At 36.5% G+C, this 72,089-nt stretch overlaps 1 protein-coding gene across 3 annotated transcripts; it reads left to right on the forward strand.

Annotated features, from left to right (window-relative positions):
- The first annotated feature begins 6,935 nt into the window (after positions 1–6,935).
- Positions 6,936–45,335, forward strand: CRISPLD1 (cysteine rich secretory protein LCCL domain containing 1). Of its 3 annotated transcripts, XM_071421269.1 has the most exons (15): positions 6,936–7,187; positions 8,083–8,405; positions 26,648–26,766; positions 26,901–27,033; positions 28,513–28,628; positions 29,516–29,616; positions 30,716–30,895; positions 31,000–31,060; positions 31,186–31,252; positions 31,864–31,994; positions 34,854–34,897; positions 34,984–35,056; positions 37,178–37,253; positions 41,711–41,841; positions 43,749–45,335. In XM_071421269.1, exons 2-15 carry the CDS (start codon positions 8,148–8,150, stop codon positions 43,798–43,800), a joined length of 1,542 nt encoding a protein of 513 aa, XP_071277370.1. In that variant the 5' UTR covers positions 6,936–7,187; positions 8,083–8,147; the 3' UTR covers positions 43,801–45,335. The 3 variants fall into 3 exon arrangements, with proteins under 3 accessions (XP_071277370.1, XP_071277362.1, XP_071277373.1); XM_071421261.1 differs by lacking the exon at positions 43,749–45,335 and having other exon boundaries at positions 41,711–41,965; XM_071421272.1 differs by lacking the exon at positions 6,936–7,187 and having other exon boundaries at positions 8,137–8,277.
- The last annotated feature ends 26,754 nt before the right edge of the window (positions 45,336–72,089 follow it).

Genomic DNA, 72,089 nt, shown 5'->3' on the forward strand with positions numbered 1-72,089 from the left:
AATGACACTTAGGGACATTTTCTAGTGGTGGACTTGGCAGTCCAACATTAACAGTTGGCTCGATGATCTTAAGGATCTTCTCCAACCAATGATTCCTTGATTCTATAAGTATGTACATAACAGGGACAAGACAGACCTAAGCATTTCTGTCAGCAGGAAACATTTATGCCTTGCACTGTTTCTAGCTCTGGGGCTGGGCAGTGCTATTTCCTACACTTCTCATCACCTCACCCATGCATCTCTCCCAGCTTACTTACAAGAGCTCTGAACCTGCAGGGTTTGGAGCACTGATATCAGTTCAAGCTACCTCACAGTGCTGGTCATTCCAGCGCTGTGTAACTGCTGCTTTTGCCAGAGACGGGGTGATAGTGCTGCTGAAATCTGACAAATTCACATGAAGTTATAGTTTGTAATCATCGGCCTTACTGTTACTGTGAAGGACAAAGCACACAAAAAATAATAGGACATCAAGTCTGACAATGCATCTTCACCTTCCTTCCAGAGAGCAAAATGCATAATTCACATGCAGTTGCACAGTAAAGGTCAGCCTGGAATTTGCTGGCAATATAATATTTGGAATCTTAAGATGGTGGCTTCTAGATACCCACAGCAACTTCCTCACTGTCAGTGGGAACCTCTGGTTTGTTCAGTGGTCAAAGCAGTTCAGCATAGATGCCTGTATCATTTTTTCCACACAGTAAAGATCACCAGTTATTTCTCCTCCAATACTCCCAACCATTTTCAACACAGAGTAGAGATGAGGTGTAACACCTGTGAGGTGCTCCATCACCATGGGTAACATGTGTGAGGCTGATGCTTGCAGGCTGTGTGTGCCACAGCTGTGCACAGTTTGAGCTGTACAGGTTGTGCTGGAAGTCCCCCCAAAGAGGCCACATCTCTTCCTGGCAAGTTGCTCTTGCAGAACTGTTCGCTGGGTTGAGCGACAGCTCCCTTCACATTTAATATAAAATATAAGAAAAAATAATGAAATCTGATATTAGGTTTTGTTCCAAACTTATCCTGACAAAACTTCTCTCTTGAAATACAAGTTAGTTTTGGGCAAAATGCTCAAGTCTTGTCTCTGCAGCAACACTGTGCACAAGAGCAACACTTAATTCAGTTAATTTTACCAGCACAAATAGCTGGAGACAATAACCTCCAACAAAGTTCTCAGTTGTATTCCAAATCAATCAGTGGCAAAGGGATTTAAAACAAAGTGTTTCTGTGCTTAAGGCTTGAATTTATTGGATCTGTCTGGGTATATCTGTCTAGGCAGAAAAAACAACATGCTCATAAGTACCCTATTCCCCCAAAACAAAAGAAGCATATGGTGGTGAGCTTGAGAGTGAGCATAAATGTGAGACTACATCAATAAGAATATATATGGTACCATAAACCTGCCACAATTAGTTCTTTATTTCACATAGATTAAATGTAAATATTGGTTTTCTGTGTGACTTCATTTTACCAGAAGTGCCCTCATCACTGGGTTACAGAAGTGTTACTACACATCCTTCTGGCTCAAAGTATACTTGATTATTTTGTGAAATAGAAGTGACAGAGAGAATGTTGTTCTGACTCACTCTAATCTACAGGTTGGGGAAATTAATCATGGGCAATCAGGCTCAAATTCTTTTAGAGAAGGGTGGAAATGGAAACCTATTCCTTCAGATGCTGGCTGATCATCTCTTGTGATACAGTGCAAAGGAAAAGGCAGTTTATGTCTTTTGTTTTATTTTATGAACAGCCATATTGAAATAATGATTCTGTGTACTAAAATCTAATGTCAGAGACTATTTTGAAGGAGTCCAATTGTTCTTTATTTCAAGAGCTTTTTGTTTGGTAAACAAAATACTTTTTGATCTCGATGCACTTAAGAGGCAAGTGGAGTAAATTAACCAGTTACATAATAAACTACAGTTCAGAAATCAGAACAATTTCCTGTATCTTTCTTTTAAAATGTATCTTCAGAGTAATTTAAATCCTGACATTTTTCTTTTTAATGATATCCTGCCTTCCATTTACACCAGCTCCCCAGTGGCCTGCAGCTCTGACATTTCCCCAATGGTTAAAATCTTTATTGGATTTCATACCAGTTGAAGAATGTTAATTGATGATAACTTTTGTTCATTGTTGATCTTAGACAAAATCCAACTAAAAAAATAAACAGTTCTTAGTCTCAATTAGAAGCAGAGTAGAAGCTCCCCTTAGTAGAAATAATTGCTTCCAATCCCTGTAAATACACAAGAATGCCTTTTTCAAAGTAATACAATGATATAAAATAATAGTTCTATCCTCATGCAATCACTGTATTAAAATTTTAAAATGGATTTTTTTAAACTAGTAACAAAAAAAGTAAAAGCTTAATTCCATCTATTCCTAACAAGTATAAAAACTTATGTTCAACTAATTGTTCTAGGAATGATTGCATGACTTCATTTCATAGTTTTATATATCTTTATATAGCAATTTATATTTGACTATTCACTTTTACAGATTTATATGATTACTTTTTCTGCTGCTTTTGTGAAATAGCTGGTGAGAGTGGTCCAGAAAAACATTTCTGCCAATCTTGCTCTTTATCTTAGCCATGGATAGTACATGATACCAGACATGGCTACTTTTACTGAAGGCCAGGAACTGTGATGTGCTACAAGTATCTGTTAGATGTTAGTCTTCTAAATATTTTTCTGAGAGATGGATGGTAAATACGATCCTTGGGAGCTCTGCTGGTATACCAGCAAAAGCTATGGGCACAAAATTTTCTCTATGATGCTACAATGTCTAAAGATGACCAACACTTGAATGAGCATTATGTAGCACAAACTTTACCATCGAATGTACAGTAATGCCAAAAGGAAAAAGTATGGAAGGTAAAGGAAAATGCATGGAAATGCTCCCTGGTAAATGCAATTTTTCTAGGCACTTGTACAACTGCTGATAGGTGGTACAGGATCTTAACGAATCTTTTTTTTCTTGTAAATCTAGCCAAAGGAAAGCTATTCCTCATTTCCACAATTGTTTTGTTCTGGTTTTTTTGTTGTTGTTTGTTTTTTGGGTTTTTTCCCCCTCTGTGTGTGTGTGTGTATGTGTGTGTATGTGAGGTTTTTTCCACCTGAGTTCTGTCTCTGAACTACCAATAAAGCTGTGCTTCTCAAGGAGAAGTCAGTTCACAAAGTCTTCAACAAGGATGTGTCCAAGATATTTGTGGCTGAAATATTCCATCTATCAAAAGATTTTGCAGCACTGGAATAATCTTGCACAGTATTGTAACCACACCCAGAACAGCAGGGATACTGACATCCATCATCTCTTTATTTGTTGTCCCCCCCAGAAGTGTTTTTCTTTTTTTTTAATCTGAGCAGAGAATAAAAAAAAAAGAAACAAAAACAAAACAAAAAAAAAAACAAAAAAAAAAAAAAAAAACAAACCAAACCAAACCAAAAACAAAAAAAACCCCAAACAAACAAACAAAACCCCCACAAAAACAACAAAACAAAACAATTTTGGACAGTTTGGGCAAAAGCTTAAAGCAAGGCTTTGAGCAGAGTTCATCCATTTTAACCATCAACTTCCTCATGGGTATATTTACCTTCTCTAGTTCTGTGTATTGCGAAAAATTGTGAAAAAAAAAATTAAAAAAAGAACACATTAAACAATAGTCACCAAAAGCAAAATCAATTCAGACCATTCAGCAACATATTAGATCTCAGCAAAGGAGCATTCACTAACCTGCTCCACATTAGGAAGAGACTAAATCTGAAAATTGGTCTCTCACTCATCAGACATCTCTCTTGAAATGTCTCCTGCTTGGCCATTTTTGTGTGAGTCTGAAACAATTGGCCACAGTGTTAGTACAGACAGGCAGATGGGGGTCCTGATTTGGGAGTCACTGGAGTTTGTGTGTCTGACAGCAGGTTTGTGATAAACTCAGTAATGTACACCTCCAGGGGTTAAACTTCAGGTGTGCAGCAGGTCTTTCTGGCAAAAAAAATGTTCCCATGATTATTAGTTGCCTTTTTAGTCACTGTCAGGACTATGTAACAATTAAACACTGTTTGTGTGAGTCTAATTTTTGGGTAAAATACAAGATGTTCCCAAATCGCTGCAATGGATCAGACTTTTAAGTGGTTAGTCAATACAGTGCTGTGATGTTGTAACATCAAGCAGAATATCACAAGTTGGATTAACTAAAAACACTTAAAATCAACAGAAAAATGGCCTGGATTTGGATTCTTCCTTCTGTTCTAAATGAAATTCCAGCTCTTATAATTCAGCCTACTTGTTAAATATTCTTTATATGTATCACAGTCTTTTCTTGTCTTCCTTAATTGGCAGTGTCACTCTTTCTTAGCCCAATTACCCATATTTGCATACTCCATGTTTTCTTTCTATTAGGAAAGCAAATTGATGGTGAAGTGAAGTATCCTTTATTCATACCCTTGTTTATTTACAATGACTGCTGGAACTTGTTCTCATCAAATTCAGGAAGATTCCGTCAGCAGAAGATACTTTTTTCCTCTCACACTTTAAATCTCTTTTAGCCAAAGTTCAGGCTAAAATCTTCCTTTCCAGAATTTTCTTAGTGCCAAATTGTCTGTTTTTGTGCAGCATGTACCTGGTGACCTCTTATTAATTTCTTTCAAGTGGGTTTTTGGTTGCAACTTTTGTTGTTGCTGTGACAGTTATTCAGAAAACAGTCAGTCCATCTGTTTGCACATGCACTGTCTGCATGTGCCTTTGGTAAGGGAGGATGCTTAGTTTTAGTTTCAAGAGATGTAATGGTGCTTAACTGTTTATTATAATAATTCTAAATTGTGGGTGGCAGTTTTGTATCCAATGGCAGAGGTTTAAACTAATCCAAAAAAGCAAACAATACAAAAAAAAAAAAAAAAAAAAAAAAGAGAAAAGGGCCACTCCAATTCTGATTAAGAGATCCAGAAATGTTTAATTATACTAATACACAAAAATTAGTGGATGTGTCAAAATATTGTTTGTCAAAATCATAACACTTTTATGTGACTACAAACCATACAGCCATAAATCAAACTCAAAGGGCCCAGTCATGGACTGAAAAGGGTTTATTCATTTGCTGAAAAATTAATTGATAACCAACAAAAAGAAAAAAAAAAAAACTATTTCAATGAGGCCTATCTCTTTTTGCATTAGGATTTATTTTAATGAATCTGAAACTTGCATCATAAAACAATGTCTTCAATTTGACAAAGACCAAATATGATCAAGTGCTTTAAGGAAAAGTATGATGAATACTCAAAATCAAAGACAATAAGTGATATTTGATCTATATTCTGTTTGAAGCCCAGCAAGTATCCACTGCTGATGGAAAGGGGTGACTAATGCAACTTCCAGTTGATGTGAACCCCACAAATATCCTCACTCTCTTAAAATTTTTCAGTTTCTTGTGTGCAAGGATTACTGGGTCTAATAATACAGCTATTCTGCTGCTTTATATTGAAATAACACTTGTGACCCTACACAGAACAACCCTTGTGACCCTACACAGAATCTGCATTTTAGCCTCCAGAGGCCTAAAGATGATGGAAACAAGATATAGCAATACAAAAGTGATGTGAATATTTTAAAAAAATAGTCCAGATGTGACATATAGACTCCAGCAAAAGCTTCTAATATTTTGTTTCCTTCCTGTTTCTTTAAACTCTTCTGCATGGCCAGAAGTAAGTATGTAAGTAAGAACATGGCTCATTCTGTAAGTATGGCTCATTCTTCTGTACCCAAAATGACAAGTGATAAGTAATCTTGGTACATAAACACTGAAAAATCTTGCATCTAGTTTGTGTATGCAGCTGCAGAGTGGCGTTTTACCTCACACAGTTTTGCTATTAAAAAAGTTTAGTGCCCAATACTTGAGCACAGAAATCCAATTCCAGGATTGCAAGAAAAAAACCAATATGGAGCATAAGAACTTTTGAACGTGTATGTAAATGTGCAAGTAAAAGTGTGCAAGTAAAAGACTATGTATAGCATCCTGCACTTAGTTCCAAAGCCCTTAGGGAAATTATAACTAAAACTGAGAAAGAGAGAGCACAAGAAGCAGCAGTGTGTTACTTGCATGGCATTGTTTCTCTTGGGCCCATGAAATTTGGATGCATTTATAGAGCTGGTCTGAAGCCAGCTGGATTCTGATGAATTTTAACCTCAGCCTCTCAGTTTCTGAAAATGAAAATACAGAAAACTTTTGGAAGCTGATACAGCAGTCCTGTGAAGACTGGAAGTTGGTCAATCCGGCCGTTAGCTCAGTGTAACAAATTATACTAAGTAAATGAAATGTCAACCCCATCAGCTCGCAAAAAATTTCAGTCTAGAAGACTTTGATACAACAAAAAGTATGTATCTGATGCCTATTCTTGCTTGGCACAGCAATGAGTGCTTACAAACTTTTGAATTCTACTTTGCAAAGAGAAGTCTCATGTGGCTGGTTTGAATCCACAATAAAATTCCCGTCCTGATACCTCCAGCCATATTCACATGTTCTGGACTTTTGCAGAGCTCACTGGCTTTACTCTTTCCTGAGTCTCAGCAGGAGCAGGCCGGCTTAGCATCCTCTTGCCTGCTGCCAAGGATGGAGGCGGCTGGGGACGGGGCCCCCCTCGACTTTTCTGGGCGATCGCTTTTGCAGGACCGCGGCCAGCTTCTGCTTGAGGCTGCGGTGCCAGCCAGCCCTTGCTGCCCGCCGGACTCCAGGAATCGCCCCGGGAGCTGTTGCGGGTTCCGCCGCCCCCGGGTGCCGATGCCGGTGCCGGGGCGCGGGCGCTGGGGCCGGGGCCGGGGGCGGGCGCGGTGCCCGGAGCGCGGCCGTCCCGCCCCGCGGGATGCCGGGGAGGGGTGTCCGCCGCACGTCACCGCCGCCTGCGATAAATGCCCGGCGGGGCGGGAGCCGTGGGGAGAAGCGTGGAGCGGCTCGGGGCGGTGGTGGCGACCCGGAGGCGGGCGGGGGAGGCTGCGGCGGCGGCTGAGCTCGGCGGCAGCCCCGCGCCGCGGCTCCGCTGCTGGACACGTCCGCGCCCGCCGCGCCGCTCCCAGCGCCGCTCCGCCGCAGCCGGCGGGGCGAGGCCGTGCCCGCGCCCCCGGCCCGAGGCGGGCGTGGCGAGGAGGCGGCGGCGGAGCGAAGCTGGCTGCCGGGAGAGCAGGCAGCCGCCGCCGGAGCGGTAAGGGCACTGGCCGGGGGCAGCATCCTCCCCGCAGCATCCTCCCGCGGCGGCGGCAGGCCCGGCGGCCGGGGGCGCTCCGGCCGGGTCGGCTGCCCCGCCGAGAGCGGGGCCGGGCGCGGGCAGCGCGCTGGGGAGCGCTCGGCTCTGCCCGAGCGCCTCTTTGTGATTCCATCCCGGCCGCCGGGTCCGGTGTGGCGGGATTCGCGCGTGCTCGCCCAGGGAGAAGGAGCGACCGCGGCTTTGCTGCCTAAAGCACTCAGTCGTGTAGTAGGCGTTGTTAGAGTATCGCGTTCTTGCATGTGGCGCTACTTTTTCTGCGAGTTTTCAGTGCTTTCCTTTGCTTGATGAGTAGCAAAACGCCGTCTCCCCCGTTTTCGTGTCCGAGTTGAATACCTTTAGTTTAATTAGGGTTTTGGAAATCGTAAAACAAAAGCTTTAATCAAGGTCATATTTTGAAATGCGCTGAGGGGATTCTTTGTATCAAGTTAATTGTGGATTTCAGTTTACACTTTGGCAATGACTGCAAGCCTTTAACCTTCTTTTGTTAAGTTCCAATACTGGAAGACCTTATCTACAGTCTAATCTTCATTGATGTCTGGCTCCTTTTAAGCAGATATGAAAAGCATGCTTTTTGCATGCAGGCACTGAAATGTGCATGTCAATGTAATATATAAAACCACTTGAACAAACAGAAGTTCATAAGGCTGAAGATAAGCTATCTTCCCAAATCAACAGTGTGCACTTTTAGAGTAAAAAATGCGGCATCCGGCTTTCTCCCCCTTGAACAACAGTTACAAAATCTGTATGAACTAAAGATTTTGTTGCTTAATGAGTCCATACAGGCCAGTCCTTCAGTCTACAAATTACATTACTCTCTCTTATGCATTTACAGCCAGCAAACCTGGAAGAAAGACTTTGTCTTGGAGCTAACTCCTGAGCATTTTGAGATCATTCATCATGAAGTATGTAGTACAGGAATGGCTCAGAGTAACTACCTTGCTATTCATAGCTCAAGCAGTTTCTCCAATGGTTCTTCCCAATGCCACGCTCTTAGAGGAACTTTTGGAAAAGTACATGGATGAAGATGGTGAGTGGTGGATCGCCAAGCAGAGAGGGAAAAGGGCTATCACAGACAGTGATATGCAAAGTATCTTGGATCTTCATAATAAATTACGGGGTCAGGTGTATCCACCAGCTTCCAATATGGAATATATGGTAAGGAAAAATGGATAGTGACATGCAGAAAAAAATGTTCTTAGAATAGTTGCTATCACTTTATAAAACAGCATACTTTCAGTCTTAGCTTGCTTGTTTTCTCATTTAAAGTACTTGTCACTTGTTTGTCTCTTTTTTTTTTTTTGTACAGGTATGAACTGTGAGATAAAAATGCCTGTTTGTGGATCAAGTGTCATGCTCTACTTACATTAATGTGTTTATTCTCTCATAGCTCTGCTAAATTTAAGTGGCAGTTCCTCAGTGTTAGGGGCCAATTTCCAAAATTGCAGTACTCTATTGAGTTGATTGTAATTGTGGCCTAAAAGGTTAGCATCTGAGAAGAGTACTGAGCAATGAAATTTCAAGATAGCATGCATGTATTCTTTCCCATGCTTCTAGGCTGGATGGGATTTCTGAACAAAATGAGGATCTTACAACAAGAACGTCTTCTATTTAAGTTGGCACATGTTACTGGAGGGCTGTATATTTCTGTGTTCAAGTTAATAATGTAATTTCTGGTTTTTTTTTTTTTTTCCTTAAGAAGCCTCTATATTTGGCCTATTATTAGTGGCAGTAAGTTCCACGTTTCTGAACTTTGTTTTTATGCCATAGTTCAAGGCTAATTCTATCTCTTCTTGCTAAGTAGATGAAATCAGGTCATTAGAGCTTTTAAGAAGTCTAGAGCTTTAACAAAAATGGGCAACTTTTCTTTTTTCTGCACCTTTTTCCTGTGTCCACATGGTATATTGTTGACTTATCTGTTCATGCACAAGAGAAAGAGTATTGGTATAGGTTGAGTTGTTTATATCAAATATTTTACAGATTTCTTGTCACTTTCCATGACAGAGGTTTATGTTAACACATTTCCAGATAAAAATATCTTTCCTAGACTGGAGTGGTGTCTTTCAGGTTGGAGATCTGTTTGAACTGAGTATATATGGGTCCTGGAGAAGCCATGCTTGCTTAAACCATCTGTACAATCATAGGATGGTTTGGGTTGGAGGAGACCTTTAAATGTTCTTTAGTCCATCCCCCATTAAAGACAGTTTAACTTAAGTTTACCTATGTGAGTGTTATTATATTAGACTAAGAGCCATCAGGAATGAAATCACAGGATATATTGCCACATATCATCTCCAAACAAAGGGATGATAATACCCGAAACCCCTTTAACCCATTCAGTTACAATTGTCTGCACATATTCATAAACTTTGTTTTCTGTTGCAACTTTTTCAGACCTTGCTGTAATAGAGGTTAACATTTTGTTCCCAGTTACTCAGGCCAACTTTTTTCTGGAAAGCTCAAAAACAAGCTATTAAGGTTTTTTGTAAAAGAAGAATTGGGAAGACTGTTGCTTTCCCTTGTTAAAATACTGCAAGCCTTTTTCTTGAAATTCTCTGAAAGCATAGGTATTTGTAATTATGTGGCTTTTTCCATTCCTAATGCCATACTACATTTGCCTGTCTTATATATCTTGGAAAGGAGAATTTGGATATACTCACAGAAGTAAGGTTTTTGACAGTTTTATTCAAAGATTCCTCCAGCACTGCACACACTTGGGCTTAAACTCTGTGTTGGGTCTACATCTGGAACAAGTTTTTTTGGTTTTGTTGTTTTTTCTGTGCTCTCCAAGGATGCCTGAGCCAGAGAGTACAAGTAGCATGGAAAAACAATTACCCAGTTTTAACATCAAGGATGTTACTCAGAACAGGGTAGCAGCTTTCAAGAGAGTGGGATTCAATTTTGGCATAATATCCTAGGGAATGAGGGATTAGGATAGGCAGGGGTTTGAGACCTGTGAAAGGGTCTATGTAAAGTGTGTGGTCAGAGGGATAGATACCTGTGGAGGGTATGAGAAGGGTGTGGAGAGAGCCTGAGTGATCAAGCAGGTGTTGAGAAATCATTGTGATGGAGAGAAAGATTAACCATATCCATTCCTCAAATGCTCTAAGACCTGTGACTGTGATTTGGATCAGAAGTTTATGGAAGGAGGTTAAGAGCACAGACATTTGCTAAGAGACGCTATTTGAAAAGTTTAAACCTGTTAGTAAGTGGGGAGGAAGATGGTATCTGGAGGAAGCAGGTGAGAGTTGATACTGGGAATGGGGGCAGGAGGGTTCAGAAGACAGTGGGAAGCACATGCTGCTTGAGCAGAACGAGGAAAGGACAGGACTGCTGATTGTTTACACATATATTTTTATGGTACTCTTAGAGATTTTCCTTTCAATGTCTTAACAAAGATAATTATTAGTGCTCCAGAAGAGGGAAACCATCCATCTAAATGCCTGCCTGATGTTTAGCAAGATAAATGAATGCAGCTGAAATACTTTTTGTCTACTTTTGGTGTCGTTTATTAATATAGATATGCTGGCAAACAGGTCTCCTGCTCTTGGCACACTCATGTCCCTGTAAACTGCCCTTTGTATTAGTAAACCCTCTCCTTGTGAATAGAGCTAGTTCTGCTTGAGAGAGTGAAGTTTTATGTCTCACTGAACCTGAATGGAGATGAGCAAGGTCCAGGTGCCTCCCTGATAAACTTGTATCTCTATAAATGTGTGGTAGAGTTGAGAAATTTAAGATATCCAAGAGTGCTTGGAGCTGGGAGAAGTATGTGGGGGCTGCATGCTCTCACTGCACTGTTAGGTTACCTGAGATGTTCCAGACTAAAAGGCAGCTCTGGCTGAAGTGCTTCTTTCCTGCTCATGCTGATGGAATGCACCTGAGTTGATGATGAGACTGATCCAAGTATTTAAATAATCAGTTTTAATTTTACAAAATGTATTTTAGTTTTTTTTTTTTTTTTCATTCTGAGTCATGACACTATCTCCCTGTGCAGCAGAATCAGATGAGTACCAGTGCTGATAAAAGAACATTGGAATGCATAACTGAGGAATGAGTGGGATTGAGAACCACATTGGGTAGGAGGTATTGGTTTTATTACTCACTTACAAAGTCCAGCTTTACCTTTGAGATAAGGCCTGCAGCATAAGACCTTGGTTCTATTAAAAACACAACAAAAAAGAAAAAAAAAAAAACAAAACAAAAAACCCCAACCAAAGAAAGCCAAAAAAACCCAAGGAAAATGAAAAAGTTGCATGCATTACTGAGCTGTACACTCTTTCCATTAGCTTTGAAAAAGCAAGCATTACTGGCTGTCATAGTTCAGAGACCTAAAGTTACAGTACAGGCAGATTCACAGCAGCTAGGTCTAATGAACAAAGTGTTCTCATGGTTGTCTGGCTGAACTTACTGTATGAATAGGTCATCTTCCCAAGTACTGTGGCTCTGGTGGTGAGCAGAAATGGATTCCTAAGATAAGAGGATAAGAATAAGGCATGTGAACTTCTGCAATGAAGCACCCCAGCTTCCAGCAACCAGCAGCTAAGGGACTTCCTCAATCTGCTCTTGTACTCTTTGCATCAGATGGAATACTCTCACATGAAATTTTCTTTATTAATCTGAAAGCTTCTGAGTCCACTTGTGTTTTTTGAATCCATGGCATCAATTTGCAAAGCTCTATAAATTTAATTATGTAGTGGGTGAAAAAGTAGATTTTTTTTTCCTTTAAACTTCTTCTATTTGATGCCTTATTTTTCTTTATTGTGAGAAATAGTAATTTCCTCAGTGATCACAAGGCTTTCAGCTGAAGAATCCTAATTCCTTTACTTGAAAACTGTTCTATGTGAAAAGCTGTTCCATTTTGCAATGGTTGTCCTGTTTTCCTTTTAATGCAAAAGGGACGAACCAAGCTGTGGATAGTTATGGCATACTGCAAATTGTTATACTTGTATTTATTTTCTTCACTTCCTAATAATTTCTAATATTCTTTTAATTTCTGACTTAGTGTCCTACAGCTGACATGGTTCATACAGCTATTCACAATGACTTCAAGATCTCTCTAATGTGCTAAGAAGTCATTTACTACACCCCTGTGTATATATAGTTGGCTGTTATCTCCAGCAATGTCCTTATTACTTTGCATTCATTCACATTGAATGCTATAAATAATTTTGTTGTCCAATCACTTAGCATTAATGAGTCTCCTGTCTTTATCTTTTATTTTTCCTATCCTGTTTTTACCTATCTTAAATAGTGAACACTATATTGCATTCTCTTTTCTTGGGCTTTTTTGGAGAAGGTGTGCTGCAGAGACCATGGACACCTCTTGCAGGGAATCTGAAAACTATTTTGTATTCTCAAATCCCTTCTCTGTCATTTATCACTTCTTCCTTTTCCTTATGATAGCTTAATTTTGTTTGTTATTTTTAAGTAACTTAGGAACTCTGTGGAAAGCTTCACTGCATTTATATGTTGACACCTTCAAGGTGTAATATATGTGGGAGTAATTATCTGTTTATTTCATATTTTTTTAACTTGCCCTATAAAATCATTCCAATGGAAGTCAGTTTTTAGTCTGCGGTTTCTCAGGATCTTCTAGAAGCTTTTAAAAATATTATCAACCATGTGCTGGTTTTTGTTAATGTGGTAACAAGAGAGATAATGTACTGCACAGTAATCAGTAGTTTAATGAGAAAGTTCTTCCAGGTTCTTGAAGGATGTTTGGTCCTGGCAATTTGATGCTGTCAGTGTTTTCAGTTTTGGCTCTTGTTTCTTAAGGCTGATTTGGATCCTCCACCTCACCTTCTGTCTCTTTTCCTGTATGGAAGAATTCTGGTGTGGGAATGTGCATAAGCTCCTCTGTAGGGAACAGTACTGCAAAAATTCATTAAACTCTTCTGCAGTGGCCTTATATGACCTTATGACTGCATGTTAGATCATTCTTTCCTAGACCTCCTCCTTCAAAGCTGAGAGAGTTTTTGGGTTGTTGACATTATGACTTAAATAGAAAAAGAAAAATCTTTTTTTGAGGTTATGATGAACTGTGTGCTATGAAAATGCATGGCAAATGCATGCTGTATATTTTTTTATTTGGATTGCTTCCTTTTAAAGAAAGGTGTAAGGAACATTTTCTCTTTGCTGCGCACATGAATTTAACAGCACTGGAAAGAGAGGAGAGAGGAATGAGATTTCCCTGCTCCCCCTCTAAAGCACCTGAGCAGAGCTTAGAGCATTGTGTCATGCTTTCAGCATGTCCCACCTGGGCTGTTGCCACCAGTGTGGCCTTCACACCATGTGTGCCCTTGGGGTGCATCCGTGTGGCAGAGACGTACTGGGAACTATGGCCCAGGGCTGCTGGCCCTGTCAGTCTGACCAGAGCAGGGGGGCTGTGGCTCTGCTGCTCTGCAGGGCTCAGGTGTCCTTGCCTGGCCCTCTGCTGTGCTGGAGCTGCTGTGCCTGCCCAGCCTCTCTTGCCAAAGACCTATCCTTTAAGGAAAAAATGGGAACCATCGTGCTTTGATACATGGTTTGTTGTGGATTCATGTGAAGTAGTTCTCTTACTCAGTTAGAAAAGGTTTGCTGCATATTAATAAATTCTTACTAGTTTGTAAAGGCTTAATAAAAAGGTAAAAAACTTCCTGAACTCCTAATATATATATTTTTTGAAGCATTAGTTGTGTATCATGAACTGAAATTGGGAAAATTTTTTTTCCCAATAATTTCATTGGTAACCTTGCACCTTATTAAATCTGAATATATTAATGAAAACTGATTTCCTTCATGATTATTGCAGTCAAGACTATAAAAATCATCATTATTATTTGGATAGTGGAAGTTGTTAATTCCTCTATATTCCAAACAGTTGTAGTTTGCAAAATAAAATAAATCACCATGAATAATATTCACAAAAGTAATTTTGGTTAATGAATTTATATGCACTCTATTTTAAATCCTTCTTTTAGTATTCATTCCTTGATTTCATACATATTTTCCCAAAGAAAGAAGTCAAATGATTAATGTGAGATCCTCATTCCATGCATGTGCCTTTGCTGTACTTAAAGAGTATTCAGGTTTCAGCTTGATAGATAGCAGAGCATTTCAACCTGGTATTTCTTGGCCCCAAGCCATGCACTGCATTTTGTAATTACTGTAATTGGAGACACCAGTGTCTTCTAGGGCAAGGAAGTCTTTGCTTATTTTGTTATCTCTAGTCTTTTGGCCAGATCCTGCCAATAAATACCAGGGATGGCATTGCAAAGCTCATAACTTGCTTCTATAAAGTTTTACTTTGGAAGATTGTGAGGAAAGTACAAAGTTTTAGAGGTGCTTTTAAAACAGTTCAGATTAGAATATTTATTTGTGTATAGCTGTGCATATTTTGTTTATAGCTGTACATATTTTGTGTATAGCTGTACCATATAGCTGTGTGGTTCTTCAGGAAAATTCTGGATGTGTATCTAGCAGCAGTGTTGGACCCATATTTTGTTCACAGAGGGGGGAAAAAAAGAAATATTTTTTCTTAGTTTGGTATAATGTTTGGTATAATATTTCTGTAGGTCTTTGAAAACCTTGGTAGTGATGTGTTGAAAGTGCTAATACCATATAATTCCTTTCAAAACCATGACTAATTCATGACTTCTCTGAAGGACTTTATATTTTGGGAGGCTTGAAGACTTGCCTCCCTTTCAGTAGCTTCAGGAAGACTTCTGAAGAAAAAAAATTAGGAAATCTTGCTTATTCAGATTTTTTTAAAATTTTTCTGTAGGCAATCTTCTGTTATAGTTAAATAGAAACCATTAGACTTTGGATAAATATGAACCCACTAGTGCATAGAGCTCTTGCATAATAGTAAAAGATTATTCATAGCATCATAGGTATGAATAAGGAATCAAAATAGGGATCAAAATAAATTTTCTTGCTATTTTGTGATGCATTTAGGTTTTACGATCAGTTTAATCAGGGAGTAGCAGCTCCTCTCTATGTGTATCTGTAAGTTCCAAGATGAGGTTTTATTTATTCTCGTAGTATCCCTAGGAGAATTGAAACAGCATTAGAAAACATAAAGGAAGACCTTCACCATGCATATTCATGTTTTGGTGAATTTTTCTGTTCTGAAGTGCCCTTTTAAATTTCCTAGACCTTTCTGACAAAACATTTTGATGTCTCTGTTTAGTGTATCTTACCCATCTTGCCAAAACTCTTCAGGGATGCTTGATTAAAAACAATTCCTGTTCCTTTTGAGCAGAGGGCTTTGGTTTGTGGAATTGCCTAAGTGGCTGAAGAGCACTTTGGGTGCCAAGAACAGAGCAGCTCTATTCAGAGTGAACCTGCCCTCTTTCCCTCTGGTTTTCCACTTTTCTGCTTCACTTCAAAGATTGGTGGAAGTGCTTCAGCTCCTTTGCCTGTGCTCAAAGGCTACTGACTCTGCATCAAAGCACACAGTGACGTTGACTTATCCTCTTATTCTCCCTGGCAGTTTTAGCAAAGGATTGTGCAATGTGAAGTGGCCAAGGAAAAAAAGTGGTATGACTTCTATTGATGTAATGCCAACAACAACTAAGCAACTCCAAGTAAAGAAACTGAAAGTGGAAAGTAGCAAAAAGGCTCACTGTCTCAAAGTTTAAGGGAGCTCTCCCAAAATAAAATAATTAGCAACACAGGACAGACACTGTTCATCTTTTACTTTTCCTTTTGAGAAGTTTTTTGTCCCCAAATTAAAGAAGATCATTAAATATTAATCAGTAGTAGCAGAATCTAAGCTAAAGTATAACATATGAGCAGAACACAGAAAGGATCAATGAAATCTATGAAAGTAGCTCCCTGAATAGTCCATGTTGCCTGCCATTTTTATGATATTTGCCTCAGAATCTTCCTCAACTAATTTTTTTCTTTTTAATTGAGAAAAAAAAATACTTATTTCCCAACATTATTTCATTGAAATGCTAGATATGAAGTTATCCTGTTCTATGTAAATATAATCAGCCTTAGATTTGGCGTGAGTCACTATCATTAAAAAAGTGTGATTCAAGCAAAAGACTATCCTCTAGTAATATAAAGATGGACAAATTTCACTTTATTATGAAAGAAGATAACAGTTTCTTCAAATGAGGCTGTTAAATCCCGAATTTGGCTGCCTGATACATATCACAGTAGATTTGTCCTGAATTCCCTGTTGGATCTTCAAGTGGTCAGGGATTCCTTTAATACATTTTCCAATTTTTTTTTGAGATTTTATTTGAAAATATTTCTGAGAGTAATGCCAGGTCACAAATGATCAATGAATGCTTTCTGGCAGTAAGTTCAATTCACTTATGTCAAAACACAGTGGTCATCTTTTAAAAGCATTTAGTTTGACACATATTTGAGATACCACAGCTAATTCCTGTTCAAAGTCCAGGAAATTCTGTAACATGTCTAAAACTGCTGTATGAAAGCAATCAGTTACAGTGAGTTTAACCTGGTAATCACTACTAGGATTTGAGGTAAGGACCTGTGCTCTGGTCAGTTTGTGATTAGCTATACATATTCATGAACACTATTTGTAATGAATGTGTGCAATTCATAATTTGACAATGGACAAACTAGAGAAATTAAGATCAGCTTTCATGCTGTTGCTTCTCTTCTATTCCTGTTAGAATATAGAAGTGAATGATTTTTTAGTCATGTCCTCATAGACAGTCTCAATGCCCTCCTTTTAAAAAGCAGCAAAGAAAATGCAGTGTTTCAGAACACCTTGGAAAGCTGAATATTCCAGCATGGTGTTTTTAACATGCTTAGAGTACACAGAGAATTAAACGTGATTAGTCATGTCTGCTGGTTCCTATTCCTGGTTTTACTTCTTCAACACAAGGAGCTCAAACACATAAAGCTGTAATAAGGAGATACTTCTAAATATTGGTGCAATTTTTTCAGTGTTTGGGAACAATATTTTTGGCCATATACCACTTTCCTGTTTCCAGGCAAAAGCCACAGTTTTCCTGCTTTTTACTCTTTTCCAAGAGAGTAGCTGAAACCTCAAGGTCTATTCAGGGATCTCTGCCCAGTTTAAAGCTCTATAAACTCCAGGCTGCCACATGGTAGCATGTAAGTTCCTTACATTTCACTTCTAGCCAGGTAGTAGTTTTCCAGCAGAAAATGCCTGTCTTAACTTTCTTGGTAGAGGAAAGTTTGGCAATTTTAACTATTCTTTCTTTGTGCTTAAAAGAATATATCAGTACTAGTTAGTAGTGTTGGGTTTTTATTTTCAGAGAAATTTTGCCTGGTGTTTTTGCCTGAGTTTTTGTGGTCACTGCCGCATAAAGGACCTCAGGCTGTGGGGAGACCACATTTTTTTTCTGACTCAAATGACTGGAGGTAAGCATCTCAGTTGAGTGAAAATTATTTGCTTTTCAGATGTGCTAATTAATTATGATTAGTTTTCATGGACTTCCTTCAGTATTTTTGTACTGATGAAATTGTCTCACTGAAGCATGACTCAAAGACAAGCTGATGAAAACTGCCAATGCCTGTTCATCAAAAAGAGATCATGTCAAACCAATCCATTTTTACTCTTTTAATCACCCAGTAGTTAGGGAAGTAGTAGGTGCCATATTTTGACTCTGGAAAGTTTTTGATACTCTCTACCCTGATGTTTTTGTGAGAGAAAATTGACAGAATCTCCTTTTAAACAGGCAGAAGATTGAAGGTGTTGGAGCCTCTTCTGTTTTGCTTGAACACTTATGACTTGTGTGAGCAAGGAGTACACCTGAAAACTGCAGTGTGTGTGTACATATACATATACACACACACACACACACACACATATATATATATAGACACACACACACACACATATATATATATTCTGGGCACAGGATGGGATTGTTTTAAAGAACATGATTAAAATTAGAACTTGAGAAGTAGAAGTAATGGCTGGGGATGAACATGCTGAAACTTAACTGCAAGGTATGGAATGAGGAAGAAATCAAATTGTTGAAGTACAAGGGATAAAATGTAGAGGTAAAACTGCAACATAAAGATGCAGGAGTTACACTGACTTAAAAAATAATATGTGGCACCAATCTGTAAAGGGAGTTGTCCATGTGTGAAACTGATTTGTTTGAGATGGAAATGTCCATTTCTGGTCTACCCATTCTAGAGACAATAAAAAAGATTAATAAGATTGATTATGAAGACAGAATATGTGATTTATGAGATGATTGAAGGAATGAAGCAACTGAATTTGGCCAATCAGGGAAATAAATGAATAAATAAAGGTAGTTACAGGAAAGAGAGAGATTTCTTTTTATGTGACAATAAATCATCAGCTAGCATTGCAGGGCAGGAGGTTTATGTTGCATACCAAGGAGATCCTCTTTACTCTTACAGTCATAAAAATCCAGAGGGAAATAAAAGTCAATATTATTCTGAAAATACTGTTACTATTTTAAATTATAAAAATGTGGATAATACACATATATTTGGCTCAGTGGAAAAGGCTAGATAGACTACAGTCAGGATAAGTCTCTTGAAGTAATTTTTAAGTGTACCTTTCTGTTTTTCTCTGTTGGTGCCATGCAGGTCATTTCTAGTTTTCAACTGTATTTCTGGCATATTTGCTCATGGCATTTCTCATTCTATGTTTCATCTTTACTTTTTTTTTTCCTTCTCAGTGTCATTAGTCTTAATACAGTGGATTCCTTTAAAAAGTAAATAAATACCCATACTGTACCGTGGTATTTACTTTACCACTCTTTCCCTATATTTAGAATGTATACAGCAATGAGGTATTTATACTATGCCATGGTAAATGTTTACTTTCAGTGGTGCCCACTGTACTTACTTTTCCATCTTTACTGAGCTTGAAGTTTAGCTCTTCTTTAATTTCCGTATAGTCCCAGTCCATATGATTTTTTCTGCCTTCCAACATGTGAAAATATATCCAATTAAAATGTTACCTCTGTTGAGGGTTTTTTAAAAATTATTTTTGCTGCAAAATGTTTTTTGAGCTACTGGCCTTTGCACTTCTGTTGCTATACTTTTTGGTGTAATAGGTGGACTCCTGCTGGTGTGCCTTGGATGAGAATGTACATTTTTGGTTTAACACTCATGCAACACAAATGGTGGGATTCATCTCACAATGCTTTTGATGTCTGTGGTGTAGATGTCTGCATTTGGGCCAGTCCCCTTTAATTAGTAGAGAAAAATGAGAACCTCCAACACACAGTTTATCTCAGTTAAAAGTGGGTGGTTAAAATTATCTCCTTCTGTAGATGCTTATTTGTCTGTGTAACTGCAAAAGTTATTTAGATAATTAGCTCAGATGTAGGTATCTGCTTTGAGGCTGTTTAAATTCAGGGTACATTAATCCCACCTCATGTAATTTGTTTGGCTGTTGATGAATTTTAATTTAAGATGTGGTAGTCTCACTGAAACAGCAGCTCCTCCAATAAGCAGGACATTGGTTTCAGTCCACACTGTACCTAAATCCTGTGTTGACATAGGTTAAACTCCAAAATTTGTAGTCCAGTATGTAAAGCTAAACTGGCTTTAGTTGTGGTTTATGTAAATGTGATATGGTGCAAACCAGAAGCAGTCATAAGATCCATATTTTCTGCAACATCCCTGCTGCAAAATGTGGTGCAATCTTCTGGGGTAGAAGAAGAGTCAGCAGCTGGAGGCAGTAACTGCTGCTACAATTTAGTTTAACCTGCCCAGCTGGGTTTTGGCTTCAGACAGGGTAGTGTTTGAGAACATTTGTGAAACACTGATAGTGCCATCCATATCTGTTTTTCTTTGATGGTGAACTAGTTTTAACAGGATACTGATGAAAGAAATGCCTGTGCTGACAACTGTTGTGGTGCCATTCAAGCAGATTTGTAGAGCAAAAGAATTGATGCTGAGAACCTGATATTCATGCTAATTGCATTTCAGGGTTTGTTTTTTTCTGCTCTGTCTCTCTGTGTGGAATGAATACCCATGAACAACTTCAAAGTGCACTCTAGCAGTGTTATGCAAAACAAAAGGAATAGTTTCAAGGAGGTTCATACTGCCAAGAAATTTGTGAAATTTTCAGTGTGTGCCTATCTCAATGTAGAAAGCCAACCCTGATGATGGTACCTTGTCCAAAAGATAAATCTCGTGGTACTTTTCTGACAAAGTGAGCAATACTTTTTCTTGATAAACAAGTTGAATTACCTTGCATGTAGTATCAAACGATTTCCAGTCAAAGTGCTGGGAATCAGTTACCTTGATGAACTTCCATCTTCTTGTGCTCCCTTCAGTACCCTGCATTTACCAAGGAATTCTCATAGAGCAGTCATTGAAACCTGGTGACAGCAGAACATGGATGATGGAACTGCTGGATGAGAAATCAGGTGCTGTGCACACCTGTTTTTCAAAAAATTATAGTCTCCCTTTTTATGGAAAGAAATTTCCTATATTTTTAAGTAACAGTGTTTGAAGATTTAATTCATCCTTTGGCAAACAAAAAGATCCTTGTCTATAGCTATGCAGAGATTTCTTTTCAACTTTACTATTTCTTTCAAAGAGTTAAGTTGTTTTAAAAATGTCCTTAGTTTAAATCTGTAAAATACTGACTGTTTCTGAGTATTGTGGAAGAACTTCTTGAATTAAGCTTAAAGCCTAATTCAGGTCAGCTCTATATTTATTTCAGTGGCCAGATTTTAATATCACTAATGACATTGTGCTTAAAATTTGAGAAATGCTTACTTCTGGTAGGATGTAAAATAAATAGATTGTGGTGACTCTTCATATTCTTCCATTTTTATTCTGGCTTCTTTTAAAATCCCAAGCACCTTGGCATTTTAAAGATCACTAATTAGTTTTGTATTTGAACTCATTAATTTTGTTATTTGATCTGATTGAACATGAAAACTTAGGTGTTTATCTTTGTTTGTGTATGGAGATGCTTTCATTGTTTGAAACTTAAAGCTTGCCATCATGTAAGTGAAATAAGGGAATGCTATTAAAAGCACAAGAATAAAATTTGTATTCCATTAAAGAGGTATATTTTAAATACTTGGGGAGATTATTTTACCTGTTTGTTTCATTTAGCCTACTTTGTGCATGAAATGCATTATATTTGGAACTAATCTGATAGGATTAGTATAAAAATACTTTAAAATAAACAGTCTTTTATCCTTAGAATTAAGATGCACAGCTTTTTTCATATAACTTCAATTAGAATAATTAGTTGAGGAAAGAAATTTGGATCTCTTATTTTAATTACTGAAAGAGAAGAACAAAATTCAAGGTAGTATCAAAAATGTAAAGTGGCTGGCTCCTTTCTGTTCTTGATCCCATGTCTGAAACATGTTGATAATTCAGTGGAAAATCTTCAGAATTCTTCAAATTCCACCTACATGTAACTGTAGAATTGGCCTTCAAAAATACCTGTAAGCTGTGATGTGGCATTGCAGTCTTACAGATTTCTTGTACAAGTTTTTAATTTGTTTCAGAAATTTCATACGAATTCATGTTACTAGCACCAGAGTATAATTTTTGCATTACTGAAGTAGTCAGATATAAATTAAAGATAGTTTTCCAAGTGGTTGCATCAGGGATTAGGATACCATTTATAGAATCACAGAATTGGTAAGGTTGGAAGGGACCACTGTGGGTCACCCGGTCCAACCTCCCTACTCAAGCAGGGTTATTCTAGATCACATGGCAAAGGACAGCATCCAGATGATTCTTGAATTTCTCTGGTGAGGGGGACTGAGCAACATCTCTGGTCAACCTGTTCCAATGCTCAGTCACCCATACAGCAAAGCTCTTCCTCATGTTGGGGGAGCTTCCTATGCATCGGTTTCTGCCCATTGCCTCTTGTCCTATTCCCTGGCACTACCAAGAAGAGCCTGGCTCCAGTCTCTTGGCACCCTCATACCTGGGGTTTTTCCTCCCCAGGTGCAGGACCCTGCATTTGCCTTGCAGAATTTCAGATGGTTCTTTTCTGCTTGTCTCTTCACTCTATCAAGATCCTTCTGAAGGGCTGCACAGCTCTCTGGGCTTTTGCTTGCTGCTCCCAGCTTTGTGTCATCAATGAAACTCCTGAGGAGACATCTGCCCCTTCATCCAAGTAATTCATAAAAAAGTTAAACAATATTTGGTCCATTATTAAACCCTGGGGTACATCACTAGAGACAGGCCTCCAAATAGACCCTGTGGCACTGATTACAACCCTGAGATCTGCTGCTCAGCCAGGTCTCAACTCGCCTCACTGTTCACTCAAGTCCACAGTTCTTGAGTTTGACCATGAAGATGTTGTGTGAGACAGTGTAAAGAGCCTTGCTGAACTCATGGTAGATGATATCCACTGCTCTCCCCTCATTCAGCCAGGTAGAGGGAAATCGAGTTGGTCAAGCATGATTTAACTTTTGTGAATCTGTGCTTACTACTCCTGATCACCTTGTCCTTCACATTGGTAGAGATGGCCACCAAAATGGGGCTCTCCATTCCTTTCAAGAGATTGAGGTGGGGCTGCCTCTGTGGTAATTTCCAGGGTCCTCATTCTTGTGCTTTTTTGAAGACTGGGGTGACATTTGCATTTTTTCAGTCCTCAGGCACCACTCTGATCTCCACAAGATTTCAGACATGATTGTGAGCAGCCTCACTATTGTGTCTGCCAGGTCTCTCAGCACTTTTGGATGCATCCTGTTAGGGCCCATAAACTTGGTGATCTCAAGTTTGGGTAGGTGTTCTCTGACCCAGTCCTACTTGACAGAGGGAAAGTCTTCCTGCTATTGTTCCATTACTCTGGTGTCCTAGATCAGAGATCCCTGAGCGCTGGTCTTGTCAGTGAGACCCAATGCAAAGAAGGTGTTCAGTAACTGCCTTCTCTGTGTCCTGCTGCTAGGGGCTCCCCTCCATTTAGTAACAGGCCCACAGTATGCTTAGTTTTTCCTTTGTTACTGATGTATTTGACAAGTCCTTTGTTCTGTCCTTGTCCTTGACCAGATTCTTGAAGGGCCTTGGCCTTCCTTCTTTCATTTTTATTTACTCTGACAACCCTGGCCTGACCCTGCTTCCATCTCCTGTGTATTTCCTGGCTATGGTTGAGTAATGACAGGAGCTCTTTACTCACCCACACAGGTCTCTTGCTCCCTTTGCCTGATTTCTTGCTCATCAGTATGCCTCATCCTTGAGCCTGGAGAAAACAGTCCTTGAATATCCTTCCCTTTTTTTATTAAAGATCATTATAGTGATCCTGGAGATTGGCAAATCTTTTCATTTCTACATTGGTTTGGATTTGTGTTTTATGGTTTCTGTCATGGTAGGTTTTGGAGACACAAGTAATTATGACTTCTAGCACTTGTATCTCTTTTTTGTCTACTGGGTGTAGGAGATTAACAATGCTTTATTCATGTTTTTTCTTTGATGTCTCTGGTAATCAAGAAAGTGACTAATCTCTAGGAAACTCTTTGGAACGGAGATATTTGGACATTCTTCCAGAATGTTTTATAAAATTTATATTCCTTAGTAGAGAGGTGGGATTTTGTTGTTTTTTTTTTTTTTTAACTTTAACTTCTATTGAAACTTCTATTTTAACTTCTATTCCATTTCAGGAAGTGGAAGCTTTGATGAGAAAATGAGCCCATAGAACAATGAACATTGCACTTAACGAGTTCTTTCCCCCTGTAGTGGAATTTACACTTGACTGATTTTTTTTATATCTGAATATGTAACACTTATGATATTTACTCCATCACATCTCAAAATATACTTAAGTGATTAAATGAGAAGGAAACTAAGTTATATCTTGGTACTTATAAATGAAGCTGCTTCAAGTAAAGTGCGTTATGATGAGGCCTAGAAAGTGGGAAGTGTGCTTATCTCTGGCTAGGTAAGGTAAAGGGAGTAAAGACAATATCTTATACTGTGGATGAAGGCAGAGAAACGGTTAAAGAAGATGGAATTTTTTTTCAAGACCATATCCAATTTCAACAGTACTTGGAGTGTGGGTGTTCATCTGTCAGGAGGATTAACGATGAATTTCAGTTTTTCATCAAAAAGCTGTACTTTCAGAGTTCTGGATGGCTCTGTCATGCATAGCTTTCATCACTCTTTAAAGAAAATTTTGTTAAAGGTAATTACTTCAGAGGCTTGAAGAGCTGATTCAGGCAACTACTATTGATTGCCTAGCTCTAAACTTAAAAAAAAAAAGTATAATTATTTCAGTTAAAGTAGCTGCATAAAATATTTTTAAACTTGTGTGGCGAGAAAAATAGAACAATAGTACAATTCCTTTAACTGTGGCTGATGTTTTAAAAGTGGAAAATGTGGGGGGATGCTTTACAAGAATATCTTCTGTCTTTCTGGAGGTGGTAAGAGCTATAAGAAATTGTAGCTAGCCTTGGAGGCAGGAAGGTCTAAAACTGAGCAATAAGAAATTTTTGTTCTGTCGTAAGTCTAATTTATTCTAAATTTCTATTTCAGAGTTCAGTTGGCAAAACCATTCTTAATAGCAATTATTTGGGAAATATATTAACTTTATGACTCGTTCATCCTAAGAACTAAATCTACATATTATAAGATTTTGAGGTGACAATACAATATATGCAACAAAGACAAATTGTAGTGGCTTTTATTTTAAAATATTATGGTCTTGTGATTTTGTGGTAGAAGATGAAGCAACTCTACTACAGCCTATAAGAACAAAGTATTTATGTGGAGGAAGTGTGTTAATCATCACGTGTTTTTACAATGGGTACAATAGGGAGAACAACATTTTGTGGTGGTGTGACAACTAAAGAGAAGGGGAAAAATTATGGAAACTGTCACTTCATGATTTAAGATTAGAATATTTATTTCTGGAGATTAAATGTTGTGGTTTATGACACAGAAATAATGGCCTAGGAGAGTGAGTGCAAAATTCATACAGTTTTCTAAAGTCAGTGGTCTTTGTATCCATAGGTAGGTTAAAAGATTTATTCTGTCATTACTATACTATTTGAGTATTTCTGTCAAAATAAATGTTGCATTTTGGGAGTCAAAATATACCCCGCAAATTGTTTACTTGCTGATAATATTAATTATACCACACAAAATCCAATCCAATACATTACAGATTTCTGAAGAAGAGAAGCAAGAACAGATATTCTAGGATTAAATTGAGTGAATAAAGTCTTTACATAATAATGGTGTTACATAACCAAGGACATACTTGTTTTTGATGAGTTATCTGATTAATAATTTGAAAACTGCATATCAAAATCCATAGAAAAATAAATTTTAGCATGCGGAATTTGTCTGTTTTATTTGTGCAATCTTTGGCTGTGTTAACGAGTTTTCTGCCTTTTATCTATGCTAAAAATTAGTAGACACGATCTCCAGTGTCTGCATGGGAATTTGGATCTGGAAATACTGAATTAATGTTATTTAGATAGCATAGTCTCACTTAATGAAATTTAGTCTGAACATATGATGAAATACTTCAGGTTCTATCAACATGTTTTTCTTTCCTGGAGGCATTCTAGTTTCCTAAACTGAATGTTGGTATTAGTCAGGTATCTGGAAACTATTTCTGCAGCTATCAGGAAATCCCAAAAGTCAAGCAAAATTATGGATACTTTGCACTAGAGCGATGGACCACTTTGAGCAAACCCCAGCTTAGTGCAGTAAAAACTATTCTGCACTATATTCACAATATGGTATGACTTTTTTCAAGGAAAGTATGTCATAGTATGCTTTTGAAAGAAAGAAACTTGGATTTGCCTTTCAGCTACAAGCTTATTCTTCCATCTCCCTTAAAGAATAAAAATTAAGGAATAACAACAATTCATAATCTTTTTTTTACTTCTTCTAAGCATGCCTCTTTACTATCATGAATGTCCCTTTTTTTGCTAAGCTATCCATAAAATCAATGGATGACAGCCTTACTCTAGTTTTCATAATTTGCATTGGAATTGTGTATTATTTCAACAAAAGGTGGTTATAGAAAAGGAAGAGGAAATCTCATTCATTTCACATAAACTATTAGTTTAGAGGAAATAAAGTCTTGTTTGAAAGCAGGTTGGATAATACCCTTTCATTTAAGAAAAATGCCCATTACTGAAAAACAATCTCACAGGACAAAAAATGCACGTAATTTAGCTTGGAAAGCTGAGCTAAGCCTTTCAGTTTCATATTTGTGCTTTATTCACTGCAGCATGGCTGCACGTGGTTTCTAAAGCGAATGCTGAGAAGGGCTTAAAACTTTTTTTTCTCTTAGTGAAAGCATTTTTCTTTCTTGTGAAACGCAAATGCAGCGTACATTTTTCAATTCTTACTTTTCAGTCTTCTGCCTCAGTAAAAGAAACTTCAAAAATTTAAAAAAAATAACAATTTTTCTTTTTTTTTTAAGAATAAGATACACACCAAATATTTTTTTAGAAGATTTCCCTTTGTTTTCCTTTATATTTCAGACATGGGACACAGAACTGGAGAGATCTGCAGAGTCATGGGCTGAAACCTGTCTGTGGGAGCATGGACCAGCAAGTCTTCTTCCATCAATTGGACAAAATCTGGGGGCACATTGGGGAAGGTAGTTTAAGATACTATTTTGTGCAATATATGAGATTCTTAAAAATCTAACAAAATTTGCTTGTTAATAAAAGAAAAAAATGGCAGAAGCTACAACTTCTGAATGATCTAATACACTGCTACTGGCTTTCCTAGGTACAGACCTCCAACATTTCATGTCCAAGCATGGTATGATGAAGTGAGAGATTTCACATATCCCCATCCTCATGAATGCAATCCATATTGTCCATATAGATGCTCTGGTCCTGTTTGTACACATTACACACAGGTATGTAGGAGTGCTTGATTTTAATCACCTATGGAAAAGAGTGGCAGAGACTTCAGCTGGGTTGCTGTGTGACAGAGCACACTAAGCCTGCAGTACATTCCACAGCACAAATGCCCAAAAAGGGTTTGTTTAGACTCCAAGTTACAAGCCCTGGGTGTCAATGACAAAGTAAGATTGTCATACAAATCTTTAGATTTCATCCTCATAAATATCAGCAGGACTGAGGAAAACTTAGCAGTAATACTCAGTTTAACACAATCCCCTGTGTTAAACTGAGTATTACGGCTCAGTGCATTTTGCATAATTTGGATAGACCTTCCTATAATATGTTGAAGAAACAGATCATTAAAAAAAAAAGTTTTCTTAGGTGAATTCCTCAGATCAAACAGTAGTCCTAAAGTTTTAACTTTTTGTTTTAACTTCAGGAAGATTTTAAAATTAGTGATAATTTACTTCCTATTTCTGAAATCTGTGTATCTAGCCTGAATTTTTGTTGAGGGGTACCAGTCATGCTTTCAATGAGCGGGAAATACATGATCTTCAGATCACATTATGGTCCACATTTAATTTTTGATATATCTTGAAAACTTAATATATAAATTGGAAAACTTAAAAATTATTAATTTTTAAACACTTATTTTCTGCTTACTAGCATAATTTACAATTGTATCTAATTTTAAAATAAAATCACCTTTATATTCTTATTTACTGCATCTAAAACCTGTAATTACATTTACTATTACATGCAAGATCAATACATAAATACAGCTTTTCTGTGGTACTAGTTCTTCACAATAGTTCTCTCTTTCAATTCTTAAATCCTGCTGGATCTGCACATTTGGCTTACCTTGAATAAATAGATTTTCAACACCTGTCATATTTTTATCATTTGAAAATTCCAGACTTTGTAATTTTGATTATTTTTGAGATCTGCAATGAAAGATGAATAGAGGAGCACAGCCACCTCAGGTTGCAATGGCATAGAAGTATATTCATTTAAAACCCATTACTTGGGTCTAATCAGTGTATGAGTATTTTTGTTATTGTTTTTATCCTTACTTACCTCCTTTTACTGCTGAAAAATATCTGTTGTGCCAGTCCAACCAATCCAAACCCCTCTGGGTCTTTAGGTTGTACTGGGAACTCCAGCACACAGGACCATAACTTCCAGCTCACAATTATCAATTAATTGTGATTCCAAGAATCAGATCTTCAGATCATGCTTTGTAAATGTTTTGCTACACTTTCAAATATATACTTAGAGCATTTGTATAAAATTAGAGGCATATCTTTACCAGCAAGGTAAAATTTTCTCTCTGATAAGTATAACTGAATGGCCTTTGACTCCTGTAATTAGGCCACTTCAAGCCATTTATAACAGAGGGGAATACATCACTTTGGTAATTTGAGTTTTGTATATTGGAGATAGTTTTGATTTTAAGTTGATCATCTTTGGTTTTCCTCTTTTCTTTCCCATAGGTTGTTTGGGCTACAAGTAGCAGAATCGGTTGTGCAATTAATTTGTGTCATAACATGAACATCTGGGGGCAGATTTGGCCAAAAGCAGTTTATCTTGTATGCAATTATTCTCCTAAGTAAGTAGATTGACACCCAAAAATATCTTGAAGGGGCAAGATACTTTATAATAGTCCAGGAAATAATATGCAAGGAAATCAGTCTGGATTTTCTGGCTTTTGTACCGTTACAATATAGAGCATTGTTCCCAAACAGCCTTTGGCTGCACAAACACTCTTGTGAGCTTTCTGGTGCTTCAGTTTTCTGGCCTGTGTTTTAGTACATATACAGCATCAGAGACATTTATTATAGTGTGATATTTTTCTGAAAAATAAACGTATCTCCCCACTGTGACTTAAAGGAATGTGTAAAAGGAAGCCCATGGTTAAGATCAAATTTTGTAGGATATTCCATCTCAGAGAGAGTGAAGCCCATTCTCATGAAGTGGAAGAATTTAGTCTTATGGTGCTATGCCAGTCTGAAAAGATCCTACAGTGATTTATGTCAGTTCTTAATTTTTTTTCTTCATGGACTTTTCAACTATATCCTGTGTATTTGGTGTAGAATCATAGAATCATTTGGATTGTGAAAGACCATTAAGACCGTTGACTCCAGCAAGTAACCTGATGCTGGCAAGTCCACCACCATTGAATGCCACATCTACACACCTTTGAAATACCTCCAGGGATGGTGACTCTACCACTTCCCTGGGCAGCCTGTTCCAGTGCTTGGCTAACCCCTTCAGTGAAAAATGCTTCCTAATATCCAATCTAAACCTCCCCTAGTGCAACTTTTGGCCATTTCCTCTCATCCTATTGCTTGTAACTTGGGAGTATCAGAAGAATGTTATCATCTATGTGCCTGCTGATTTTCATTATTTATTTCTTGATATATTAGGTGCTGTTTAATATTAACATGTTAATATGCTCATTGTTTAAGGCATTTTTTGCTATTTTTTTCTGTAAAGGGGTAACTGGTGGGGTCATGCTCCTTATAAGCCTGGCCGCCCCTGTTCTGCATGTCCCCCTAGTTTTGGAGGAGGTTGTAGAGAAAACCTTTGTTATAGAGGTATGTACTATTTCACTGTTACAACTATAAACAGGAATAGAAATGTATCTTTCCTTTTGATTTCTTTCCTCACTGTGCTTTAACATAGTGGAATAAAATGTATTGTGTGCCCAAAGACCAGTTAGGCCCTACTTTACTATGCTGGATGGGAATATGTACTTGTGATACATGAGGCTGAGTTTCACCAGAGGGAATGGAGTGCACTGAACTCCTGCTGATAAGTGCTGATTCAGGGGTTTATGTACACAAAGATGGAGACTCATTGTGCGCTCTTTATATGCCTTTCTATAATTACACTGGAAGTCTATGCAGTAATTTGTTTATAGGGAAAAAATATCTCAGTAACATAGACATGTGGTGCGTGTGAAAAACCAAGAACAAAGCTAGAAGACATTAGTAATTAAAGAAAATGTCAGCTAGGATGATTATTAACTTACAATTTTTGGAATAGCTTTTATAGCACTGAAACACAGCAAAAAGAAGCTGCTACTTCTTTTTGTTCTACTCTGTGAACAGCTCATTTAGCAATTTTGTTAATAACTTCTGAGATTTCATATGGACCATATGAAAGCTGCATGTGTGTGCCCAAATAGCTTTCTTATGGTTCTAAGTAAGAAATGTAGATATAGTTATGAGTGTTTCAGAATTATTTTCACTATGTATGAATAGAAGAGCCTGGTTTTCAGGTGAATGTTACTATGAAATAAGCTTTAATTGCATGCTGTCTATGAACTTGGTAAAACTTTGCCCATGTGTAACAGAGATTGTCCTTGTCCAGTTGGTTTTCTGATGGCATGAAGATATGAAAACAGGAGTGTTAAGAGCAGTTTCATACTTCAATTGTGCTGCACATGCTGGGGAAAAAAAAAGTATATATATTTTCTTACTATCAATCACAAACATACTTGAGATGTTCTACTAATTTGAGTTCTCCATCTTATGAAGCAGTGGAGACTTTTCCTTGCTTTCTTCCTTTTGTCCACCATTTTATGAGAACAAAGCTGTTTTACCAAAACATGGTAAGGGTTTACATTCCACACTGATTTTATTTTTCTTCTGAGAGATTTTTTTTTTCTTTTTTGCCTGTTTTCTGAAACAGAGGATTCAGAAAGACCTTATTCCCCCCATGAACCAGAAGAGGAAACCAATGAGATTGAACGCCAGCGATCCAAAGCCCAGGATGCAACTGTGCAAAGCTGGCCAAGAACACATCAACCTTCAGCCTCCACAGGCACAGACGACAGTGAGAAAAATGAAGTGATAAGCACACAGCAAATGTGTAAGGAATTTACCTGATTTGCAAGTGGTCAAAAAAATTGAATTTTCTAGTATCAAATTCATTACAGTGAATTTGCTTTTTTGCTTGTTTTTTGCTTGTTTTAGCTCAGATTGTTTCATGTGAAGTAAGGCTAAGAGATCAGTGCAAAGGAACAACTTGCAATAGGTATGGTAAATTTTACAGTTGTCATTTTGAGATTTTTCTGAAAGGCTATATTTGTACATGAGCTGGAATATTTCCCCTTTTTGTAATCCCAGGATTTAAAACCAAGTTGTATTTAATTCTCTTAGGTATGAATGTCCTGCTGGCTGTTTGGATAGCAAAGCCAAAGTTATTGGGAGTGTACATTATGAAATGGTAAATACTTTTAAATTAGATTTTGTACCAGTAGAGTGTTTGATGAAATGTCTTTTCTGTTGGCATACTAGTTAAAATTGTATTAAGAATGGATTTTGAGTATGTCAGCATTCACCAAAGCTAAAAGCTTACAACAAATGTTTAAGAAAGCATCAGATGACATGAATTTGTATCTGCTATTCTGTGTGTACTGTGCAAATGAACTTCATACTTGTACATACACAGAAGTAGAATTTTTGTGTCCACATAATGACATATAAATATGTGAAGGTGGTCCTAAAGGAGGAGTACAGCAATTTGTGGGTATACTTGTATAAATTGTTTCAGTAAGATGGACCTGCTTGTGTGTAACCTGAATACTAGTAGAGAGTATATAGTTTATTCTGTAGAACAGGAAAACACTATAGGAAATGACATGTACTGTGAACAAGTGTACTGTAAATGAGAATTTGTTTTTGAGTTAGGCAAAATGATGGTTTATTTGCTTGAAATAACACCTACACAGACTAAGTCAAACATAAAAGACTCTCTACCAAGTTTTTAATGACACATTGTAATTAAAACCTGCTTTTTGTCTGACGTGGATCTGCTCTTCCTGCTCTGTTTTTCAGCAATCCAGTATTTGTAAAGCTGCCATACATTATGGCATCCTGGACAATGAAGGTGGTTGGGTTGATGTGACTAGGCAAGGGAGGAAAAATTACTTTATCAAGTCTTACAGAAATGGTGTTCAGTCAATTGGGTAAGCTTTTTCTTAAAATTATAATGTATGAAAAGGTTTTTATCTGTTTATTTTTGTTTCATATGAAATACATCACATTTTAAATAATGTTTTACTATGCTGTTTGTCATAAAGAATATGAAAATCTTATAAAAAGGCATGTGGATATAGAGATATTGTATCCATTCTGAAACTTTAGCCAGTGTTTAATGGTGGACAGAGAGTTGGCACAATAATAATGTGAAAGAAGGTTAAATAATTTACAGAATGACTTGGGCAGTAAGTTAGTGTTTGTAATTAAATAATTTTGAGAGTATTCAGGTAATTAATTGGTAATATATACATATTTATTGTCAAAAACTAGCACATACTGGCAGATTAGATTATGTGTTTTGGACATGGACAGAGCAATCTATGACAGTTAACAAAGCAATAATATTACACATTCATGTTTGTAAATAACCCTCTTGTAGTGTGCATATGGAAAAAGAAGAAAATATATCTCTTCCTGGATGCTTTGGTAATTTCATCACAGTTCCACAGTTTACATATGATATTTTTCACAAATATTTTGTATGATTTCTACATTGGCCAGTGATGGAATAATATTCCATACTGTGGAAACTTAGTTTGGAAGTGTGCTGCACTGCTGAGGTGCCTTCCCTAAGACTGGTATGTGAAAACAGCTCCAAATGCTTGTAGACATGCTAAAGAAAAACCCAGAAAAGCAACACATAGAAATAGAGAATGCTTGGCTGTTTCATATATAATTATCCAATGATAGAAAAACGTCAGTATTAATATATTTGAATCTACGGTGTTACTGGTGTTTGCAAATTATACTCCACTATATCATAATGTATTCTTCAGAGCTTTACATTGATGTCCTTATTTCTGTCTATATTTAGTATATGTGTAATAGTGGTACATGTGTAGCTCAAAGGGGTAATATTGAGCTGAAAGAAAACAGAATTTGTCTGAGTGATATGTTTGGCTCACATGCAAACCCAAGAGTCAAGGAGATAGGTAATAATCAGTGGCAGTGCTCTCACCCTGTGCTTTGCAAACAAATGATACAGGCTGTGACACCTGTCATCATTTCCCTTTTCAACAGATATGTCTAAGCCAGCACAGAGAGGAGCATTGACATGGTAGACCAAATTCAATGGCCTATAATTTGGACTACCTGGGTAGCACTTAAGGAATTTATATCAATCAGTTTCTCTGGGACATCTGATGACTGGACTCTGTTTGATTTACCTGCCTAAAAATGAAGATACGACAAACATTTCTATTTTTTTACTTGCTTTGATACAAAGAGAGAAATAGATCTAGATTATATCAATACTAACATATAAGGAGCCAGCTTGCTTACAAATGTAGGAGTAGATAAGCTGTTAAAAACTCTTTAAACTGGAACCAATTGATTTCCCATCAGTTGAAATCTCTGACTTTCTATGCTATATGAGAAAAACCTGTATGATTGTCCAGGCTACAGAGTGCATTTAGCACCTATCCTCTGAGAATTGGAACTCAGGGGAAGTTATTTTGGCTGTGGGATAAATAAAGATTATTTGTCAAAGTTTCAAACCTTCAAAAGGCCCATCAATAAGGCAGGGGATGCCTTGCAGCTACCTGACTCTCACCAGTGTCTGTAGATGGAGCCTTACATAAACTGCTATTTATTATATTCCAGAATAGATGAAATAAAGTGGATCTCGCCTCTACTGTGTATTGCAAAACAGAATAGAGAATACAGAAAAGTCAGTGTCAGGGCAGCATACAGCAAGTGTCCTAGTCTTCAGCTCCTTTGATTTCTTATCAGGATAGCTAATACCAATATTTTTTCAGCTGCTGGATTTTCTTAGGATAGGGTCCTGTTCTGAATATCTCAACAAGCTAGTAAATAATAGAATCGTATTCCTACATCAGTGTTTGACAGTGCTAGGGCAACAGAAGTATGAGCTACATCAATGAAAGCTAATCCAATAAATGAGCAATGTGCAATTGATGGGTCATACAAGTAAACAAACTGATGCAGGCAAACAAAACAGTGAGGTCCACAGGAGCAATTTGCTCTAAAGGTGAATAGGGAATAATTTCCTAGGTTTGTTGTTTTTTTGGGATTATTTTGTTTGGGTTTTTTTTAATAAGTAACTTCATGGGTGCCAAAGGCATCCTCAGCTTATTTGTTACAGATGAAAAATACCACAATCAGAGGCATACCCCAGGAGTCAAAAGAGAAGGAAAAGAGAAGATGGGGGGAATAAAATAGAAACATTCATCAATTTGTAATGAAACAACATAATCTATGTACCTGACTTTTTATAGCAAGAGGAAGCAGGTACATCTGAGTGCCATATAATTACTGGGAAAAAAACAACTCTTGCATGTTATACTAGGTTTTAATGATGCTTATGATAACAGGAGATGCAAGTTCCAAGAGTAAAATTTAATTAAACATTTCAGGAAGGCTGTGAGGAGAAACTCTTCTCGGTGTTGGAGTTGTTGATAGGAATGAACCTTTAGCAAAAGGTGAATGAGCTCTTTTGGTAGATGAAAGCTTCTGAGCAACCACATGCTACATTATGAGGGACCAATATATTGCTTAATTGGTTCCTATCGCAAGTTCTCTTTGCAAATGAAACTCCTGAAAGTTTAACATGCATTCCTGTTTCTGAAACACATTCACTGGGAGTACAAAGTAGATGTGTCATTGCAATAAATATGTTTCCAACTGGGGAGAAGGGGATGCATGGAGTAAAAACTGTCTGGGGACATTCTCTTGGCTTTAGTTCCATATTTTCTAATAAAAATTATTCTAGCTAAAAGAAATCACTGAAATATGTTATTTACTGATAATTTCTAATATTTCTTCAGAAAATACCAATCTGCCAACTCCTTCACTGTCTCTAAAGTAACAGGTTAGTATTTATTTCTTACAAACTCAGTACTACTCTGTTTTTTCTAAATAGTAAACATTTACTTGTTTGTGTTTTATTTTCTTCAGTTCAGGCTATCACCTGTGAAACCACAGTGGAGCAACTGTGCCCATTTCAAAAACCAGCCTCACACTGTCCAAGGTAAAGTTCATAAAATGTTATTAATTTTAAGTGCTGCTCTATTTTCTGCCATTTACTAATTATTTAGGTCATCTTAAGTTGTTGAGAAAGGTGACAACAATAGCTGTAAAAATGAAGTCAAAAATGCTCAAGTGATATTTTAGTCTTTGGTCTCAGTAGAAGGCAAGGTAGGTAAAGATGATTTGCAGGATTTTTCATTAGGAAAATCTCTTTTTCTTTCACTCAGTAAGATCCTGTTGCTAATCTTAGTGAAATCCTTACACTAAAGACTGTGAATAAAAGTACATTTTTATTTTTCATTTTCCATTATTATATATATGCACCTTGGGCAAAGTACACTTTATTTCAATTTATTTACCTGTAAAACAGATACAATAGAAGGATAAAATTCAGATAATTATCATAGAAGTTACCAATTTGCTTGGGAGTTCTGGAGAAACTGGATTTAAAAAAAAAATTAAATATATCTGGTTAAGGTAAGGCCTGGTCTGCAGGTTGGCTTTAAATATCTGTGCGATTTCTCTGAAGCCTGTGATTTAACTCTTCAACAGACACTTATACCGCAATATTTTGACAAAGGAGTTTGGTAACAATTCTTAAAACCATAGATGAGTCAAAGTAAATACACTGCAGCATGATTTACCACAAATTAAGCTGGAGATATCCACAGGATTACTTTCATAGCAATCCTACAGCCAACACAGGAAACAAGTACAAAGCCATAACTGCTAGGAAAACATCCCTTCATGTAGCACTTGGGTCCATGGACTTACTTGGTGTTTGGCTATGACTCCTGGCTTCGAGCTGGAAGATGTGGAGAAGTAAGCTAAGGACTGGAACACAGGAGTGGATGGGTACATTCTACTATCTTTTTCTTTTTCTTTTCATTATTAAAAACTAAAGCCAGCTTCATTGACAGAAAAACAGGTTTTGGTTTTAGGAAAATTAAAGAATAAGTACAAAGTTTAAAATTCTGTAATGCTGATGTGCCAACTTAAGGAACTTCACAATGGCAATGATTCATTCAAGATTCCGTGCATGCTCTTAATTCTGGAAGTGTAGTCTTGGGAATTACAAGCAGTAGTCAGCATTGATTGCATTGATTACACAACCTCATTTTTCCCTCTTACTCCCAGCTCATAAATCAGCAGGCCTTCAACAGGCTTCTTCAACTTCTTGCTTCCTTCTAACAAAATATCTTTCCTGAATCTTATCAGCATGTTTTAGTTACCCATCTGGCAAGACTCTAGCATGCCCAAGTGATTTGACTTCCCAAATATTGATTGGAGCCTGGATAACATTTTAGAGAAGAACACTTGTCCAGAGCTGCCCCATGTGGGGTGGCTCAATTTTTCAAATGAAATAGCTCAGAGTAGACCTAGAGTCAGCTGATGGTTCTTGCTTGTAGCATATCACAGTTAGCAAATAAAATGCTGACACCTTTTGTACTATACTTAGGTTCCCACATGTTTTTCCTGTTCATTTTGAAGGTATAGAAGACATGAATCACAGAGAAAATTTTCCTCAAATGTTAACAAAATGGAGTTAATAAGGACAGTGTTTGTTTTAGTAGGTTTCTGACCTCCCAGAATCAGCTAGGAGTCTCACTACTTTCCAAGGTTTTTCATTCTAGCCACATATGCCAATGCTCAGCTTCATTATAAGTTGCTAAATTGGCTTGTGTCACCAGGTCATCAGCATTAAAGCAGGTCCTCAGTCAGATCTGCCTCTTCTGAGACTGTACATTTTGTATAGGGCACTTAGAATCAGATGAATTATAGAATAATGAACAGGCTGTCTCCTCACTGACTTTTCTACTTGCCTCACCTATGTTGAACAAGAACATCATCTACTTATCCAAAGGAAAGAAGACCAGACTTGTTAAAGTATGATTTTAAGCACTTCATATGAACTTCAACACATCAGCAATGCTTTCAGTTGTATGGTCAAAACCTTGAAAACTGACAGATGTAAAATAGGATTATTGACCCATGTGTATAGACAATCAACTTGATTTATACTTAATTATGCTTATTTATACTTAAATATGTCATTGAACATGATATATTAATCCTCTGATACTCTTCCTAACTCTTTCTGGTTTTGTTTTTGGTCTTTCAGGGTGTATTGTCCTCACAACTGTATGCATGCAAATCCACACTACGCTCGTGTAGTTGGTACACGGATTTATTCTGATGTAAGTACAGGGATTTACATTGTGTTATAAAATGAGACATAAAATTCTATGAAAAAAATTATAATGTAACTATAAGATAGAATATTGATAATATAGTTTTCTTCCATATGATGATTTTTTACAAAAAAAACCCCTTTCTTTTCAAAAAATCTTTTTCAGAGGCTCCCATTTAAGGTAGCAGCAGTCAGATGCTGACGATATGGAAGGTTATTTGGAAACTCATTGTAGTCTTCACTAGGCTCTGAACCCATACTTCAGATTTTTTTATCAAAATTCCCATTGCTCAACATTTGTCCAACATTACCAGTGTATACTCATTTAAACCCTTGCACTTTAAATCCTGATGCAACCATAACTTCTGTCAGACTATACAAAAAATATCGCTCTTAAAATAAATGTCTACAGTCTCATTATTTTGAATATTTCTTATCTGTGTGAATAGCTAAGTATTTGCGACAGAGTTTTGATATATTTGTGTAAAGTATCTCACACTGTCATATTATTTTAACAGACTTTTTTTTATCATTCTGTTTGCTAGTAAATTTTTTCCCTGTCTTTTCTACAGCATGTTTCGTTCTGAGGTGGGTAGGAAGTCTGAAAAGAGATTTCTAATTTATGCCCCTCCTTTGTCATGTTTCCATGAAGAAGCCAGGATGTAGTGGCAGAGAAAGCAGTTTGTATTTTCAGCAGTAAACTCTAATTTGACTGTCCTATGGATGTCATAAAGAGTAGTATGGCAACCAGCTGAGTCAGATGATGATTTTCACTACTTTCCAGTTCTTTGAAATGTGTGAAATATTTACTCCTCAGCATTATGAAACTAACTGATGTCCATTGGATTACCTGAGTGTCTTGTCCTGAAAATGCTCTTGTCCATAAGTGGTGTAATGGGTGTGAATGGTATTTCCAGTTCAGAAAGATAATTGATTTGTGAAGTGGATCCTTAACGTGCATAAAAGGGGCAGTGAAAATAGATTCAATGCAAGTCCAGTTTGTGGAAGATGATTTTCTTTCAGCTCTGTGATTGTGATTGAGGGCTACAGACAAAGTTTCCCAGTGAGTTAGAAGAGACTATTGTAGGAGAAAGAAGACAGGCTTGTGTTTAATCTTGAGAGGGGAAGTCTCATAATATGTATTTTATTTGGCTGGAGAAGTCCCAGGTGACTTTAATTAGTCTTATATAGGTATACTTTAAAATTATTTTAGGTGTACTATCTCATTATTCATCATCATTATATAGAGATGTGTGCAGCCATACTGCTTTTAGGAAAAAATGGATATAAATACAGGTGGAAAACCAGAGATGGGAGTCTTCTTATCAACTTCAGGTGCTGTCAGCGTAGACATTTACACTGAAGGTGCTGTTCTAGATTATGTTTTCAGTAGTTTTTAGTACAGAGAGTACAGTGGTAAAGTAGATAAGTAGGTGTCTGCAGAGCAGAATTCATTTGAATTTTTCAGTGTGTCTACCTGACTTCTTCCAGGGGCTAGAGAACAGGAAATATCCTTTATCTAAAGAGTTTGAAGGAGTTGTAAAATTTTATACCATTTGAAGGCTTTGGTCATACAAATTTTTGTTTCAGTAGCCATATATAGAAATATTCCCTGAAACTTTTGCAAAAGTATTCATAATTCTCTGCTATGGTAAAATATAGAGAATATGATGTAGAAAGCTATTAAATAGCTCCATATTCCTATGATGGTATGTTAAAGACACTTGTGGTTTAAATGCCTTTGTAAAGTAATGCTATACTGTGGTAGATACTGGTATTTGTTGAGTATCTGAAGAAGGAAAATAATTAACTTGGTATTCAGATCCCATGACCTGTTAAAAATAGTAACAAGCTTAGGAGTGTTCACAACACAGTAATAAAGCACGGCTATATAATGCTGTATAAAGTGTTCATACTAACTTTAAAATACTGTCTTAAGCATCCTTTAGAATTTCATCAAAATTAAAGAAACAAACCCAAATCTTTGAAGTTTTCCAGAAAGTAGAAATCAGGGATGCTGATGTAAACCACAAATAATATGCTGAAATTTGTGATAGACATAATGAAATCCTGTTTTGCATAAATCAACAGGAGGCTTGCCATAGTGGTTCAAGGAAGTATGATCTGCATGACATAATACTGAGCACAGGAAATCCTGTGAGATCACTACTGGAATCTGATTCCATTTAGATGTCTAATTGTCTGATTCCAAGACAATGAGAAGTTCTTGAGAGATAAAGACAGATAATATTTTGTAAAAAAAAATATTCTCTATGTGTTTATAAAACTATTATATGCATCTATTTGTAGCTATTCCTACAAACTAGTTCATAATTTTGAATTTATACTCATGTATATATATTCATGTTATACTCATGTATATATTATTATTCATGTTATACTCATGTATACATATATTCATTTATACTCATGTATTTATATTCATGTTCATTTATTCAAAAACTATGTGAATTTGTTCTCCAGTCTCATCTGGAATGTAGCATCAGAATTTCAGTTTGTTATTCATCTGAAAATAACCTTTGAGCTGGCTTCATGGACCCCAGTCTTCAGACCTCTCCTTTTTCACATTTTCCATTCAAGTGTCATGCCTTCACCTTTGAAATTTTGTGCATTAGCCCAGCCATACTTGATTGGTCCAGTTGTGGTGCCAGCCCTAACAATGGCCCCATCCTTTGCTGGACATTGTTTCCAACAAGCAGTCAGCCTGCTCTGTCAAAATCTCCATCCCTTGACTTTTCCTTTCCTTTTTACTTGACTAGAAACTTCCAAATAGTATTGGAACAGCCACCGCGTCCTAGCCATCCTCAAATGTAACTATGAAAGTATACCCCTATGTCATGGTGTAAAGGGTGAGGGTACATTTTGGTTACTGTTATAGAGGTGAAGAAGCTGATTTTTCTTTTCCCCAGTTGTACCTCCAGCCTTTTTTTATATCTCCAGTGGAAACTGAAAACAAAGCTACTGCTGTGTTATTGTGCTAGGAATGAATAGAATGAATAGTTTCTTCTAGTTCTTCAGTGTAGTTAATTGCTTGTAAATATCATCTTTTATTTCTTCTGACTGTAATCCTGTATTGCAGAGGCCATTATTCCCCCTGGGTATTTGAAATTGCACATGATCAGTCTACTCTTTAGTTACTCCACAGTATGGATAAATAAGGTGTGGTATAATCTTAACAATAAGGCATCTCTTGGTGTTCAGGGTATTAAAAAACGTTTTGCAACCTTGGGAGGAGGAAAAGTACAGAGGGGTATAAATGGCATTCTTTCTGACATGTTCAAAAACTGCACCCAGCAGTGTGGAAAGAAAGACTCTAAAGCATCTTTGCAAAAGATTATTTGCATAAATTATTTCAGATCTTTACTGCTTTAAATATTGTAACATTAAAAGACAAACTATATATGAGTGAACCTGGGAAGTCCTGTGCTTAGAATAAAAGTAGGAAAATCATTGCTAAATTCCTGATTTTATATAGCATTGAGATTGAAAATGGCTCTGATAACATATATAAATTATTCCAATTATAACTGGAAGAAATGCAGTTTTTTGTGGCCTGTTTCACCAGCTATTTATATTGGCTAAATTTTTAAAGGTTGTTTGTGGAGAAACCTATTGCATTGAAAACTTTTCCCACTAAAAAACCTCCTTTTTAAGTGGAGATACACTGAAGCTGGAACTGCAGTTTGCTATGCTATGTTTTAAAGATTGGGACCTACCTTCTGGAATATCTAAGAAGTTTAATTTTTCTGACAATTATTAAAATGCTGAAAGAGTAGTAGAGTAGTGCAAGTTTAAATTAATTATTTAAATTAAAGTTATCAAGAATGTCACTGAGAAGTCCTTCTGTGGATATTTATTCCTCATGGGTTCACAAGGGAAATTTGTTACCAGAAAATAGATGTTTCAAGCAGCTGTAAGTGCTGTTAACAGAGAACTTTCATTTTAGACCTCTGTCTTCTGTCTGATGCTCTCATTATACCCTTCATCTAATTAGCTTTTAATATTTACCCATGCCTGGATAGAAAACTGCAATGCTCCCTTTAATTGGATCATTTCACTAATATTTGAGGATCATTTCACTAATGGATCCATCAATAATGGATCATTTCACTAATATTTGAGGCTTTGACTGATAGATCCTTTCATTTTGAAAGGCTGAAGTATTCAAACATCTTCCTGATCCTTGAACTGAAATAGCCTGAAATAAATTATTTTTGCATCATGGTGAAAGCGATCTGAAAGCTCTTTCTGAGTTCCTATAAAATGGCCTAATTCCTAATGAAGCTGATTTAAATATCGTAAGACTAATAAAATTAGTCATGCAATAAATATAATTATTTTATGTTTCCTAGACTTGGTTTAAATGCCTGTATTTGTCTTTTTTCCTAAAAATGGTGAAGTAAAAGGAGGAATGCAAAGCTGATCTGTGTCTTCCCTCCTCAGATCTCCAGCATCTGCCGGGCGGCAGTGCACGCGGGTGTGGTCCGCAACCAGGGTGGCTACGTTGATGTGATGCCAGTGGACAAAAGAAAGGTCTATGTGGCTTCCTTTCAGAATGGGATCTATTCAGAAAGGTACAGAGCCCATTTGCAAAGGTTACATTTCACTCTTGGCCTCGATAAGGACAACAGCCTGGCATTGTGTCTGCTTGTAGCTGGGGCAGTGCTAGAAGCCAAACCAACAGGCCAGCAGGGGTGATTTACAGAGCTTGCGTAACAGCAGCTGCAGTGACTTTGGAGAAGCTGAGCTAGTGGAGCTGCCTGCCTCCTCTAAGCTCATACAACATTACCCTGAAAAGCTGCTTATGAAATAAAGTAAACCTCTTGTTTGCTTTGCTGGTTCTGTTGCAGCTAACACAATATTTGATAAGAAAATTACAGTTACTCCTTTAAGGATTTTTAAAAAATTGACATTAATGATGCAGGTTCATTGGTTCCTGATGAACTGTTCATTAGTGATTTACATGGTATCAAACCAGTGATCCTGAATCATACTTAATACTCACAAACATTAAAATTCACAATAATTTAAACATATTTTTGATGTTCTTTTTTAAAATAATTTGTTTTTAACAGTGTTTTTGTGAAAGACATGGAGATGCTGTGAAAGTTCAGTATTGGGTGTATTTGTACATTGTGTGATGATAACACCTGGCTGTGTGTTGTAGATTTAATTTAATCCCTGAAAGGGTTCTCCAAGTTCCAAAGGAAGAAAGAGAAATTATTTTAAAAATATTGTACCACTCTTTTCGTCCAGTAAAGCTAAGAATGTTTCTTAGACTAAAAATGATGGCTACCTAACTAGACTATAGTCTTTCTGAGAAATTTAAGTGGGAAAAAACTTCAAAAAATTTTCTGCAGAAAACTCAGAAGTAGGAAAATAATGAGTATTTTTGTCTTGTTTTTAATGGTGGGTAGGAGAATGTCTTCCTTTTTCTCAGACCTCTCAACAATTTTGGAAGCTTGCAAAATACAGATTTTCTTTGCTCAATGGATGACTTATTTTACATATTTTTTTACTTTGTGATCATCCAATTCCCTTAGAGTTCTTCCTTACTGACACTTTTGCTGTCTATATAAATTTTCTTGAATATAGGCAGACAGGAAGAATGTTGCAAATTTGATGATTACTTATACTTTAATATATGTATTAGATACTATAAATAAATATAAATTTAAAATATGTATAAATACACATATATTTACATATTAATAATCTTGGTAAAGTTTAGGAGGTCAGAAGTTTGGAAGAGAGTCACAAGTTTTCTGTGAAGCAGAACATGATGAATTCTAATGCTGTTGAAGCCAACCTCTTCCATTGTACCTTTCCTTGCTTCCACCTCCATTTCCCTTTCCTTCCCAGACAATCTTCAGGCCGAGCTGGCTGAAGAAAAAAAAAATGGACCATTAAATAAGACATGCTGGTCCATGGTCCAACTTTTAAGGCAAAGATACTTATTCTATTAACGTTTCATTGGAATTGGGCATTTTTGTTTCTTTTCTTTTGAAGCAGATTCTTATCCATTCAGAAGGCATTCCCTTTAGTTTTGTTAGACATTAGGTCTTTGTTGAAATCTATTATTCATTGTATAAGCAATTAACAAATGAGTGATCTCCTAGGTCTGCAAGTTCTCTCCAAATACCGTTGCTAGAAGAGTAAGCATAAGATGTATGTTTTCTCTATTTCCAAAACACTTATAGCATTTTTCTTGAATTCTTTAAACCACTCTCCCTTGTCACAAAGGATTACTTGAATTTTTCTATGTTGTATTTTGTTCCTATTCAGCTGTTTCGGGAAAAAAATCTGAAATTTACGTAGTTTTTATTTGTAGCAGTTTTAAAAAAATCCTAGATAGATAAATTGAGGAGTTGTCACAAGAAGTGCTGCAGGATATTAGAATTAACAATTGAAATTTTTTAAAAAGTTGTTATTGGAGTGTTATGGTCTTAAAAATAACATAAAAACTGGTTTTATGTTTCAGTTTACAGAATCCACCAGGAAGCAAGGCTTTCAGAGTATTTGCTGTTGTTTGAATCTAGCAAGTAAAACATGTAACAGGCAAGTGAAACCAGAGCACTTGGAAAAGTTTAATACAGGCCATTTTGTGTGATTCCTGAAATTTGTATAAAGCTGTAACATTATTGTACAGAAGATGTATACTGCTTTCCACCAAAAAAATTAAGTTGCATATAAATCTTAATGAGAAAAATCTGTAAAAACAAACATGGGAGAAAAATTCATTTGAAAATCTATAATGATATATAACATTACTTTGAATCCTGTGTTAAATATTGCTATATTTTCTTAGCAGTTACTCCTATACAGTAATTCAAAGCTCATAAATGTTCTTTGTTTTCTTCATCTGAATATATTATTATATGGTGCTTTATATATGCCACTAACAGTAACCTTAAAACTATACCAGAGGGAGGCCTGAGTTTTTATTTTCAATGTACATAAAAGAAGTCATCCCAATATTTTGATAAAATAAATCATGCCTTAAAGTAAAATAAATACATATATAACGTTTTAATGATTTAAAGTAGCATTAGCCATGAAAGCATCAATGAAGAGCTAGATTGTTCTCAATTTCACACTAATCATAACAAGTACAAATACCTGTTTTGAAATAAATTGGGATAAATTCCTATAAAATATAGGAAGAAGCCCTAGGTCATGCTAACATGCTTTCCTTTAAAAAATATTCTTAAGAGACTGGGCCATTCATGTCTATTATTTTAAAAATAGATTAATAAAATATTTATTGGATGCTGCTAAGCTCTTTCCTTCAAATATCCATAATTCATTATGGCCCAATCCTTCACAGATATTCCACTGTCTTGGGATGGGTGTGTGAAACAGACATATATAAACTTGAAGGATCTAATAAAATCTTTGTATTTAGAAGTGCAGTAACCTAAAATTAAGGAATAAGCCTGAAGTTCTGCACAAACACATGCTTTAGTTTTGCCATGTGATTCCTTCAATTTACCTAAATTTGGGTTCAGAGAAAATGTAGAATTGTACACATTCAAAAAAATTTGCAAGTTTACAGCCTTGAGCTGTACATGTTATCAATATGCTAAACAATAATATAGGAGTAAATGTTAAAAAAAACCAAAGAAAATGGTAACAAAGGCTCACCTTGCTCCTTGTGACCTGGCAAATACTCCTGCAGGCCAGGAAGTATAGTGGTACGAAGCCCAGTGACAATTATGTCATTTGTTGCTTCACAATTTTAAAGAATTCATTTATGGTGAACAGCTTGATACATTAATTTTACCATATTATGGTATATGAAGAACATGTAGTGGTGATACTATGTTTCTTTCTATGAAAAGTGTATTGGTGCTTTAAGACTGAAAAGCTGTTAAACTTTATTTTTGGTATATTTTGTTTCTGCTGTTGAATTTATTTCACTTCAACTTGTAAACTTATTCATATTCTTCATATTTCAGAATACCATATTCTGCCTTCTCTTTTGCTACATGTACTACCTCATGTAGTTAGGCAAGCTTTGTTGGTTTTTTTAATCTGTTTTGAATAAAATTAATTTACATTGTAAGAATACCTTTCACTGATTTTTTTGTCCTGATTCAAGAGAAAGAATGTAATAGCCACCCTGAATATATGTCTTTGTTTGGTTTTTTTTTCTGACCTAAACATTGCAAGCAGCCATAATCTGAGGTTCTAAAACTGTAAAGGCAGTCTAGACCCAAAACTTTCATTAATTGCATCAGAAGTCTTATGGATAAACCTCATTTTTTCAAGTTTTGACCAGGGTCAAATTGATGAGGGAGACTAAGAGTCTTTTATGTACAACCCTATTTTTTTTCTGCAAGTGGTGGCCATTGAAAGAAGCTTTTATATAGATTTTGCAACACTGGCATTAACCATTTTTCAGGATTGAAACCAAAGTGCAAGTTCCAGTGCAATAGGGCAGGGGTGGACCCTTGGGGCCGGAACAATAAAATTAGTGCTTGGTGGGAGTAGGGAGATAGCTACAACATTCCATGGGTGAATATTTGCTGTGAGCAGCTCTACTAATCAACAGAGCAACAAGAAGAAAGTTACTCACACCCCTTTCTCATCACATATTCCATTGCCCAAATTTTTGGAGTTCTGTTGCTTTCCCCCATGCAATGACTATCCTGTTCTTATCTAAATATTCCAGCTAGCACCACCTTTTTGAGAAACTTTCTTCTGTATTTACTGTAAGTAATAAGTCAACGAGCAGACATTTCCAGAAAGTTGTAGGGTGGGAGCTACACTTTGGTATTTTTTGATGCAGCAGAAGCAACTGTAGGCCAGATGCTCACAACTAATTCACACAAAGCCTAAAAGAATAACTAACAGTATTAGAAAACTTGGCTGATGAAAAAAAATACAGAAAAGCCAATTTTTTGCTTTAGTGAACTTGGGACATATAGTACTAGCTGGACATAAACTAAGGAAACTTAATAAGCATTTCTTAAAATGTGGATACTGAGGAATTTTTATTAAAGGGTTCACAGACTTTGTTGTGTCTTGATTTCTGCATGGAGGACTATCTGATCTAAAAATTTTGCATAAAATGATTTTGAAACCAAACCTGAAACACAGGTTGGGAGAACATTTGTGTAAATTTACAGCTTTTAAAATGAAGAAATTGATTCAAATTGTATGTAAATGTCAAGAGTATCAGCTGTCTATGGATTCTCAGTGGATTTGAAAGAGGAAAATAACATCAGCTTTTGTTGCGTGTATTGATAGTTATGTTCAGGACAATGCATGACCCTTTACTTCATATAGCAGAGATGTAACCAAGCTACTCACATTAAGAGTGTCTTCTGTGTGGCAATTGCTTTTGAAGTATGTTTTGAATTTGGTTTAAAAGCCAGATAACCCAGATTCCTGTGAATACACAAGGGAGGGTTTATTTCCTGCAATTTCTGCAGTCATACAAAGGGCAAGATTTAGAAACATAAATATTTGGAAGTTACAAAGATTATTCATACAGTGCAATATTCTATTCAGAAATGTATATAAATACTGTATGAAATACTGTACAGTCACACTTCTATGGCTTAAGGGTTTTTATAGAATCTGTGGAACTCTAGGGGTGAATACAAGGAGTGAAAAGCCTGAAGATTTTTGTTTCATTCAGTGTATATTATGTATCTTAGAGAGCTTTGGATATACAAATGACAGGATACTTTAACACTCAGAAAATTGCATATGATTTTATAAAAACATGCATTGTGAATATAGGAAAATAATCCATACTGGTAGTCCTAGCTTTAGCCTGTCTTTGCTGTCAGAAATAAATGATGGAGATAGTATTTTATATATGGTCTCTATTTATATTATTGGTATTATTCTTAGTAAAGCAGAAGTCCTTGACATGACAAGTGAAAATACAATAAAATGTGATTCCTGCTCCATGTTAGCATAGGATGTTAATGTGACACCTGAAATTTGCCATCGGCTGTTCAATGATCTGTGCTGTCTTGTTTGCTGGGAGACAGATTCCTACATCATTAAACCATCATAGCATTTTTAAAAAAGTGCTAATAATGGGTGTTAAATATTCAGAAGCCAGCAAAGCCCCTCAGTCAGACCAGCTTGGTATGGTAAGGCACCGGAAAATAGAAGAGACAGGAGGAAAATCAAGAACATGCAACCAAAATGGCCATGAAGCGCTTGTGTGTTACTATCTGCATCAATTCCTGCAGTAATCATCCCAGTTATTCAATTCAATATCTGCCCCCAGTGCTCTATCCAATATTGGTTTTGTCTTTGCTAACAATGGGGTGAGTCTCTGAGGGTTGGCAGCAAAGCTGTTGGTTAAAAACTGAGATATACTGGCCAAACAACCCTCAACGCTTTGTCTTAGTAGGCACAGAAAAGACTTCAGTTGCCAATATCAGTAACTCTTGGGCTTTTAAATCTCCAAATTTAATTTAAAGCATAAGCATTTATGACAATATTAACAATAATATTGAAATGTAATATGAAGTCTGGTTATGCATTTGAAAAACTTTATTTGATGCGTTTGCAGTTATTTCTGAATGAATGATTTTCTATGACAATATCCATATTAAGAGTATGATCTTAAAATAAATAGAAGAACTTGCCTTTAGATTTGCTTATGTGTCTGCAAGCTGAGAAACTCATAAGACTTTGTAGTAATACTAATTATTTTTAGGATCCTCAAGAAATTAGAAGTGCTATGAGGTAGTAGGGTGTCCAAACAGCCTACACAGTTTGAAAAACAAGTACTTCAGTGGTCTAATTATTCACTTAGGCTTGTTTATATGCAATGTAAATAGCAAGCTGGCTCTGACTTCTTATAAATTGGTGCTACTGTACATCTCAAAGATAAATTGGAAACAGTTGCTAAATAAATCTCCCTGTAGTCAGTTCAATCTTTATTCCATATTTATCTGTTGAAATCCATCTGTTTCTTGTTGGTGGTTGTTTGCCTACTGAAGATCATGTCCTCTGAATAAGTATTTCTTTCATTGTGTCAGAACAACTCCAAGACCTTTGAGGCTGCAGGCTGCACTGAACACAGAAACAGAGCAATCATTTTATGCAAAAGGACTTAGTCTCAGATTTTGGATTTAGCTCAGTTCAGTACACAAAGAAGTGCATTGTATGAGTTGATTTAGTGCTTACTGTACAGGAGGTGATAGTCCTATTCCAGCACAGCCACAAAACTGAGCCAAGGAATAATTTTGTGAAATACTCTGAGCCCTTCTCTCTTATCCAATAAGAGCTGCAGGGTAAAGTAGATCGGTTTGCATTTTTAAATATCAGGAATAGCTAGACAGATGGGTTAGGTGGCTTATTAATAAAGACATGCCCTTCTGCCAGGGATTGAGGGTTTATGTATGTTATAGCAAACACATTCAGTGATGTGCAGATGGTGCAGATGCTGTGATTTTTTTTGCTTGACACTAATATTAAAAGGATTTAAATTTGGATACTTCTCTGGTAGCTTTTAAAGCATTTTAAAGCTGTTATCTAAGGTTATAAGGCAATTAGTTTCTAATTTGTTACTGTTTTGTAATGTGCAAAGATTTGTCCTAGAAATAAGGAAGTCACACCTTGACTGAGATGCACTGTTGCTTCTACTACACAATAAAAATATTGTTCTTTCTTTTCTGCTAATGCTTCAATTCAATTTGTAGTTTTCATTACAAGTCCTGGATACAGTCCAATCAGAACACCTAAATATACTTGAGGAAAATCATCATCTCTACCAGAATCTCTCAGAAGACATTAAGCTCTTATTTCTCTCACATCAGTACATCACCCCAACAGTAACTCAGAACCGCTCCTATAAAAATGTCAGTCTGTGGCCACTGAGAAGGCTGAGGTTCCAACCCAGCTTCTGATTTAACATAAGTCAAAGGCATGGAAAAATGTTTAACAGGAAATGTGAGACAAATTTGCAGTAAAAGCTAGAATAGCTGAGATATCAGAGAAAATGAGAAATGCCTCTTAAGGAAAGCAGGGCACTTTGATGTATTATTAGATAAGCCTACGTGCTTGTATCACATGATCCATGAGTAGAACTGGCAGATGCTATTATAAAACAGAGTAAATATTAATAAAGAGCGATCTCAATACTTTAAAACTGTCTGTTTACTATCCCAAACCAAATAACCTTTAAGCAACATCTGAAAGCTCATTAGGTTTTTTTTTGGTTTTGGTTTGTTTTTTGGTTTTTTTTTTTTGGTTTGTAAAATTAGGCAAATACTGAAATCAGGGAGGCTGAGAATGAGAATTTTTTCTGGAGTTTGACTGGTAGGGGGATAAGAACTTGGTGAGGTATACTGATGCACAAAAATCTTATGCAAATTTTCAGATTTTCTAGTTCACTCACAAGTACTCAAACTCTCAGAAAACAGTTTTCCTGTGAGCTTTATTCTTTCTGCCAACAAAACACTTAAATGGGTATCTATTTGAGTTACATTCCCGTGTTTTGTAGGACTGGCAGAAGAAATTGATTTGCAATTAGTTTTAACAAATGTGGGTCTGAAGTTATTTAGTGATAGGTGTAAGATGAAATAAGAAATATCTCTTATTGTATTTCAGAAATACTTCTTTATGCTTTGAAACTGCTTATAATTCAGAGCTACAGCTCTCACTGTTCTCTGATGAAATAAAGACTATTGTGATCTTCCATCTTTAAGAAATATTCTAAGAGTCAGGAGGTTATGGATGTGGAAGATGGGGTGGGGGAGTTGTTTGTTTTCTAATTTTGCCATAATAGGTTTCTCAAATTGCTTAGATTAGTTAGCAAGTACATCTTCCTGTCTTCTAAACTGAACAATGTCCTAATTTTTAGAGTAGGATATTTAATTAAATTTGTAGATACAGAGGGGCCAACCTGTAATTTTATTTTTAATAATTTACAAGAACTTAAAACTGAATTCATATTCCTGTAGTCTGTTCAGCTCAAGACTCTTCTCTCTGCTTGTTGTTTCCAATCTTTAGTTCACCATGTACCTCTGCCAGTTTGGCCAGTAATACTCTCCTGATATATATATTTCTAGGCAGCAGTGGGTTAGGAGTGGAAATCCAGAAAATATGCATTGGTAAAAGGTTGTAAAAGTTGTAATAATATGTGGATTATCCTCACAGTGCTAGGAAAGTAATCTGCTTGTGTGGAATGCAGTTTTTTTTCCCCCAAAAGCCAGTGTAAAGGAAATAGCATCTTTCAACCTACTGCTTAACTGATATGTGTCAGTGAAGGACTTGCTATTCAGTAAAACTTCTGGGGTTGACCCCGGAGTTACAAAAAGTATCTGCACAGTTGAAGTTGCTACCCAACTCTCATAACTCATGCCTGGTGACAGAAGTGACTGTGAAATAGAGGCAGTGTCTCTCCTCCCACCTAACCCAGCTGCTTTGTGTCTCAGCAAGAGCATAAATGCCTCTTTTCCTTCCTAGTCAAAGGTGTGAGTTTCAAAAGAAGAGAAAATCTTGAGAGGATGTCTGTGGTGCTATCACTCTGCACAGCAGGGCTAGAGGGATGGCAGACTCCTTGAAGGGCTCTGTCACTGGAAATGCTCATGTGAAATCACAGAGAGAGGAAGAGAGAGAGGGAGGGAGGGAAGGAGTCCTGCCATAGCAGGAGCATGTACAAGGAAGCATGATAACAAAAGCATCTTCAGCATTGTAATAATAATGACAACAGACAGTTTTTGAGCACTAGAAAATTTAGCAAAAAGCATTATGAAGCAATCAAGCTCTTTATTGCTCAATAAAATGGTGTAAATTTGATAAATGAGAGGTTGGATTTTCTTCTTAGTTAAACTGGTATAAGTAATTTGACAGAATAATCACACCAATATCTGTGAGAATCCTCAAAAACTGAATAAGGGTAGCTTTTCTTTCCCTAATAAGAATAATACTTTAGCTGTTAGCCAAAAGTTTATGATGATGTCATGATTTTTATGTTGGTGTTTCAAATGTTTTTAGTGGAAGAAGGGTCAACATTGCCTGTTCTGAATGATGTCTTATGTTGGTACTAGGTGCTTTAATATGAAGAGACCTTTATAAAGGTAGCTAATCCACTTCACTGGGACATTCAAATGGAGCATGATTACAGAATCACAGAATGGCTGAGGTGGGAAGGTACCTCAAGATCATCCAGTTCAGCCCCCCTGCTCTAGCAGGGTACCTAGAGCTGATTGCCCACAACAATGTCCAGACAGTTTTTGAGTGTCCCCAAGGGCACCACAGCCTCCCTGGGCACCCTGTGCCAGTTCTCAGTCATCCTCACAGTAAAAATTTGTTTACTGGTGTTCAGAGGAAACCTCTTGTGTTTCAGTGTATGCCCATTTACTCTGATCCTGTCACGGGCACCACTGAAAATAGCCTGGCTCTGTCCTCTTTTCATCCTCCCTTCAGGTATTTATGGACATCAACAAGATCCTTCTGAGCCTTCTCTTCTCCAGGCTGCACAGTCCCAGGTCTCTCAGCCCTTCCTCATTGGAGAGAAGCTCCAGTGCCTTAATCATCTGTGTGGCTTTTGGTTGTACTCTGTTTAGTGTGTCTGTGTCTCTCTCCTATGATGAGTGGCCCAGAACTGGACCCATCGCTCCAGGTGGGGTTTCTCCAAGGCTGAGTGGAGGGTCAGGATCACCTCCCTGCATCTGCTGCCAACACTCCTCCTAATGCAGCCTAGGAGAACACCATTGGCCTTCTTTGCTGGCAGGGCACACTGCTGGCTCGTGTCCCACTTGGTGTCCTCCAGAGCCCCCAGGTTCTCTTCTTCAGTGCTGCTTTCCAACTGGGTGTCCCCCAGTATGTATATACTGGTGCACAGAGTTGTTCCACTTCAGTTGTAGGACTGTGACATATGACCTGGCACTTCAGCCACTTCTCCCAGTTTGTGTCATCAGCAAACTGGCTGTGAACATGCTGTCCCCTTTCATCTAGACTGTTAATAAAGATGTTGAGCAGGCTTGGACCCAGTGCAGGTGCCTGGAGAGCACTGGCCTCCAATGAGACTTTGTGCCACTGATCATGACTCTCTGGGTGCCGCTGTTCATCCAGGTTTTAATCTACCTCACTCTCTGCTCATCAAGGCCATAATTCATTAATCATCTCTGCAAGAGTCTTAAGGGAAACAGTGGTGTTGATCTATTGACAGGAAGTATCCTCTTTATGCCTTGGCTCTTGTGCTTTTTTCTAGTCTGCGATTAATCTGCTCAACCAGTGGCTGCAGGATCAGGAAGTTTAATGCAGGGATTAGTAGGGATTAGTTGATGCTTTTCATTCTTTAGGTGGGGGCAGTCTACAGACATTGGCAAACACTATTCATAATTTTGTATATATATATATATATATATATGCAGTCATATTTTCATATTATTTTCCAAAAAAACCCTTTTCAGTCTCATCATATGACTCTTCAAGCTGGATGTGAGTCTGTGGCCTTCATCAAGTTCTAAACAGTGCCCCAAATTTCCACTGTCAGGAGCCCGAAATACCCACCTCAGAACATGTCTTTTACAAAATGGAGCAGTAGGCTGAAAGTGATGACCAGTTTTGCTGTTTCAGGTGGCTTTTACCCAGTCTTGTAATCACTGACAGACATATTCAAACTTAAAGCGTTGTGTCAGTCTGTTCATGTGTGTCTGCATCAGCTATAGGCACAATTCAGAAGACAATGTAAAAGTGGCAAGTGTTGCAATACCATGAGATATGACAAAACTCTGTAAAAAGTAAATGTTTTTTTTCTACATTATGTCCATAAACAAAGCAGAGACATTTGATTGTAATGAATGAACTGATTTCAAAAATGTTTTATTTGTCTGATTTCACCAGAACAGCTCTATGGGGAACAGAAGAAGTGAAGCACTTTGGTTTAGAAATGTTTGAGGAAATAGCATGAATAATAGAACATTCAAAACAGTAGGAAATTATTTCAGAGGGAGAAAAATGCTAAGAAAGAAGTGTACAAGTTATTTGAAATACTTTGCTTCTCTATCACATAAGAATGACTGACTCTGATTTTACTTCAGGCAGCCTGAGTTGAAGTGTTTATTATTCCAGGTGGAGGCTTAATCTTAGATCTCACTCCTTTCTCTCCACTACACACATTTCTTCAGCAGTCTTATCCTTGCCTGTCTCTTTGGGGTGCTGTGCTATGATCCAGTTGGGTGGATCTCTCTGTATGCTAGCTTTTTTGCACAGCAAGCTGACCAATCTTGTTGCCCTCTACTACTGTGAACAAGAATAGTGCACAGAGAGACAGGAAGACATTCTTCCAAACAAGGTACAATTTACTTTCACCAAAGAAATGAAACAGGAATGGTCTCATTGCTAGAGGCCTTTCTGCCCCAGATAAGCCTTGAGCTTTCCCTCTCTTCTCTTATGTGGGCTGGTCTCAAACTTGGTATGCCAAGTTTGGAGATGAAGTTACAGTTCTTTTGGCTTTCAGACAATCTCTGTGCTGGACACGGCTGACAGTTCCCTTGATCTCTTTCTGCTAGGGCATAAATGCCCTGGCATAATGAACAGGATTTATTGGTTTAAAGGACACAGATTTAGTAAAAAAAAAATCATCTAACTTTACTGTCATGTGGAAGAAGCAACTGCCTGCAATGGCCCATTGTCCCCGCTGTCTTTGAGCTGCATAGCTGAAACTCTTCTAGCCCTGAAGCTTTTGCTTCATTTTCCACTTTGGCAAATAATCTTAGTCAAGAAAAACAACACCAACATTTTTTCACAGTGATTGTTAAAAGCTCAAGCCAAATTTTCAGCTGGTGTCAATCAGGCCAGCGATCTTGACTTCAAGGAAAATTTGCTAATTTACATGAGCTGATGGTATAGTTTAGAATTCTAAAGCTACAGTCTTCAAAAACTCACAGAAAATAAACGTTGGCAAAGCTTTTTAAAAGGACATCTAAATTGGTTTCATAGTCTGTCACCTCCATAAATGTATACAACAGAGCATGCATGATTTCCTGTTCCCAGGCTCATTTCCTGGTCAACAACACAAAATGGTAATGCAGGGAAACAAACAAAACTCACTTTAAATTGATGGTGGTTTTAAAAAGTTACTGCTTTTGAAATAAATGTTTCATAAATAAATGGTTATACAGTGGAGTATATCTCTTCCAGCATGAAGGTTTCAGGAAATAAAGCAGGAGAGAATTGGATTTGTTGCATGGATGGGACAGAAACTCTAGCTTGCACCATGAAGTAATTTTACTGTCATTAATTTTCTTTGACTGAGAGACAGGCTCTTTTGGCAACCCCTGCAGAGCCCCCAGCACACAACCTATTTATTCAAGCTGAACTCAGAGCCAGAGTTTAAGCTAAGCACAGTGAAAATAATGGGTAATGTAAAAAGCCAGGTGTTTGGAGCAGTCTTATACAAACTAAAAGGTATTTGTTTTTATAGGTGTGTCCTGGTGAGCCAGTTCTAGATGATATTTTGCCAGACCCCAAAATGTGCCAGATCCCAGGGGAGTGCTCTGATTTTTTCCTCTACATCTAGTGAATATTGAGGGGGAACAAGAAGCTCTCTAAATTAGTTTTGTGGATTTAGTCTTTGCTATTATTTGGTGGAATATAGATTACATCCTATGAATATGTATGGTATTGCAGAACCCAAACCTCTGTTCCTTAGCATTGCTTCAAGAACACTCAGAGGGAAAAATACACACACCTCTTGTTTTCTATTAATCAGGGCAAAAATCTAATGATACAAACAGTCCTAATTGAGCCTGAATGAAGTAACAATGGTGGGTTTTTATTTAATATGTACATATATGGGTACTCATGTATGCTTATTGGTACACTACCTGTACATTTATGGAGAAATTTTCTAAAAAATCTGATTTCTGGAGTACAGGGTTAGAAACTACAATAGGTACATAAAATCAGAGTAAAACAGTACTAAATTCACCTAGTCCTTTGAAAAATCTATCTCTGTAGAAGGCACTTGTAGATAAGATCAGAGGTATTTTGAAAACCTAAGCATTTTAGTACATGATTTTGGGGAAAAATAGCTACTAAATCATGAACATATTTATACTGCATTATGAAACAATGTGATAATAATATTTTTTCTTGTTTGTTTCCATCAGCCTTTTAGAAAACTAGTGTATGTGTGTATATATATATATATATATATATATATATATATATATATATATATATGTAAATATGCAGAAAATATTAAGGAGTAGGAAAAGGAAGAGACTAAGAGAAAAGAAAACAAAGGAAATATCTCTTTTATAGATTGGGAGAATTATTTCTATGTTAAATCGGTGTGACAATATTTGCATTCTGTTGGAATGGATAAGCAGAGCCATTTTCTAACCAGATAGTAAGTAAAATGTGCTAACAATTGGCTTGGCATTTACTTGTTTGAAATCAAACAATTTGAACTCTGGAAAAATATTATACTATCATCTGCCAAGATGGTTGTCAAATTTCAGTAATAACTTTTTACATGGAATACTATAATTTGTATAAGCACAATTAATGTCACATTTCACAGAATCACAGAAGGCTGACCTGAGAAGGAATCTCTGCAGGTTCTTGTCCCCTGCTCAAGCAGGGCCATCTAGAACCTGTTGCCCAGGACCATGACAGCTTTTGAATATTTCCAAGGATGGAGGCTCCACAGCCTCTGAGGGCAACCTGTGCCACTGCTCCATCATATAAGACAGACATATGATGGAAAACAATGTATGCTGCACACCACCACTTTCAAGGGGCAAACCCAAAAATTATCCTGCTTGAGAAATAAGTAGGAGTTCATAATCAGTTTTGAAATAAAATTTTCTTATTTCGTTTTCCATTATTGACTATACTCCCATGCCAACATTTGCTTTTTCTAAAATGTCATCACTCACACAGTCTTTTGTCCACATATTATTGTTTGACATCCTCTATATTTGGAGGGTCCTGAAGGGGTAGTTTAAATTGCAGATGATTATTTCTATCCCCACAGGCAGGGTTTCCTTTCTATTTGAATGTATAAGCAATCTAATATAATTTTGATTTTGTTGTTGCAGGGTCGGTAAAAATAAAATCAGATCTACAAAGTGTATGCACAGCAAAACCAGATGTATTAATATGAGAGGTAAAGGTGAACAGGCAAATTTGAATGAAGGCAAAATCATTTGTCAATGGGGTAAGATGAGACTAACAATGTTTGAGGGGCAAAAAGTGTGCTAGCCTTTATAATAATCTTTTTAAACCCCTTAAATTTTATACAGAAGAAAAATCTACAGTTCCCGCATAAACTACTACTTGTTGTTGAAGAAGAAGGGTTACTGAAATTAAAATTGACATTTGACTGGAACTTGGCTGAGCAAAGTTTTATGGGCTACAACAAAATATTTGTCTTGATATATTTGAATTACTAGTATCTTAATGTATTTCTCCCATCCTTATCTGAGAATGAGATTCCTGAATTTGGCATAATTAAAATTACCTCTAATAATTTCAGAAACAATACCTTTCAAGAAGCTTGGGCAGTGATAATATGTCTATCAGGTATGTCATTTGAAGACACACCTTCTTTTATATGAGCATAATTCCTCCAGTTAGAAAAGGTACCACACACTGGTGGTGGGTCAAAAGATTGACACTGGTGTTCACCATTCCCTTTGTTCCAACCACCTGGACATCATCCACTTCTGGACTCTCAGACTGTTGGCCACCTGTGAGCCAGAAGATCCCTTGATCCAGGGGGCTGAGGGCAGCAGGGGCTCCCTGGAGGGGCAGGGCAGGGTCTGGAAACCCATCCAGGATCAGGGCATTATCAGGCTGGGCATGGTGACAGTGGGGCTGCAAAGTTTCTTGCACTATGCTGGATTTCATCCCCTATGCTCAGACCACAGGTGTAGTGATCTTGAAGCTGTCTATGAAAGGAACTCAGCTAGAGACTGTGACAAGATGGAGGCCCACAAAAAGGCAACAAGCTCATGGGTAGCTGCAGCAGTTTCAAAATGCATCAGTTCTAAAACTGAAATATTTTTTTTCCTGCCATAAGGAATTTCCTAGTAAAGATAACTCAGTAAAAGTGCTTAGCTTTTGGTGATGAAATTTTTCCATTCTATCTGCTACAATTTCTACAGGATATAATTTTCCAAGAGAATCCCTTGAAAAGTGCTTTAATCCTGAAACTGAACCAAGTCTGTTATTAATATTTACCTTCTACTATCTTCTTGTACTTCATGCAAGACTAGGAAACTTGTTCCATATATAAATCTACACTTCCTTCCTTTCTCTCTACTTCATTCTATCTACACTCTAGCCTCCTGTGACTTAAGCATTAAAGAAAAGGGAGGATATACATGACATAGAGTCAGGTTTTGCAGAATGCATTTTGATTTAGTTACTTATTGGAATGTAAAAATGTTAAGTATTCAACCAGGTCCTTCTTCAAGAGAACCAGTTACTTTCAATGCCATGTTCAGCTAGCAGAAGGGGTGGAGTTTTTAAAATGCTTGTTGAGTTCTCACTGAATGTAAATTTTCTCAAAAAAAATTTATGTTCTGGTCCTTAAAACCCCTCTAATACTGATGGAACTTCAGTAAATAAATAAAGCAAACCATCAAATTGCACTGAAGTGGTGAAGTAACTGGGAGACAGATTTGACACTACTACTAGTTTTTCTTTTCCCCTCTTTGTTACTTTAACCTATAAGGTTGGAGAGTGTGCATTGAGCAGGCATTCAGTTGTGTTCAGCTCTATTGCTCTGCACTTCTGAACAAGCCAGCTACTGAAAAATCATTGAAATTCCTGTCAGGTCCATGGATCTTTACAGATATGGGGCTGTACACTAAGCATTTAACATGGACTTTGGGAAAGAAGAGTCAATAATATTGCCATGTACATTCATTTAGTCGTAGTAGAATTGGCTATCACCCATGAAACATGTAATTAAGAACCATTTTTCATAAATCTCCTTGCAGCCCAGCAAGTAAGGATACTTACTGACTACTGTGCTCAGTGCCTGTTTCAAAGATCTTTCAGAGACAAATGCCAAACATGCAACACTTCTAGTAAGACCTATTTGTGATATAAGTTTATTTAGAAGTCATGAACACATTTCTTGTTTAACAGACAAGGTGTTCAGAGTTAGTTCATAGTGCAACATTTACTGCCTTTAGTTCAAATATTTTTGAGTGGTCTGAGGTGGCAGACACATTACTAAATTGGGCTTTTAAACAGTAATGTGAATACTTGGGGTGGGGGCAGTTGTGGCACGTTGCCTCTCTTAGATTTTAGTTAGCACTAGTAAATGGAAAAGCACCAGCTGATCCTTGGTTTTGAGCAAGACATTGACTTCACTTTAAACTCTAAAGTAAGATACAGAAACTCACATTTTCTAAAAGAAATGTTGAAAATTATGCATTTGAATCCATAATATTAGTGACAGAGTGCAGAGAAGGGTTATTTCTGGTGTGAATTTTCCCTATAGCTCCACTTGGAGTGTTTCTGTATACTCTGAAGTGTGTTACTGTAGCTCTGAAGACACGCATTTTGATGGAAACAAGCTTGAAACCATCCACCTATCTAGAATGCCCTGTTTCCAATGTGTACATAAATTTTTTCATCAATTTTCTCGTTATTAATATATGGTAAGAAATAGAATTGGGAACTGGCAGAAACTTCCCTGCAGGCAAAAATGTGATACAGACATTTGATTTGAAACTATAACAGATCACAGTTCACAGATCACAGATCACAGACCACAGATCACTGTTGTCTGCATCATTTGCAAAGGGAAACATCCAGAGTACCAGTGGTGAACGTCTCCATTTTGTTCAATTGATCATGAGCTACTGGTACAAAGTTCCATCATATTGGACTGATATACTAAATCAAGTCACCACTTGCAAAGTTAAAGTCAATTTCAGCATTAAATTACCAATCAATAAGCAAGGCAGAAAGAAGACCAGAGCAGAGTATGCTCAAGATTCAAGATCAAAGGAGAACATGCTCAGATTATTTCTTTTTGAATGGCCAATTCTTTGTCATCCTGTAAAACAGGACAGTTTCCCATTTCCTGGATAGCAGAATCCAGGAAAATGAACTCCAGGTATAAAGGCTTTAGGATTTGGAAAACTCCCGTTGTTGTGAATGCTGCTATGCGTAAATCATTGAAGAATACCGAAGGTGCATTGTACTCATCCTCTTCCTATACTGTTCGTTGTGCTTTTAATCAGTTTTATAGAACACCATATTTACATGTTTGTCTGTAAACTGAGAAACTTTCCCTTGGAAAGTGAAAGGCACTTAGAAAGCACACCAAAACACAAAATACTTCTCTAGCAAACTCTACTTCTCTCTCTAAGGAGAATCACAGAACTGTAGAATCATTCAAGTTGGAAAAGACATCCAAGATCATCAAGTCCAACCCTTAATAAAAGAACAAATGACACAAACCAGAAATTTCTGGTAGCAGATACTAATTGTATCAGTTAATGCTCAACTGGAAGGTACAATGAGCAGGGCATCATTTTAGAACCTGTTTGAAACAGAACAGAAACATAATTAATCAGGTAGAATTCACATTTCTTAGCTGCACAGAGGAGATGACTTTGAAAAATTCCTTATTTTGTGGATTTTGTGCAATTTTATCCAGAAACCACCCCTGAACACTAACCATCACTGTTTATGACTCATACTTTGCCATGTAATTTTTAATAGCCTCTGTTCTTGTCAACAGCTTCATTTAGTAACTGCCTCATTACTTTTCAAATTACAGGAGAAAGTAATTCAATTTAATGAAAGCTACTATCACTTTGAAGTCAATATTGATGTAAAGCTGCAGGGGAAAAGTAGCTAAATTTAATAAAAGCAGCAGTTTCTAAATTAAGCTCTGTGGCATCTATGCTTTTAAATTGTGTTATGCTTATTGTAGATGTAAAATCAAAGATATTTTTCAAGTACACACCTGGATGCCAGCTCTGGAATACAAAAATTCTGAACAAGGCGCAGCAGTGCTGGTTTTACTGGGTGAAGATTCTAGATGGGATTTAGTTCATCTATAAAGCTCATATTTTATAATAATGTAATTGCTAGTACAAAAGGGCAAGGTTGCCTGCAGGTGGAATTCAACCCTGTTTAGACACCAAGCACAAAGACTGCATTGCTTGCAATACTGCTCCTAATAAGCAATACAATCATCTGTGGTCCTTTCATTGTCCCATGAACAAAGGTAAGCAGTGTTAGCAGAATTCACTTCATTGCAGTTATTGAACATTTTGATTGGAGAGGACAATCAAACTGTGAAACTTTGACTTTGCCTCTTGCCCTTTTTATATTAATGAAATATATACTAAAACATCACTGGAATCTTATTCATTCCATAGGAGGAATAAATGGACTGTTATAAAAATCTCCCTCCATGACTCTACTTTGCCTCTTCACGTGCTGTGGCTAAGGTTAAAAGACATAACAAAAATTATTATTCAATACCTGACACTGGACAATTTTACAAAAGCAGTCTTTCACACTGTTTTATGTCTTTCTTTGACTATAACTAAACAGATTCTAGGATAGGAAATAAAAGTCCTAAGAAATATATTTTTAAAACTTAAGTGCCCTCTGTGAGACTTGCATTTATTACTTTTCATACCTCTCAGCATAAATCCTTACCTAGTGATTGCTTGCATGCCTGTTTGTATGCCTTTGTATGAACAAAAAACCCAAAGCTAAAACCGCTTTTCATTTCAAAAGTTTTTTTCTTGTTTTTGTATGGGAGAAAAGAGAGAATCGATAGTTTATGTCAATTATTTTATTTGTTTATTTTATTTTATTTGCCTATTTCTGGAATTTTTATACTATCTATTCCCTTGGAGAGTGCCTCTGCCTCTTGTTTTGTATTGCTGGTAAAGACTGATAAGTTCCATTCTTAAATCACAGCAGTTGTTTTCTGTATTCTCTAAAGAGGATTTATTATACATTTTAAATGACTGTGTGGCAAAATCAATGTCTATTTAGATTTTTGCATGAAATCATCTTTCTCTACAAAGTTGTGAGGTCCAAAGCCACTTACCTTGTGTTATCTGTTCTTAGGCTGAGCTTAAGTATTTCATTGGTCTTAGACTAATTTGGTTCCGTGATAAATGTTGACATAATTCTAAATAATCAATTCCTTTTGTGTCTAAAGGAAAACATATTCTCTATACAGAGGGATAATGATATTGCCATAAGTTTCATTCTTAAATAGCTTTCTGTGAGGAATATTTATATAGCATATTTTTCACCAGTTTAAACCACATAATAAAAAAAAAAGTGTTTAAGGATCTGGTGAATGACACAGATATCATTCTTTTCATATTAGAACTGTCTTCACATACATGTAATGGAGATATAGTGCCGAGAGTTGTAGTTAATTATTAACTTTTTAAACAAGCTCTGCTTTATGTTTTGTCTTAAAAGAGTTTCTTATTATTATGGGCATAAAATAATTAAGAAAACCCCAAAACCAGCACTTCTAGCAAGCTGTACTTCTCATACCATGTTTTAAATATGCTCAGTATCTCCAGTAAGAGAAATAATTACAATACTTGTTTAAACTCTTGTAGTTACCCATATGGCAACCTATTAATCTTTACATAATTGGCTTGAGATTGGAATTAATTTGATTTACCCTCACACAAGGTATAGAATTTCTGTTGTCCAAAAAGATGTATTGGGCTGTATAATTTTATTTCTTCAGACACTCCGAACTAGTATATGGGGAAAAAACCCCAAATTTAACCTGACAAAATCTGGATGAATTGAGGAATGATGTACATGCATGTAACCAGCTGAAAAGGCACCAGAACAACTGCAAATATGTGTTCTTAGAACATGTTTACCTTTTGAATAAATGGTAAAGGCTAAGTTAAATAAATACCTCAGATGTTTTTAGAACATCTCTAACTTTTGAATAAATATGAAACTTTGCAGGACCAGACGCACTTAGGCAAGATGTTGAACTACATTTGAATTACAAAAGCAAAAAGGGCTTAAGAGGTTTATATAATGTTTGAAGTGTCCTTTGCAATTGTCAATTACCAATTTCCTCTGCCATAAAACAGATGTTTTCAATCAGTCATCAATATCAGTCACTTGGATATTCCCATTCCTGGAAGTGTTCAAAGCCAAATAATTATATCTCAGAATATCCGTAATGCTACCTAGATTTTTGGGATTTTTTTTTTTGAGGGCAGGGAGGACAACTTTAAGATTAAGAGAAACCAAAAGGTTCTGCAAAATACATTATTAGAAAATTGTTCATATTACAATGTGACACAGGTGGAAAGCAGAGCAGTTAGGACTAGAACCAAGTTTCCTGACTGCCAGTCTATCATGCTATTCTCCAAATCTCTGCTAGTTTTACATGCTAGTATAAGGCTTGACACCCCTTGCCAGTAACATTTGATTGAGTCTTATATTGCCCACACAGCAGTTTCAAGGACCAAAAAAGTGTTATGGTAGTGAAGGGTTTCATTTAAATCCATCCTTTTCCTATATTTAATCCATGTGAAAAGATAGTGAATTATTTCTAATTTTTTCTATATAGCTAGTACTGTTTGAGAGTTTTGTTAAAAATTTTGATTTTTTTTTCCCAATTAATCCTTCTAGAATTTTTTTATGCTTTCAAGCATAAAATACCTCATTTCACTTTTTTAATACCTTAGATGGCATTTTTGCTATAGAGGTAAAACAATGAAGTAGATTATTTTCAATAGATTCACTTACTTAATTTTCCATGGCAGGTGTGGCAAAGGTACATGACTGGGAGAGACACAGATTCCTCCCACTTCCTTTCTTGATCCAGCAGCAGAGTAGTTCAGGCAGAAATTTTCCTAAATGAGTGATCTGCCAAATGTTTCCCCTCTTCAGAAGAGTATGTTGGCAAATCTTAGTAGGAAATTAAGGAAAAACTAGAAACTAAATGATAGTTGAAAAAAATATGGATGCTCTGTTGAGAAAAATATTTTTCTGTGTTGAATGATTGCAGATTTTTGTCACATCCAGACCTATCCAGCTGCATTTGAAGAGCTGGAAAAAGCAGAGCATTCACTGTTTTCATTAAGAAAGATATGAAACAGCAATTGGATTATCTATCATTCTGTTTGTCCTTACTTTGTGAAAGAAGACCTCAGGTTTCATGTCTTAGGCACAAACCAGATAATCCTTATACTAATTGTGGATTCGATTAAATTAAACTGACCCAAATTTAGGTGTCTGTATGAAGACTTCTGCATACTTGCCAGGTCCAGTACGAGCAACAGAGAAATCATCAACATGTTTAATAGGGCCACAAAAGAGATGTAGCTCACCCCAAATGCACACCCACTGCCTTGTTCCCAAGGAGTGTAGTCATTCACTTTTGGTGACACATAGGATACTTTGAGCTTCCTGGGCATCCTGAAGAGGAGGTGTAGAGTCTTCCATAACTCCTGTGTGTAATCTACCACTATTTTTCTTGTAACATATTTATATAAACTTCAGAAGTTATATGTTTGTTAGTTGTATATTATATTATATATTATATTTTTGTTGTATACCAAATGGTATATGCTGCACTATTTTTGCAGGTGTAGCTACTCTATGGTGAGGTCATGGGCTCTGGCACTGCTCTTCCTAACAGTTGATAGTATCTTTTAAGATACTGTCTTGGCAAAATATTGGGAAAATAATTGTCCAGAGGTAATTCCCAATGAGAAGTGAGAAGAGGTCTTTTGAAAGCAAAGACATACAGATTTAGAAAACACAGGAAAGTATTTGTACTCAGGCTGAGTTGTGCAGCATGCCCTCAGAGCTAGAGAATTAAACCTGGTTCCATATTTAGTTTACTAAGGAAAATGTTGCATTTGTGTCTCATGCCTTTGAAGTCAGATTTAGATTGTGGATGATGTAATGTTATCATAGAATGAATTTCAGAATAATTAGGCTGGAAAACGGACTCTGAAATCAAGTCCAACCTTGATGTCACCTTCTTCTAGTGGTTTTAGTTTATTAAGCAAAAAACATTGAACTTTCATGGAGGAAAATCCTTGTAATGTATCAGCACTTCTATATTGCTGTCCAGAGGAAGGATCAGTCATCTCCTAGAGGATTTTGGGATAAAAATTTTTCTATGTGTACTGAAAACCATTTATGTACTTAAAGACAATTCCGTACTTCTGCCAGCTTCCACATGAAAAACCTGTCTGGCTTTTAGATGCTTTAAGATTTCTGAGCTGCCATAAACAAGCATAAGAGGATAAGTTTCTAGGTTTAAGTACCTGAAGATTTATTTTTTAAATCTGAGAAAAACAGTATGTTCATATCAGCATTTGGTATCTTCTAGGCTCGAAAGTTTGAACATAAGAAAATTGCACCTGATCCTTCCTTATGCTTTCTTTCACTGAAAGAAACTGAGTCATTATTATATATAACTTACCTGGAGCTTTTGCCAAGATCTAATTCTATGGAGTGCCTGCTGATTTTGCATTTAACAAATCATCCTGACAGCAACCTAGTCAAGACATGATGCAATGACATGTATGTTTTAATTCAGATACTCTGCCACTTAGCTGTTTTCTCTGAATACTGGTTCTATTCCTAATCCATTTAGGGCCATCTGAAGAGAGCCGAGGAGTAATATTGCCAAAAAAACCCCTAGTGAATTATAGTATTCCTAAACAAGAAATCTAGCTAGGGACACAAGCATACTTTCTCACTGAAGTGGTTTTAGTCTTACTCTGTAAACAAGTAAGACATTCAAGCATTTTAACCAAGGGCTTCTATGAATCCCAGCTTGACCCTTCACAGTCTATTGCTCGTGAATTATCATACAATCAGAATTTTTGCTAAAAATGCAATAAATATAATAAGGATTTTGGTTGTTTACTTGTATCTTATTGCCTTAGATTAACCTTTGCAGCCTTCACAAATTCACCCTATAGATTAACTATATGAAGCAGCTTTTCTGTTGCCATTTTATAGGCATGCCATTCAGGGTACTGTGCTGTACTTCCAGCAGGAATTGTAGCTGGTGTTTGGGAATATTTCATGACTGTCTCAGAGAAGCTGGCTTTCAGCAAACCTATACTAATCTCTTTTAGGGGCTTTTAATTATCTCTCTCCCAATATATTGGCTGTATGGGTAATTTTCAATAATGTTTAAGTAGTTATAGTGATATATTACAATTCCTAGTAACCAATTGAAATGTGCCCTGGGTCTAGGTAATCTTGAAAGAATATAGGAATAAAGCTGAAACAGACAGAGTTTTAGTAAGTTCCTTTGAACTGTTTAAAAAAGGCAGACATCCTGAATGAAATTCCAGCATTACAAATAGAGAGATCATATCTAATTATTAATTCAATGAGTGAGGTAGGTGTATTACTGTCTGGAGCTGATCTGTGAAAAAAGTTTGTGTGTTTGCTGGAAGCTTTGTTTTGTAACCTGTGATGTAGTGCCAGGCCTTGGCACAGAAGCATGACCCTGATACAGGCATGCTGATGTGTTTGTATACCTATGAGAGCAGATAGTCCCAGACAGAGACAGCTCTAACTCTGTGAATACATTTTAATAAGGGTTTATTTCATATTAACTCTGGTCACTGACTTCAGCAATGAGAAGTATGTGTGTAATTCAATGCCTGTTCTTCACTGTTTTGTCCTTATTTAAATAAATAAATAAAATTCTTGCTGAAGTTTATAAATCTTCTACCTAAAATGGGAAGATATAAATATACTTGTCTCTAGTTTGTAAATAAAAAGCCTGAGCATCACAATTTGGTTTACACCTCTCATGGAATAATCATTTTCCTGGGAAAGAAATAGGATATCCTATTATATTCTATTATATATTCTATTTCCAGTTCCATTCCTCAAAATATGAATACTCACTGCCTATCAGGAAACATCACTAAGAAATTACTACTGCAAGACTCTGATAAGGCTTAGTTTATTGAAAATATTTGTATGACTGGTCCTTAGTTAAATGCTTAACATCTATTATTTCAGTTGGAAATAGGAACTGTGTGTAGGTGTTAGACCTCTAAACATCATTGAGGTTGAAGGCCTTGTCTCATTTATCTAGCAAGCTCATTGCTGACTCTGGACTTGTATTTTATTCCTGGCATATCAGTTAATCACTACAACTGCTTTCCAGAGCAAGTACTGAAAAACAGCTGCACGTAAAATAAAAAAATCGCATGCATCCCTAGAGCATATGATGTGTGTATCATGCTTTCTCACAGATATTTTCAGAGGATCATTCTCAAATGGCTTTTCCATTCCATTTAAAATTTCCTCTTGCAGTTCAAATCCCATCCTAGAAAACTACTGCCAGAATGATTTTTCTGGTGTCAATAAATTAATGATAATTTTCCAGGGCACACAAGAAATTTCATTTGGGAGCAGCATTTGTAATGTGTGGTGTGTATAGCAATTAAGGGCCCTGAGGCAATCAAGGGAAAGGAACCCAAACAACATGACCCTGAAAATGAAAAATATTACTTGCTATGAGAAGACTGTGCACAGCAAGAGCAGAGGGAGTTGAAGCAGAAATATTCCCTAAGCTGCAGAGACCAACTCTGAGTAGCTTGACACCCAACTAAATCTCTTTCAGCATGGTATTAATTAGCAACTCACTTAAGTAACAATGTACGTGCTAGAAGCATTACATCATCTGAACTTGTCACTGGCTGTTGAGCAAATAGCTGTGAGGACCGGATACTATTGCATTACAACTTCTTTGAGTCCTTTCATAAAATTCCAGGCATGGATTTAACAGAGAAACTAATGGGGTTTTGCCCCCTCTCCCTCTCCAAGTAACCTCCTCTCCTCATTAAGAACACTCTTCTAGCATACATTAAGTGTCAAGTGATGAGGGAAGTGGTAACATTGAACTCTGCATGCAAGTACCAAATTCCTTCCAATTTTCCTTGAAGCTATTAAAAGACTCCCACTGAAGAAAATGGGAGTTACATAAGAGTCTTACACTCTAAAAAAGCAATTATTCTAGACAATGAGCAATCATAAAATTATCATTCAGCAGCGTTAATGCACATACTTGCCTTTAAGCAAGGGCATAAATACCTTTAATTTTGTAACCCATGTAAGCATGTACATTACATTTAAAACACAGACTTCAACATAACATTTAGGTTCAAGATATTTTGCCACAAAGAACATTAATGAGTTTGTCTCCTGCAGACTTTGAAAAAAGAGTTCCTGCTTCAGAGAGGATTGAAACAAAAATGAAAGCATAGAGTCTTTAGAATAGCTTTGTTTATTCAGTTAAATTGTTCATCCTATGAACATGATCTACTGGGCTTGATAGGAAGCTGAACAAGATTTCAGAAGTATAGCATGCCTTTTTTGTTTTCTTTCTTTTTTTTTCCCTCACATGAAACTCTTGTTACATTTGCTTTATCAATATAGAAATTTGGAACTTTGTTCTGAGAAATCCATAAGGCTCATCTAGCATTTAACAGTGATGAAACTAGGAGAAAATTATTTGAAAAGTATTATTTCAAAAGCTCTGAGAAAAAAAGCACCACATCTGACATCTGTGGAACATAAAGTGCTATGATAGAATTACTTAGGATTCTGCAAAGGGAAGTAATTTTCTGGAAAGTCTATAGTATAATGATGATGATGATAATGATATGAGGACCTGCTTATGCTTTGTTTCTCAAGCAAAGAGAGGTTGTGTTCAGAATACCCATCTGTGTTGGTACTCAGTTAAGAAGTGAAGTGTAACTCTGCAAAGAGAGTCAGGTGAATGTGCAAACCTAGCTGGAAATACTATAGCAAATTCACTCTAGTATTGAATTATGAATGTTTGGTGTGCAACTTTCTCACAATAAAAGAGGCTTGAAGTATGAGATCTGCTTGACAGAGATCTAATATATTTTTCTTCATTTCTTGAGCCCCCATACTATTTCAAATAACTACCCAAACCCAGGTTTAGAATTTTGTGATTTTTGTTTGCTTATTTAATTAATTTCCTCAGTAAAAAAAAAAAAAAACAAACAAACCAAAACAAAAAAACTTAATTTATTTTTTTAAAAAGCAGTCAAAATAAATTCTTTTTTTTGTAGCTCTTGACTGATCTGAATAAAACTCAGAAACTTTAGATGAACTAGTCTCCTTCTATGGCTCAGAAGGCATATTCTTTCCAAACAGCAACTTTCAAGCTCTTATAACTTTCTGGGAAGGTTATTCTCTAGGTTGAAATTTATCATGTTTATTTCAGTGTGCAGCCATTTCAGAAAGCATTGAGCAGAATGCCATGTGGATGCATATTATCACATTTGAATCTCACACTGCACATTGAAACGAATTACTCCATGCATTTATATAAATTTTCAATCAAGTGAGTTGTTTGGGTGTTTTTTCCCCTTGCTGGATTTATCTCTTTTTTTAATATTTCAATATTACACACATTCAAAAGAGGCACAAAATGCTTATCCATTTTATGTGCAATTACTCACCACAGTTTTTAAGAGCAAAGGAATTTTGTGCAAATAATATGTTAATGCAACATTAGTCATAAGATTTGTTGAGAACTTAACAGCATAAGTCAGAAACTTATCAACCAAATTATGCCTCCTACAGCAATGTTGAGTTAGCACATTATGCATATATATAAGACATAAATAAAAGAAGATACAGTTTATAGAGATATAAAGTGTTATGTACAAAGAAGATGATGAAATTTAAAATTACAGGTCCTGATGCATCTCTAACTTACCTTGGATTAGTTACAGCTGCTTTGGAAACTGTAATATGAAGATATGTGATTTCTATCTGATTACATTTTCATGATAGTACACATAATGCAGACTATCCCCAAGATATTATATACTGCAAACTTCTCTGAAAATGCTTCTTGATTGGTTTGTCAACTGATGGATGATAAATAATAATTTTCTCTGAAAATATTCTGCCTAATTTTTTAGGCCATTTTGCAATAATTAAAAATTTCGCAAGATTCAGACAAGAAACTTTAACCTTCAATTATTCATCATGCTAAATGCCACCAAAAATAAAGCCACATTTTAATGCCCCATTAGAGAAAATTGAGATTAATTAAGATAATGTTTTAGAGTAACCTGCACTTCATTCCTAGGATGTCTGTTCCTACATATGCTTGCTGACTGGTTTTGATCAAAAGCACGGTAACAAAAGTTGCTGATTGTGCAAAAAAATTAAATGGGTAAATTTTTTGACAGATTAATGCAGTTTTGGCTCTATATGTGCCTCAGTGGAGCCTGTGATTAACTATGGTTTAGACAGAGCTGTCTCCATTGAGGAATGATCTTTCCTTGAGTGCACTTTCAGTTTCAAGGTCGGTAGGGGCCGTGGGAATCGACAACTAAAAATATTTTAAGTAGTAATGGTCAAAGTTTTCTTATTGTGCACAATTGATGAAAACAACCAAAAAAGCTAAAAATACAGTCACTATTTTACTTTTTCTAGTATCTTATTTCTGAAAGATTATCAATTTTTTTTTTCTTTTATAGCTTTGGTTTCTTTAAAAAGGTCTATAAATGCAATAACTTGGGGGGAGTACTTGGGAAGCTCTTTATCCAAGGGATACTTGGTGGCTTAGGACAATGTAGTAATATCATATAGGAGATGATCAGTCTTTATTATTTCTTCCTTATGGGGATTATTTGAATCACACTGGATAGGATTCTTGAGTGTTATTTCTGGTTTTTATTTTCACCTTTCAGTTTAGCAACAAAAACAGGCTTGAAGGGAAAATCATTTAACCCATCCAGTTTTTGTGGTTTGAGTATTTACTAAGTGTCCAACCAACATTTCTTGGCTTGCTTCAATAGCACACCACATCCCCTAGAGCTTTTGATCCATTTACTAAACAAACCTGAGTTTGACTCCTTAGCCACCATGGTTAGATAAAACACTCTAATTGCATGACCATAGACTATTTTGAATGTAACTTCTATGTAAAAACTAAGTCAGCTCCTAAAAGCTATAAAATATCAAATTGTGATGGAAAGATACTTAGAGTTACAACTTTAATGGCAATTTGTATTAAACAGTAGTAAGGTTTAGCAAAAATAAAATAAATAGCAATTGAAAACACAGATTCAGGACATTTTCACTGGATGTTTCTCTTCACAGTTTTCTCAGTAACTGTGTGCATGAGAAGATGTATTAAATTATAGATGGGACTAAAATATTTTAGCTATGGGTTTACAGTTTGGTGACAAAATTTTGAAGAGACAGTGCTAACCTGCTTACAGTTCTGAATGTTAGTGAAGAAAAAATGGGAAAAAATATCATAAAAGAAAAACCTGTATCAAAAGTGTGTTTCTTCTGTCTTTGAAAGTGTTTAAAATTGACAAATTTTGATTAAGGAATTTAATTTTGTTATCTTTACCTATGATTTATCCATTCACTATTGTTTACATGATGCATTTCTAATCATCATTAAGATTTTTCTCCAGCTTTGATCTATGTTATCCTGTCTGTTGGTGCCCACTTCCAAATAAACTAGTTAATTGAGTTATGCTTTTTAAAACAGTTGAAGAATTGCAAAGTAATCCCTTTCTGTCTTAAATAGAGCTGATCTAGACAGAAAATAGTATTCTGATAGATGCTGATTGCTGCATAGTCAGGCCCAGATAAAACCACTGGGGGCCTGAAGAAAGTAATTCTACACAGTACACTTTTTTTTTTCACTGTGTTGTGATAATGCTAGGGAGTTACTACTGATCTCCTAACCATCTTCCATTTGTGCAGTAAATGCACCAGCAGCCTTAGTTAGACTAAAATTCAGAGTAGATTTTTTTTTATCATAAAAAAAATTTGAAATACATTGTTGCTAGATTTTGGCCCACAATGAGGTAGTTGCTGTGAAGTTGCTTTTGGCAATTATTTCCACAGTATTTGCAATATAATAATCACAGCATTTCGGGAATTTTGGGGATATTGCGCATATTGAGCAGTATTTTGAAAATGGACAGAACCCTCTCACTATGTCAGATGACCTTTTCTAGTCCATATTACCTTCCTAAACCAGGATACATTACCCAAGTAAACATTATTTTCTGGTGGAGATATTGCAATATTCCTGAGCTGGTTTTGCCTGTATTTACTCTTCCCATCTCTTTGAGTTGTGGGGGTTTTTTTTCTTGTGCTGTCCTATGTCACTTGTTACGTTCTATGTATTACACTTTATTACCAATGAACATGGAAAATAAGTAATTTCTTTTCTCTCTATGGTGGCCACATTTTTATTTGGACATAATTATGTGTCATCTATGCTTTTTGCTCTTTAGCTGTATCTTTGAATGTACTGTATTTTTCAGATAACTTAACATTCTTCTAGAGGTTTTTTGCTGGTGCTGCTAGCTGAACTCCACTTTGAGGCTCCTCTCTCTGGTGACTACATCTTAAGTTTAATGAAGCAGATTAAATTTTTAGAAGACTTTATTTTAATAGAATTTTGATAATAACTTCATCACAATGGGTATGGCCCTGATGTCTCACATTCCATCTAAACATCCTTGTGGTCACTGACTAGCTTGTTGTTTTCAGCTGATTATTCCAGCCTAGGGGTAGCACTGGTTCTCTCACTGAACTGAATCCTGTTTTTTGAAATCCACTTCTACTGAGACAACTTTGAATTCAAATCCTGCCTTGCCAAAACCTTGTGGGTTGTCTCTGCATGGTATTTTTTGTAAATTGAACAAAGATGCTCTCTATTTCATCATCCATGTCCCTAATGAAAAATAGACCACACCCAGAGCAGACAACTGTTGGAATTATTCTGAATATATTCTCCTATCTTGATAGTAAACTAGCAATGAACTTATTCTGA

Source organism: Agelaius tricolor, unplaced genomic scaffold, assembly GCF_023055355.1.
Source record: "Agelaius tricolor isolate 1412-34295 unplaced genomic scaffold, bAgeTri1.0.p SCAF_2, whole genome shotgun sequence".
NCBI lineage: Eukaryota > Metazoa > Chordata > Aves > Passeriformes > Icteridae > Agelaius > Agelaius tricolor.

Bases quoted from the DNA above. Each gene is read 5' to 3' on its own strand.
- CRISPLD1 (XM_071421261.1), top strand. From the start codon at position 8,148: ATGAAGTATGTAGTACAGGAATGGCTCAGAGTAACTACCTTGCTATTC. The intron at 29,617-30,715 runs GTATGTACTATT...TTTCTGAAACAG, and splicing joins AGAAAACCTTTGTTATAGAG to AGGATTCAGAAAGACCTTAT. The intron at 30,896-30,999 runs GTAAGGAATTTA...TGCTTGTTTTAG, and splicing joins GATAAGCACACAGCAAATGT to CTCAGATTGTTTCATGTGAA.